We start from the raw sequence: 72,089 nt of genomic DNA on the forward strand, positions 1-72,089 counted from the left end.
TAAGTTTTTGCTTCTGGAGCGATGGCCCATTCTTCTTCTGGAGATGTGGCATGCAACTCATACTAAGAGGCATCTTCATCATGGCGGGAGACTTTCTGAGATAGGCCACAGCACTCCTGTTCCACTGTCTCTTGGCTCTGTTTCTGTGCTTGGGCTTCATAGCTGCCAATCTCTGCATAGGAAGAACTCTTCAGTTTAAATCAGACACAAAGTGGTTTCCTCCACCATAAGTGCCTGCAAGGATAAGAAGGTGTGGATGTGAGGTCAAGGCTCTTTTTAGGAATAACTTTGGAGCAGGTGAAAAAGGCAGGGCTGAATAGATTTGGATACCTAAATGGAATATGTTCTTAAGAAATTAATAGGAAGATTATCAAACTCTTGTCTACAGCTCAGTATATGTGTATCAGAGACATATTCCTGCTTCAAAATGCAATTGACCTCTACTGAGAAACCTACTTCCTGACTTGCTATATCAATGAGAGAGGAAGCTATGCCTATACCTAAAGTGAGAAAGAAATATCTGAACAGATGGCAAAGAATTCAAAGAACAGCCACTCCTCTCCTTAACCACTCAAGCTACTGGTTAGTTGGCTGATCTATAACCACCTGCCCAAGGTCATGGCACTCCAGTCCACTGGCTCTCTATTGTGTCTCCTGATGCAGATCCAGGTTGATTACATAAAGATATTCTGTATCTTCATTAGAGAAGTGAGTACTGTGAGTCAAACTGCCAAAAGAAAGAAACATTAATCTGTGCAACAGCACCTATTAGAAATAATTATCTTTTAAAACACATATGGACAAAGAGGATCTTTGCCATTTAAGTGGACTGAGGAATTGGACATTTTTAGCAAAGATAGAGTGGGGAGAATACCTGACATTAACCGTCCCCCAGCTATCAAATATAGGAGCTGTTAATGACATAAATTTTGGACCCAGAGCAGATTTGAAAGAAACCTTTCTTTGACTACAGAGGTCCTAGTTGCTTCCTAAACATATTTACCAAAAGAAAATATCTTGGCTCTCTAGATTCCAATTTCTGAAAATTCGGTTGAACAGTTGTGGAGCCCAAGAGCTGAACTGACCTCCTCAGCCACCGTGAACATAGTAAGCCCACCTTCACAGAAGACTAGTGCTTCATGTGGAACAGAGTTGCCACCCCCAACCAAAGCTTTGTGACATCATCAAGGCTCTACTTATGTCATAAAACTCCTCCTAGCCAGGTTTCTTCCCTACTAACCCCCAGAAATATCCAGCATACAGGTCCTAAAATGCTGCTCATACAGCCCCATGAAGACCCAAAATAAACACCCCAATCTTCTTCCCAATTACTTGAGTCATATTTTCCAAGTAACTCAACCCCTTTATGTGTTTTTTTTTTTTTCTGTAAAATAATTTTTGGTCTGAGTCAACAACTCACATGAATGTTTTTTTTCCTAGCTCCAATGTCCTCATTGGTTATTTTCTATTGATTTTTCCATTACTTCATAATAATAATTATCAAACTTTCTAATTCTCTTCCTCCTCCCACATTATTCTTGCTCCGCAAATAAACCTCTCCACTCAAACACCAGTCCAAATAGAGGGCAGGGTACTTTGAGCTGTGGGAAGTCCAAGCCCACCCTTCATCCATCCAGATTTAGCAAGGTATGCATCCACAAAAAAATATGATCACAAAAAGCCAGTGTATGATATGCAGACAATTGCAAGTGCCATTATGTTTGGCTTCTCCATCTGCCCCAATTGTCAGCCACATTCAGAGCTTCCAGTTTGATCCCATGTTCTTTCATTCCCAGGTCACTGGATTAGTTGAAATCCCCTTAGTTCAGGCACAGTGTCTCATAGTGTGGACCAAGCCCTTATAGTCCTGACATCCTTGCTCTTTTTCTCCATCCATCTGCTCTTCCACTGGAGCTTGGAAGCTCCATCTAGGTTTCTGATTTTGACCCTGACTTGATCTCCATCATTTGCCAAACAAAAGTTCCATGGTGGTTTTCAAGATAGTCAGTCATCAGTCTGACTATGGGACAAGGCACGCATAGTTCCTAGGGACATGTCACAGTGCGGTCAACTTCTCCTCCCTGCTTAAGTACCTAGAGAGGGTCACCCTATGGCCTTCTGAGAACCACTCGAGAGATATCGATCTTGACATCCCCAGAATGGCCCCATAAATTGAGATATCATCAGTGTATGTGCATTAACTTGTGTGTGTTTGTGTGTGTGTATTTAAATCACAATAACAAATGGATTGTAATATTGAAGTTTCTTCTCATCTTGAGAAGAATATTTGCTACAAAATCACTCTCACAGTAATAGTGAGAGTGTCAATTATCTAAGAAAGGAGAAATAACTGGAGGAATCCCCCAGGAGTTAGGCTCAGTGTCCCAGGAATTATGCCCAAGGAAAGTCAATGAACTCAGTGATGGAAGATAAAACCCAGCCTAAATAAAACCCTAAATCATTTAGGTGGAACATGAGATACTCTTACAACAGTTACAAGAGGTCTAAAATGCCTGGACTGGAACATAAGGGGAACACAATGACGTGGAGCTGAGAGTGCATGGCAAAACTGATTGGATCTGGCAAAAATTATGTAAGCATACCAAGGAAACCACCAGTGGGACAAAACCCTAAGAAATCTGTATGACAACATATCATGTTGAACATAATGAGATTTATAGACAAAGGAAAGATCTCAATTATGTCACTGTCACACAGGTGATGATGAACCAGTTCCATCGTAGAGTGACTCCCTGCTGTGTTTAACATAACCTGTCAATTCTGTCTAGTCAGTTACAAGGAAATTTGCATTAATTGCACAGATTAACTATCAGCATCATTTACTGCACAATCAAAGGCAAGGCAAAGAAATCATAGACATGTTGTTGAATGCTGATGATGTTATTGGGAGTTTTGATGGGTTTTTTTCTTCAAGGGAAATCATCGGTGACTCTCATGCATGAAGAAGATCCTTTCTCTGTGATGTTTCCTGAATAGCCACTGAGATACCAGCCCATTGAGTTGTGGTCTCTCTCTCTTTTAAAAAGCAACTTCTACCTTCAGCTTGATCTCTTGCTTGAGCTTCCCTTCCGGCTACTAGGCTCCTTTTCTGATCCTGCAGAGGGCTTTTGTAAGGGATTGTGATCTCTAAGTTTTTCCCCTTTCAAGAACTAATTATTCTATTAATCACAATTCTAAACTGCTGTGGGAGTTTGTTTGTGACTTATGCCTTCACATGTGATACAAGCGACCTGTGTGTATAGGGTCTTCTCTCTGTTCATGTGGGGAAGGCATGGCAGCAGGAGTAGATGGCTGCTCATTCTCAGTAAGGAAATCAGTAAACAGTGGGCACCAAGTACAAGGATGTCCTGAAATATTAAGTCTTGTCCTTTCAAGGCCCCAAAGCCTCTAGCTAGGTTCAGGGTCACGACAATCTCCAAAACCCACCGAGCATGAAGTATTCAGAACCAGAAACCTGTGTGTGCCATATCACATAAATTCATCGTGACTACACCAATCTGCTTTTTTTTTAATTCTAAATTATTTTGTCCCATCAGAACGATCTATATTACCAATTAACCAAATTTGCTGCATCTTTGGTGTCCTAGAATTGCTTTAAATTGTTGCTGGGACAGTCTTACAAACCTTCCTGTGCTGTTATGAGACCTTAAGGGGACAGCACTTATTTCAGAAATCAAAGGCAGTTGGGTTCAATCCTATGGTTAGCTGTTAGCTAGACCCTGGAAGGATGGATTTGACTAAGAAAAGGAGACAGCATACATGGAGGCAGGTAACCTTCCCTTTGCAAAATGACCCATTTTGAGGCCTTACTTCAGGCTCTTCTCTTCTCCTAATCTTGGTTTCTTTATTAGTTTAGGAGAAGAATTAAAACTCCATTTACAGTATCTGTGAACCCGAATGAGTTAAGTATGTGTGACCAACTTGATGTCTGCCTGTCTGTCAACAGGGCCAGAGTTCAGGGGCATCTGATGCATAGCACAGGAATGTCAGCCATCAATCTCTGCTCCACCTAACTCTACAGCATTAGAGTTGTCATGGTTGCTCATCTGATCTTCCTCATATGATCTCCATCCACAGAGATGTCAGAAAAATCCTCCCCTGAGAGTGCAAGTTCTTTACAAATGAAAGATTATACAACAGAAGACACATGGGAGATTTATATGTGCAAGCTGTTGAAAGGATAAAGTGACAGAAGAAGTTTATTGATTAATTAAAGAAAGAATCTGCTTCAGCTGATAGGTTAGAACATAGGTAGGTGGAGTAAACAAAATAGAATGCCGGGAGGAAGAGGTAGTGAGCTCAGAGAAGCCATGCTCCCATCTCCCCGGCAGATGCCATAGCTCTGCTCTCTGAGGCAGATGTCGATGCAGCCAGCCACCATGTCAGACATGCTGAATTTTTCCTGGTAAGTGCACCTCGTTATACTACACTGATTATTAGAAATGCGTTAAAATGCTGAATCTAATGGGCCAGCAGTGTTTAAAAGAATACAGTTTTTGTGTATTTATTTCAGGCATAACCTTCATGCAGCCATGGTGCTGGGGACACAGCCTTGCTGCTCAAATAACTACAGAATGGCTTGCAGCCTTGTGGACAACTGAATCCACTGAAAGCCTGAGAAAGCTTGGGAAAGAGTAAAGCATGTGTTCTTGGTAGCAGCGATTTCTCGGTCTGCTCTGCTTGCTAGAAGAAAGCAAGGGCTCTCATCTAAAAGAGGCTTGCTGACTCAGCTTCAACTGCAAAACCCTGCAGCCCTTAAGAGGTCCTGCCACAAAACATTTAAATGGTGTTGATAAAAGCCAACTGAATGCTTGTATGTTTTCAGTAGTAGCAGGAAAAAAAACTGTGTTGTTTTAAAATGCCGGCTTTCTGGGCCATCCTGCCTGGGCAAACTCTGACTGTTTGAGGAAGGAGGGCCAGCTACAGAAAGAGGGCTTGAGTGTTGTCTGTTGCAGCCTCTTTGATGGCAAGGACCTTGAAACACTGTAGACTTGTGGCACTGAATGCGGCTCTGTTCGGTACCTCAGCCACAAGGTTGGAATGGCAGAAAGCTAAGGAATGGGCTACATCTGGCCAGCAAAGCCACGGCTTTAGTCCTACTGAGATTGCTTGGTAAATGAAAGACTCATGTGGTCAGAAAAACAGAGAGAGAAATAGAGTAAAGAGAGATTCAAAGACAAAGAAAATTTTTAAATGATTTACAGTGTGTTAAAAATATGTGCAGGCTAAAATTTGAAGTTCTTAAAGTTAAAAAAAGGAAGAGAGTTGTTGGGTGTGGTAGGACACACCTGTAAACCCAACACATGGGAGGCAGAGGGAGATTGACCTCTGTACCTTCAAGGTGAGGTAGCACACGCCTTTAATCCCAGTGCCTTGAAGGCAGAGACAAACAGATCTTTGTGAGTTCAATGTGTAGTAGCATACACCTTTAATCCCAATGCCTGAAAGCAGAGAGAGGCAGATCTCTGAGACTTCAAGGACAGACAGGTATACAGAGTTATTCCAGGTCAAAGATACAGAGAACCTGTCTCAAAAGGCAAAAAATAAAAAGGAAAAGTAAACAAAATAGAGGTTAAATTGAAGCGCACAAAGATGGAAAATTCACAGCGAATTTTGATATTGTATGCTATTATGCTCTTTTTGAATCATTTGAATTTTGAGGCAGTAGCAATAGCTGCTAAAAGATGTTTCTTTATAAAAGCTGCAGAAATAATCCAACATAGATATTTTGAAAATGCCTTGACTTTGAAATTTGGATCTAAGGACATGATGCTTTGGAAAGGAGTTTCTATTTTGTTTTCACGGAGGGTGATAGTCTGTGGATGCCTCTATCCTAATATGGTAGGATGGACCACGCCCTACTTAAAGGTTGCTGTGAACACCTTTAAAAAATTGCTTCACTCAACTGCCAACTGAAATAAATCAATAATGATGCCACCATTCAGCAGGAAGCATTTTGGAGAGAAAAAACTGCACCCACGTTCCCAAATATGGCTTATAAACGTTCTTTTACATTTAAAGTGGGATGTGATATAGATATGAATATTTGCATTAGTATAGATTTTGCTTTACTGATAGAGATTTTAGGTCAATTTTGTTATATGTATATGCATTTTTGATCTTAAGTAAGGTATTGTGATTGTGTAGTTCATTTAAAAATATAATGTATATAGGTTATTAATGGATAATCATTAATAATAGTCAAGTTTGTAGTCATGTTAGTTAGATTTTCTAGCTACATAGATATATATATTTCAGTTAGATAGGCATTATTCATATCTCTCTAGACTACAAAATATGCTATTTAATGTTTTAGCACCTTAGGGTTTTTCATGACAGTGAGACACTCTACTCTTGGCAGCACATATCTACTTCAGGAAGAAGATGGGCATCAAAGAGGATCCTTATGGAGTTTGATAGCCATTTGGGGAAGAAACTGCTCTTGCCTGGATTGTTGCATAAACTGTACACAGAAAACACTCAGAGAGAGGACTACTGAACTTGCCTAAAGGTGAGATGATCTTTTCGTGTTCCTGATTCAGGAAAGGGTCAGCAAAACATTCTTCAAGACAAGCCGATAGTGACTGCCTTTGAAATTTCCTGCTTCTTGGAAATGTCTGCTGGAAACTATGGGCCTGTAGGCTGAGGATGGAAACACCAACGGTACAGAGGAACTTTGGGTGACTGTCCAGGCAGCGAGATGTCTCTGTCATTTCTAGAGTTTGAAAATGGCTTACTTTTTGTTTGTTTAGGGAATACTGTATTATTCTGGAGTCTCTGATGGAGTTGAAGAATAGAAAGATAGTTATAGTTTTCCATTGTTATGATAAAAGATAAAATAGATATAAATATGGTAACTGTAATTCTTGCTTGATAACTGTTTTGTTATATGTAATTTTGCTATGTTAAAGTTAAAGATTCCGTTCTTGTTTAAACAGAAATAGGAGTAATGATGGAGTATAGGTCATTGGTTAATTAAATAAAGAAACTGTTTGGCCTGAAAGGTTAGAACATAGGTGGGTGGAATAAACATAAGAGAATGCTGGGAGGAATAGGAATTGAGCTTAGAGATGCCATGCACCTCTCCCATGGGCAGAAATGGTAGCTCTGCACTCTGAGGCAGATGGCGATAAAGCCAGCCACCAGGTCAGACATGCTAAATCTTTCCTTCTAAGCGCAACTCGTGCTGCAACATACATTATTAGACATGGGTTAAGAGGCTGAAAATAATGGGGCAGGCAGTGTTGAAATGAATAGTTTTGTGTTGTTATTTCAGAGCATAACCTTACAAGGCGGCACCATGGGGATGCAGCCCTGCTGCTCAAATTTCTACAATCAAGGGGGAAATGGAAGAAGGGAAGAAAGAAGAGAGAGAGACAAGGAAGAATGGATGAATTCAATCTTTCCTTGGAAAAAATGAGTGAACCAATGAATGAGGAGACCTAGTAGGAAAAAATGTGCTGCATTCCCTCAGAGAGTCAGGTCAAATTAAGGATTGACAAGGTTTTCCACTAAGGAGGATGCTTATTCCATTTTACCTTCTTTGTGCTCCAGGCCCACCCACAAGATTGATGATGAGGACAGGGAGAAGAAGAGGAGAGGGTGTACCAGAATTCCATGGTACAATTTCTCACCCAAATTGTAGCCAAATCACCTGACCTGGGACAGCTGATCTACATGCTGGACCCTAACTCACAGTTTGACAACTCTAACATTTTAACCAAGTTTGTGAAGATGAAGGAACCAAAAATAGCCCAGTTACAGGATGGCAGGTTCCTTACAGGATGGGAGTCAGACATCAGTACCATACTGGTATTTGGCGGTTTGATGGGTGTGTGGGGTCTTTGCCAGACTCCACCTAGCATTATGGATTCCCTACTTTACTGATATTATGGAGTTCTGTTCCGGCACAAAATAAAGGCAATGCAGATATCAGAGAATATTTACCAGTTTATTGTTAAACTTACTGAACCAAAGTTCCAGCGTAGCACAGGTAGCGAGGAACAAAAGGGACGAGCCGCCTCTCCGCGCACCTTTTATTGGCATGGATTCGCCTGAGGCAAACCCCGCCCTCTAAAGGGAGCTGATTTAACCCCTTTATCTCCCCCTTTTGTCTAAATAAGACACAACTAAACCAAATATAACTATAACAATAATAACAAATGATAAATATAACAAACAATATTGAGAGCAAAAGTTTTGCTAAAGAGTAACTACAATTAAATAATCTTCAACTCCATCAAAGATCTGAGAAGGGAGTAAATATTACTTAACAAAAAAGAGATATCCAAAATGTGCAACAAATGACAGAGACAACTGACTGCCTGGGCAATCACCCAAAATCTCGTTTGCAATGTTGAGTCAACCAACTTTGGCTAAGGCCTAACATAACTGACATACCATTCTCAAATGCAAGGAACTTTCTTAGGATTATCCTACCCTGTCTTGGCAAGATAAGACAATCCTGTTTATATCTTAGTCAGTAGTTGAGGTATGGGTTTTTCTTAACCCAAAGGCCAGTTCTGCCAGGAAGACAAGCTCCCAGTGGAGTGTCTTTGGTGCTCAACGTTCTCTCGGGAGTAGAGTGGTGTTGCCAGGAGTAAATTGTGTCTCGATGGCACAGAATTCTAGGTTAGATTAAAGGCCATTTTCTACAGCTCTTCAAAGAAGCTGAAGATTATACTATCTATACTGAAAATAATCTCTATGTATCTAAAAAACCTGATTAACCTAAAAATAATATGACAAACATGTAATTCTCAATACCTATCTAATTTGAAAACTAAGGGAATAAACAATTGTGCAATGTATGAAGACAATGATCTTCACTTGTAAACAATGTCATTACTTATCAAATGTAAACAATGTTATTACATAAATAGTACCAGAGGTAGAAATGTACATTGTGATATGATAGATGTATCCATACAATATAAGCATACTCTTATACCAAAATAGAGGTAGGAACACTCACATTCAATATTCAATATATCAATATACAAAAAACAGTACCAACATAATTTTCTAAAAACAGTAAGTCACAAATACCAATCATCCCATCAACCCAGTTAATCCCCCTCTTTTTTTTTTTTTTTTTATATCCCTAATTCCATACAATATCTCCCCGTCCCCTCACCCCTAAACCAACCACTAAAAGATGTCCCTAACCCTGTGGGCAAACTCTGTTGGGAGAGGGGACGTCATCCTCTTAGATTGCTTCTAGCTGACATGGGGGCGACGTTCTTCTTAGGGGCCCCTGTGAAAGCAAACGATGGTAAAATTTCCAAATTAACCTTTGACTTAAGAAGACTATAACTAGTCTCTGTGTGTTTGGAGAAGGTCCGGCCAGAGCATCGTCAAAAATGTGCATCATATGAAATTGTCTCTTGCAATTGGTACCAAAAAACAGATCCAAAATTAGTGCTTAAAAAAAAAATTCATGACGTCATAAAAACCAGATTGAGTTGATGTTGTGGGGCCCCATCTTCATCCTGGAAACTTTAAAAATTACTGTAGGAAAATATGTTGCTTGTTATGGGAAATTTAAACATTAACAACAAGGACTTATACTGACATATAAAGAAAGACACAGATGTGAGGGAAGGCAAAGAAAGTTTATCAAGTATAAAATTATTCTTATTCTGTCCCATTTCATGGCTCCTGACCTGAGACAGAAACTTTGAAATATCTCTTATCAACAGGCTTGGAATTGAAGAAGGACTGAGCCATAGTCCAACTCCAAAACCAGCTCTACACATTTATAAAGAAGTGTTCAATAAAACATATAAATATAAATAAATATATATAAAACCAATACTTACGATACGTATAGAATTTTATTGTTGATGTTTAATGGGTCGTATCTATTTTCCATCCATCAGTAATTAAATATTCAGGGTCCCTCAAATTCTTTGGAGATGAATATTTTCCTGTGGAGATAAGAAAAGAACCCTGCCCCCATCCTATTAGTAATCCTTACCATCTGTATGTCGGTCATCCTTGTGAATGAATTGTTATTTATCTTTTCCAAGTGACTTCTCTTCCTCAAACCGAACCTTTATTAATTTTGACGGTATCCATAATTTTTCCTCACCTGTGGAGATAAGAGCAAAACCCCTTCCCCAACGCAGCACATCTCCTGGCTTCCATTGTGAGGTCAGTACATCCTTGAAATAAACTGGTTGATTTAGTTCAGCAGACTTTTCCATTATCCAATGTCTTTCTGCAGCCGTCGTTCCCTTCTCGTTAGCGTTGAGAAAATTCAAGGTTAACAAAGCATTATGTAACCTATTTCTAGGGGTGTTTTCCACCCCTTTCTGTTTGTTCAACATATCCTTTATAGTTCGATTTGATCTTTCTATGACTGCTTGACCTGTAGGATTGTATGGTATACCTGTAACATGCTTGATATTGTAATGATCAAAAAACCGTTTCATCTTCCTAGAGACATAAGCAGGACCATTATCTGTCTTTATTTGTGTAGGTATACCCATGATAGCCATGACTTCTAATAAATGAGTGATTACTGAATCAGCTTTTTCTGAACTTAAAGCAGTTGCCCATTGAAAGCCTGAATAAGTGTCGATGGTGTGATGAACATATTTTAATTTGCCAAATTCTGCAAAGTGGAACACATCCATCTGCCAGATTTCATTTCTATGAGTGCCCTTTGGATTAACTCCTGCTGGCAGTGGCGTTTGGTTATAGAAAGAGCAGGTAGGGCATTTCTTCACAATCTCCTTAGCTTGTTGCCATGTAATAGAGAACTCTTTCTTCAAACCTTTGCTATTAACATGATGTTTTTTATGAAATTCAGAGGCTTGAAGCACACTACCAATCAATAATTGATCAATTTCTGCATTACCTTGTGCTAGAGGACCTGGCAGACCCGTATGGGATCGGATGTGTGTTATGTACATAGGGCAAAGCCTGTTCCTGATCAAATCTTGAACCTGGATAAACAATGAGGTTAGTTCTGTATCATCAGGTATAAATTTAGCAGTTTCAATATGTAAAATAACTCTTTCTGCATATTGTGAATCAGTAACTATATTAATAGGTTCTTTAAAATCTCTTAGTACCATAAGAATGGCATATAATTCTGCCTTCTGGACAGAATCATAAGGACTTTGTTCCACCTTACCCAAGTCTTCTGATTTGTAACCTGCCTTCCCTGATTTATTGGCATCAGTATAGAATGTACGGGCTCCAGTTATTGGAGCATCACGGACTATTCGAGGAAGGATCCAAGAAGTTCTCTTTATGAAGTTGAGCCGCTTGCTTTTTGGATAGTTGTTATTAATGTCTCCCAAAAAATTAGCACAAGCTCTTTGCCATGGTTCATTATCTTCCCATAATTTCTTTAGTTCATCAGCAGTGAAAGGCATTATAATTTCTGCTGGGTCTATGTCTGCTAGTTGACGAAGTCTCAGCTTGCCTTTTATAATTAACTCAGAGACCTTTTCCACATAAGTTTTCAGTTTCTTACTTGGTTTATGTGGTAAAAAGATCCATTCCAAGATAATATCATCTCTCTGCATTAAAATTCCTGTAGGAGAAATTTTCGATGGTAATATGACGAGAATACAATCGAGCTCTGGATTTACTCTGTCCACATGTGCCTGTTGTAATTTCTCCTCAATCATTGTCAGTTCCTTTTCTGCTTCAGCTGTTAATTCTCTGGGACTGTTTAAATCTTTATCACCATCCAAGGTCTTGTTCAAATGAATTATTAGATCAGGTGTTATCCCAATAGTTGGTCGTAAACTGGAAATGTCTCCTAACAGTCTTTGAAAGTCATTAAGAGTCCGTAAGCGATCTCTCCGAATTTGTGCCTTCTGTGTCTTAATTTTTTGCAAACCTATTCTATAACCTAAATAATTAACAGAATCTCACTTCTGAATCTTTTCAGGAGCAATTTGCAATCCCCATTTAGGTAACAGTATCTGTATTTCTTCAAACAGCCTGTTCAAGGTATCTATGTTTGAATCAGATAACAATATGTCGTCCATGTAATGGTATACAATAGATTTGGGAAATTTCTTGCGTATTATTTGTAATGGTTGGTTCACAAAATATTGGCACAGGGAGGGGCTATTTAACATACCCTGGGGGAGGACGGTCCAGTGGTACCTCCTCGAAGGTTGAGAATTGTTATAAGTAGGCACTGTGAAGGCAAATTTTTCTCTATCTTCTTTTTGCAAAGGTATAGTGAAAAAACAATCCTTCAAATCAATAACTATGAGAGGCCATCCTTTTGGTAATAAAGAGGGCAACGGAATTCCAGATTGCAGAGGGCCCATAGGTTGAATAACCTTGTTGATGGCCCTGAGATCTGTCACCATTCTCCATTTACCTGATTTTTTCTTAACCATAAATACAGGAGAATTCAAAGGGCTGGTAGATTCTTCTATATGTCCAGCATCTAGTTGCTCTTGTACCAGCTGTTCTAAAGCCTGTAGCTTTTCCTCAGCTAAAGGCCATTGCTTTGTCCATATTGGTTTCTCAGTCAACCATTTTAGAGGCAAGGCTGTTGGTATTTCTGAAGGGACATCAATTGCTTGTTTCTGCATAGCCCTAATGGCCGGTTTTGTCCTTTTGTAATAACTTTTAATATTCCTTTTAGAAATATGGGCTCTAGAAGTAGCAGGAATGTTAATTTGAGTATTCCATTGTTGTAATAGGTCACGACCCCATAAATTCATTGCAATATTGGCTACATAAGGCCTTAATTTTCCTATTTGTCCCTCAGGCCCTATACATTCAACCCATCTCGTGCTCTGCCTTACTCGAGATAGGGTTCCAATTCCCAGGAGCTGAACATTTACATTCTGAAGAGGCCAATATGGATGCCAAGATTCTGGGGTAATGATACTTACATCAGCACCTGTGTCCAGTAGGCCAGTAATAAAAATGCCATTTACACACACTCTCAGCTTAGGTCTTTGATCATTTATAGAAGTTTGCCAAAACACACGTAACTCATCTTTCTGATTACTATTGCTTGTAACAGTAGGCATGTGGCTTTCTAATTGTCCTGACGAGGCATGTTTTCTGCAGAAACTGGGAATGTCTGAACCATGTTTGCCATGGGGGCCTGAGAGGCCCCCCCTCTCACGTTTCCCGTCTGTATCAGGTTGCCTTGTCTATCTCTTGTAGACCTGCATTCATTCGTCCAATGTCTGCCCTTCCCACATCTTCTACATAAACCTGAAGGCTGATTCCTTCTATTCCTGTTATTTCTAGAAGACGCATTATTATTATTTCTGAAAACCCGTTGTTTACAATTCCTTTTCATATGACCCATTTTGCCACAATTAAAACATTTGGTATTCTGGTGTCTCCTTTTACCATTGGAAATTGCTTCTTCTACCCATGCTTCAGTGCCATAGTCAAATGTGTCAACATCTAGTGTATGCAAGACCCATTCTTCCAAGGACGCTGATCTGAACATTAAAGGCCTCAAGATCGTTTTGCATTTCACATTAGCATTTTCGTAAGCCAAAGACTCAATTATTATACGTCTTGCTTCTGGGTCAGGTATCCCCATTTTACAGCCTTAGTTAATCTTTGTAAAAAGTCACTGAAGGGTTCTCTCTGACCCTGTTTAACTGTGACAAATGATTCCATTCTCTGTCCTGGGTCTTGTACTCTGTCCCAAGCCCTTAAGGCTGCTGTAGTACACATAGAAAGTATGTTTTCATCCAAATTAGCTTGTTCCTGAGGGTCTGAAAAGAGCCCTTCACCTAGAATTTTATCTAGGGAAACGTCAATTCCCTTTGCCTTTTCCTGCTGTTCTAAAAGTCTAGCCTCTTGCCTGAATAAGCATTTCCATTTTAAGTGCGGTCCACTCTCAAGGACCGCGGAGCTCAGCTGGAGCCAGTCCAAGGGGGTTGCTTTGCTTGTTGTGGCCCAAGATTTTAGCATCTCTTTAACAAAAGGGGAGTGCATCCCAAAAGACATGATGGCCTGTTTAATTTCTTTGAGATCATTCATACGGACAGGCTCCCATGTCCTTGATGACCCTAGGGTTATCCACTCTCAAGGACCGCGGAGCTCAGCTGGAGCCAGTCCAAGGGGGTTGCTTTGCTTGTTGTGGCCCAAGATTTTAGCATCTCTTTAACAAAAGGGGAGTGCATCCCAAAAGACATGATGGCCTGTTTAATTTCTTTGAGATCATTCATACGGACAGGCTCCTAGGGTCCTTGATGACCCTAGGGTTTCTGGAACCAACCACCTTTTCTGTTGTTATTACAGGAAAGGCATGTAGAGCTGTAGGTAGAGCTTTGTGAAAATTGTCCCGGAGGGATTTATCCACAGATGTAGTTAAAATTTGCCTTTCTACCCTTTGCTCTTCTTCTTCAGAATTTAGAAATTCCTCAATCTTTTCAATTCTATTCACCATTGCTTTTTGTAATGTCTGAATCTCCTGCCCAGAATTATGTTCTAAAGCCTTCATTGAGGATTCTAGAGTATGAAATTTGTCCAGTAGAGATAACTTGTCATCTTTGGACATAATTTTTATGGCATAAACCGTGCCTTCTTGTATTGACAATCTTTCCGCCAATCTGTCATACGCTTTAGACAAAATTTGATTGTCACATTCAGCAGTTTTGATTCTCTCAGTTAACGTTTCAGTTCCTACAGAAAGGGACTGCTGAAACTTACGATCTAATTCAGCTGTTCCTTCTTCCATAGTAATGAATTTCTCCTTAACATCAGAAAGGGACTGCTGAAACTTACGATCCAGTTCAGCTGTTCCTTCTTCCATAGTAATGAATTTCTCCTTAACATCAACCTGTACTTTTTTTAGATTTTGCTCAGTTAACCGAGTCATGTTAAACAAAGATTTGTTTTCTTCCTGGAGAACTTCAAACTGATTCTTGAGAAGATTGTTGTCATTCTCAATAGTTTTTAAACGTTCAACCTCTGTCTTAAGAGATTTGATCATTTTCCTATTATCAAACCAAATAGTGCTAAGGAAAATTAAGAATCCCAGGAATATTCATATATGTGGTGTGGTAGACACCTCTTGTAAGATCTCCCAAATGGTGCATTCAAAAGAACTATTGAAATAGGCTGAGGTCACGTTCTCAGACATTATTTAGAAAAGAAAAAGTTCTCTTACCTGTAATAACTGGTTCCTGCCAGTGGTGGCGAAAGAGCCCAGTTGAATCCACGTGTCCTAAATCTGAAATAAAAGGACTCAAAAACAAAATTGAAACAGACACCAAGCTGATAAGTATTTTTTGCCGGGGCTCTCAGGCCGCTGTCACGTGACCTGAGCGCTGGCGGCGGTGGGGGTGGGAGGGGGAGCAGACACAGGCAGTGCGCGCGCCGGCGGGCGGTTGCGCACGGGAAATCTGGCCGGGGCGGCTCGGAACAGAGTCTTAGGCGCTGTTAAAAAGGCTCTGTTGAATCAAACTAACTGCTTGATACTCTAACAAGCAGCAGGGAAAATCGAGTCGCTTAGAAACTCAGCCGTTTCAGCGTGCACCCAGAGAGACCGCTGCAGCAGCTCGGGGTGCAAGAGACTCCAATTCGGGGCCGGTTCTCGGCAAAGCCCCACGGGGGAGGCGCCAGATGTTCCGGCACAAAATAAAGGCAATGCAGATATCAGAGAATATTTACCAGTTTATTGTTAAACTTACTGAACCAAAGTTCCAGCGTAGCACAGGTAGCGAGGAACAAAAGGGACGAGCCGCCTCTCCGCGCACCTTTTATTGGCATGGATTCGCCTGAGGCAAACCCCGCCCTCTAAAGGGAGCTGATTTAACCCCTTTAGAGTTCGGAGCATTCATCATATGTGTGCATGTCACACACTAGTGGGCATCATATGTACATGTTTATCCTGTGTGTGGGTGAGTGTGTTCATGAGTTTTATAGCCCAAGTACTACAGAACATGATCAATGAAAGGGAACACTGTTTTCCAGATATGGCAGGGCAATTATTTAAATGAACTGACAAGGGTTGGATGGCATGGATAAGACCTATGAGAGTTCAAGGCATAACGAATCCAGGCATGACAAAGTAGGTGGCAGACAGAATTCTGGCAAAAATAAGTAGGTAGCTTGATGTCCAACTTACTGGAGAAGAGCAACTGAGCGGAGACACTTTTCACTAAGCAACATGCTCTAGTGGAGATCAAACATCCTTTGACTTACAGCTAGTACGAATTAAACCATTCATCAAATGAAACCTAATTTTCTCTGATTTTGAGTATACATTTGTGTCCCTTCCTGATTAATCTATTCTTTATCCTCTTAAGTCCCAATACCTCACGCTGATATCGGTCACATCTTTCCATTTGACATGGTTTTCCCTCAAGCTTCATACCGCCCTGAGATCATACAACTTTTTGTCCCCTCTCCACTGCTTCCTTGACAGCCATCTTGTCCTTTATCACACCACGCATCCCCAGTCCTTTACTCTCCAAGGGGAAAAGACCATAAATCCTGCTTTGTTTTGAGGCATGTATTTCTGTGATGCCCCATCCACCAAACACAATCCATCATTGACCAAATAACACAACATGTTAACATATTTTTATTCTTGAGAAAGAATAATCCATTGGAAAAGATACCAGGATTCATAGAAGACCTGAGGTATCTCTGAAAAAACACATTCCCAAAGAGAGAATTAAGTCTGCCCCTCAAAATTTGAGAATTTCACTTTAACAGATCTTCACCAAATCATAGACATAGATATGTAAGTCATTATCAAACTTGATGAAATACACAGAAGGTTTGTTGGGAACTTGGCAAATAATTTTACCTATCTCTTGGGTTCCATCTTTTTTTGTTGTACTGCACTCTTTTGCCCTCCAAGGAATCCCTGCCTAATTCCAAAGTCACCTCTACTGGAGGACATTCAGGCGTGATGTGGTGGTTGCCTTCAATGGAATCATCATGATGGTGGTAAAGGTACAGGACCGGATCATTCTCGTTGACAATGTAGAAACAGGTCGTTATGCTCTGCACCTCATCTGGGACCACGCCACTCCACTCTTCCTTAGAGCCTGGCATGATGTGGAGGTTGCCTTCCAGGTAGTCATCCAGGAGGTGGTAAATGTACAAGACCGGATCTTTCTTGTAGGTAATATAAAACCAGGTCTTCATGATTGGCACCTCTTCTAGGACCATCCCGTTCCAGTCATTCTTAGAGCCATTTGTGCCCATGAATGTATGTTTCACTGCTCTGCCAACTATGGTGTTTGAGAGATGAGTGTCTGTCACCTGAGGAAATGGCACATTATTAGGCAGGATCTTCAGGTTTAAAATCCTTTCATCACTATGAAGCTCCAAGCCATAGACACAATCAATCCCATCATATTTCAACAAATAGAGAGAGGGATATGTTGGCAGTTGATCTAGAATGATGGCTTTCCAATGGGTGACTGGTTCATTGGCTTCCTTCCAGCCATGAGAAATTCTGCGGCCAACAATATTCTCCAGGGCCTCAAAAGGCTTACTAAGTTTTTGCTTCTGGAGCGATGGCCCATTCTTCTTCTGGAGATGTGGCATGCAACTCATACTAAGAGGCATCTTCATCATGGCGGGAGACTTTCTGAGATAGGCCACAGCACTCCTGTTCCACTGTCTCTTGGCTCTGTTTCTGTGCTTGGGCTTCATAGCTGCCAATCTCTGCATAGGAAGAACTCTTCAGTTTAAATCAGACACAAAGTGGTTTCCTCCACCATAAGTGCCTGCAAGGATAAGAAGGTGAGGATGTAAGGTCAAGGCTCTTTTTAGGAATAACTTTGGAGCAGGTGAAAAAGGCAGGGCTGAATACATTTGCATACCTAAATGGAATATGTTCTTAAGAAATTAATAGGAAAATTATCAAACTCTTGTCTACAGCTCAGTATATGTGTATCAGAGACATATTCCTGCTGCAAAATGCAATTGAACTCTACTGAGAAACCTACTTCCTGACTTACTATATCAATGAGAGACGAAGCTATGCCTATACCTAAAGTGAGAAAGAAATATCTGAACAGATGGCAAAGAATTCAAAGAACAGCCACTCCTCTCCTTACCACTCAAGCTACTGGTTAGTTGGCTGATCTATAACCACCTGCCCAAGGTCATGGCACTCCAGTCCACTGGCTCTCTCTATTGTGTCTCCTGATCCAGATCCAGGTTGATTACATAAAGATATTCTGTATCTTCATTAGAGAAGTGAGTACTGTGAGTCAAACTGCCAAAAGAAAGAAACATTAATCTGTGCAACAGCACCTATTAGAAATAATTATCTTTTAAAACACATATGGACAAAGAGGATCTTTGCCATTTAAATGGACTGAGGAATTGGACATTTTTAGCAAAGGTAGAGTGGGGAGAATACCTGACATTAACCGTCCCCAGCTATCAAATATAGGAGCTGTTAACGACATAAATTTTGGACCCAGAGCAGTTTTGATAGAAACCTTTCTTTGACTACAGAGGTCCTAGTTGCTTCCTAAACATATTTACCAAAAGAAAATATCTTGGCTCTCTAGATTCCAACTTCTGGAAATTCGGTTGAACAGTTGTGGAGCCCAAGAGCTGAACTGACCTCAGCCACCGTGAAGATAGTAAGCCCACCTTCACAGAAGACTAGTGCTTCATGTGGAACAGAGTTGCCACCCCCAACCAAAGCTTTGTGACATCATCAAGGCTCTACTTATGTCATAAAAATCCTCCTAGCCAGGTTTCTTCCCTACTAACCCCCAGAAATATCCAGCATACAGGTCCTAAAATGCTGCTCATACAGCCCCATGAAGACCCAAAATAAAAACCCCAATCTTCTTCCCAATTACTTGAGTCATATTTTCCAAGTAACTCAACCCCTTTATGTGTTTTTTTTTTTTTCTGTAAAATAATTTTTGGTCTGAGTCAACAACTCACATGAATGTTTTTTTTTCCTAGCTCCAATGTCCTCATTGGTTATTTTCTATTGATTTTTCCATTACTTCATAATAATAATTATCAAACTTTCCACTTCTCTTCCTCCTCCCACATTATTCTTGCTCCGCAAATAAACCTCTCCACTCAAACACCAGTCCAAATAGAGGGCAGGGTACTTTGAGCTGTGGGAAGTCCAAGCCCACCCTTCATCCATCCAGATTTAGCAAGGTATGCATCCACAAAAAAATATGATCACAAAAAGCCAGTGTATGATATGCAGACAATTGCAAGTGCCATTATGTTTGGCTTCTCCGTCTGCCCCATTAGTCAGCCACATTCAGAGCTTCCAGTTTGATCCCATGTTCTTTCATTCCCAGGTCACTGGATTAGTTGAAATCCCCTTAGTTCAGGCACAGTGTCTCATAGTGTGGACCAAGCCCTTATATTCCTGACATCCTTGCTCTTTTTCTCCATCCATCTGCTCTTCAACTGGAGCTTGGAAGCTCCATCTAGGTTTCTGATTTTGACCCTGACTTGATCTCCATCATTTGCCAAACAAAAGTTCCATGGTGGTTTTCAAGATAGTCAGTCATCAGTCTGACTATGGGACAAGGCACACATAGTTCCTATAGACAAGTCACAGTGCGGTCAACTTCTCCTCCCTGCTTAAGTACCTAGAGATGGTCACCCTATGGCCTTCTAAGAACCATTCAAGAGATATCGATCTTGACATCCCCAGAATGGCCCCATAAATTGAGATATCATCAGTGTATGTGCATTAACTTGTGTGTGTTTGTGTGTGTGTATTTAAATCACAATAACAAATGGATTGTAATATTGAAGATTCTTTTTTTTTCTTTTTTTTAATTTTTTTTTAATTTTTTTATTGATAAAGGGAGGATAAAGAAAAGAAAAAAAAAACAAATTTCCACCTCCTCCCACCAGCCTCCCATTTCCTTCCCCCTCCTCCCACTCTTCTCCCCCTCCTCCCACTCTTCTTTCCCTCCTCCCACCCCTCTCCCCTTCCTCCCACCCTTTCCCCCTCCCTTTCCAGTCCATAGAGCTGTCAGGGTTCCCTGCCCTGTGGTACCTCCTAGGTCCTCCCCCCTCCATCCATATCTAGGAAGGTGAACATCCAGACTGGCTAGGCTCCCACCAAGCCAGCACATTGCGTAGGATCAAAACCGCATGCCATTGTCTTGGCGTCTCATCAGCCCTCATTGTTCGCCATGTTCCGAGAGTCCAGTTTTATCCCATGCTTTTTCTGGTAACAGTCCAGCTGGCCTTGGTGAGCTCCCAGTAGATCATCTCCAGTGTCTCAGTGGGTGGGTGCACTCCTCGTGGTCCCGACATCTTTGCTCATGTTCTCACTCCTTCTGCTCCTCATTGGGACCTTGGGAGCTCAGTCCAGTGCTCCAGTGTGGGTCTCTGTCTCTATCTCCATCCATCGCCAGATGCAATTTCTAGGATGATATGCAATATATTCGTCAGTATTGCTCTAGGGTAGGGTCATTTCAGGTTCCCTATCCTCAGCTGCCCAGGGAACTAACTGGGGACCTCAGCTTGGGCACCTGGGAGCCCCTCTAGGGTCAAGTCTCCTGCCCACCCTAAAGTGGGTCCCTTAACTAAGAATTGTGGTTCCGTGCTCCCCTATCCAACCTTCCTTTATCCCGATCCTCCTGTTTCCCCAAGTCCACCCTCCTTCCCTTCTACCTTTTCTCTCCCCATCTCCCCTAACCCCCATCACACCCCACCCCCAAGATCCCACTTTTCCCCCCCGGCAATTTTGTCTACTTCCCTTATCCAAGAAGATAACTATATGTTTTTCCTTGGGTTCACCTTCTTACTTAGCTTCTTTAGATTCGCCTATTGTAGACTCCGTGAACCCTATTTATGGCTAGAAACCAATTATGAGTGAGTACATCCCATGTTCGTCTTTTTGGGCCTGGGATACCTCACTCAGGATAGTGTTTTCTATTTCCATCCATTTGCATGCAAAATTCGAGAAGTCATTGTTTTTTACCGCAGCGTAGTACTCTAGTGTGTATATATTCCATACTTTCTTCATCCATTCTTCCATTGAAGGGCATCTAGGTTGTTTCCAGGTTCTGGCTATTACAAATAATACTGCTATGAACATAGTTGAACAAATGCTTTTGACATGTGATAGAGCATCTCTTGGGTAAATTCCCAAGAGTGGTATTGCTGGGTCCAGGGGTAGGTTGATCCCGAATTTCCGGAGAAACCGAAACACTGACTTCCACAGTGGTTGCACAAGATTGCATTTCCACCAGCAATGGATGAGGGTACCCCTTCCTCCACAGCCTCTCCAGCAAAGGCTATCCTTGGTGTTTTTGACTTTAGCCAATCTTACAGGTGTAAGATGATATCTCAAAGTTGTTTTGATTTGCATTTCCCTGATCGCTAAGGAGGTTGAGCATGACCTTAAGTGTCTTTTGGTCATTTGAACTTCTTCTGTTGAGAATTCTCTGTTCAGTTCAGCGCCCCATTTTTTAATTGGGTTAATTAGCATTTTAAAGTCTAGTTTCTTGAGTTCTCTATATATTTTGGAGATCAGACCTTTGTCTGTTGCGGGGTTGGTGAAGATCTTCTCCCAGTCAGTAGGTTGCCTTTGTGTCTTAGTGACAGTGTCCTTTGCTTTACAGAAGCTTCTCAGTTTTAGTAGGTCCCATTTATTCAATGTTGCCCTTAATGTCTGTGCTTCTGGGGTTATACCTAAGAAGCGATCGCCTGTGCCCATCTGTTGTAGGGTATTGCCCACTTTCTCTTCTATCAGATTCAGTGTTTTCGGGCTGATATTGAGGTCTTTAATCCATTTGGACTTGAGTTTTGTGCACGGTGATAGATAGGGGTCTATTTTCATTCTTCTACAGGTTGACATCCAGTTGTGCCAGCACCATTTGTTGAAGATGCTTTCTTTCTTCCAATGTAAACTTTTAGCTCCTTTATCGAAAATGAGGTGTTCATAGGTTTGTGGGATAAAGTCCGGGTCTTCTATACGATTCCATTGGTCGACTTCTCTGTTTTTATGCCAGTACCACCCTGTTTTCATTACTGTAGCTCGGTAATAGAGTTTGAAGTCAGGGATGGTAATGCCTCCAGAAGATCCTTTATTGTATAGGATTGTTTTGGCTATCCTGGGTTTTTTGTTTTTCCATATAAAGTTGATTATTGTCCTCTCCAGATCTGTGAAGAATTTTGATGGGATCTTGATGGGGATTGCATTGAATCTATAAATTGCCTTTGGTAGAATTGCCATTTTTACTATGTTGATCCTCCCAATCCAAGAGCAAGGGATGTCCATCCATTTTTTGGTATCCTCTTCAATTTCTTTCTTCAATGCCTTAAAGTTCTTGTCAAATAGATCTTTCACTTCCTTGGTTAGATTTACCCCAAGATATTTTATGCTGTTTGTGGCTATCGTGAATGGTGAAGCTTCTCTGATTTCCCTCTCTGCTTCCATATCCTTTGAGTATAGGAGGGCGACTGATTTTTTGGAGTTGATCTTGTATCCTGCCACATTACTAAAGCTGTTTATCAGCTGTAAAAGTTCTTTGGTGGAATTTTGGGGGTCGCTTATGTACACTATCATATCATCTGCGAATAACGAAAGTTTAACTTCTTCATTTCCAATTCGAATCCCCTTGATCCCATTATGCTGTCTTATTGCTATTGCTAGAACTTCCAGCACTATATTGAAGAGGTATGGCGAAAGTGGGCAGCCTTGTCGTGTTCCTGAGTTAAGCGGGATGGCTTTGAGTTTCTCTCCATTTAATTTGATGTTAGCTGTCGGCTTGCTGTATATAGCTTTTATTATATTTAGGTATGACCCTTGTATCCCTAATCTCTCCAAGACTTTTAACATAAATGGATGTTGAATTTTGTCAAATGCTTTTTCAGCATCTAATGAAATGATCATATGTTTTTTTTCTTTCAGTTTATTTATATGATGGATTACATTGATAGATTTTCGTATGTTGAACCAGCCCTGCATCTCAGGAATGAAGCCTACTTGATCATAATGGATAATTTTTCGGATGTGTTCTTGGATTCGGTTTGCCAGTATTTTGTTGAGGATTTTTGCGTCGATATCCATGAGTGAGATCGGCCTGTAATTCTCTTTCCTGGTTGAGTCTTTGTGTGGTTTTGGTATCAGAGTAACTGTAGCTTCATAAAAGGAATTTGGTAATGACCCTTCTGTTTCTATATTGTGGAATACATTGAGGAGTATAGGTATTAGGTCTTCTTGGAAGTTCTGGTAGAATTCCGCATTGAAACCATCTGGCCCTGGGCTTTTTTTGGTAGGGAGGTTTTTGATAACAGCTTCTAGTTCTTCGCGACTGACAGGTCTGTTTAGCTTGTTCACCTGGTCCTGATTTAATTTTGGTAAATCGTATTTATCTAAGAAAGTGTCCATTTCTTTTACATTTTCCAGTTTAGTGGCATACAAGCTTTTGTAGTAAGATCTAATGACTCTCTGAATTTCCTCTGTGTTTGTGGTTATGTCCCCCTTTTCATTTCTGATCTTATTAATTTGCAAATTTTCTCTCTGCCGTTTGATTAGTTTGGATAGGGGTTTGTCAATCTTGTTGATTTTTTCCAGGAACCAGCTTCTTGATTCATTGATTCTTTGGATTGTTTTTTGTGTTTCTATTTTGTTGATTTCAGCCCTCAGTTTGATTATTTCCAGTCTTCTACTCCTCCTAGGTGAGTCTGCTTCTTTTTTTTCTAGAGCTTTCAGGTGGGCTGTTAAGTCTCCAATATGTGCTTTCTCTGTTTTCTTTAAGTGGGCACTTAGTGCTATGAACTTTCCTCTCAGGACTGCTTTCATAGTGTCCCATAAGTTCGAGTATGTTGTTTCTTTATTTTCATTGAATTCAAGGAAGACTTTAATTTCTTTCTTTATTTCCTCCTTAATCCAGGTATGGTTCAGTAGTTGACTGTTCAGTTTCCATGAGTTTGTAGGCTTCTGGGGGTAGCATTGTTGTTGAATTCTAACTTTAATCCATGGTGGTCTGATAAGACACAGGTGGTTAGTAATATTTTTTTGTAGCTGTGTAAGTTAGCTTTGTTACCAAGTATGTGGTCAATTTTCGAGAAGGTTCCATGAGCTGCAGAGAAAAAGGTATATTCTTTCCTATTTGGGTGGAATATTCTATAGATGTCTGTTAAGTCCATTTGCTTCAATACCTCCATTAATTCTCTAATTTCTCTGTTAGGTTTCTGTCTGATTGACCTGTCCATTGGTGAAAGAGGAGTGTTGAAGTCTCCTACTATTAGTGTGTGCGGTTTGATGGTTGCCTTGAATTTTAGCAATGTTTCTTTTACATACGTGGGTGCTTTGATATTAGGGGCATAGATATTCAGGATTGAGATTTCTTCCTGATGAATTTTTCCTGTTATGAGTATAAAATGTCCCTCTCCATCTCTTTTGATTGATTTAAGTTTGACGTCAACTTTGTTAGAAATTAGTATGGCCACACCTGCTTGTTTCTTAGGTCCATTTGCTTGATAAGCCTTTTCCCAGCCCTTTACTCTGAGTAGGTGCCTGTCTTTGTGGTTGAGGTGTGTTTCTTGTAGACAGCAGAATGTTGGATCCTGTTTTCGTATCCCAGTCTCTTAGCCTGTGCCTTTTTATAGGTGAGTTGAGTCCATTGACATTAAGTGATATTAATGACCAGTGGTTGTTAACTCCGGTCACTTTTTAAGTAGTAGGGTTTGTGTGTTTCCCTTCTTTGAGTTGCGCTGGTGAAGGGTCTCTAGATGTCTGAGTTATTGAGGTCTTTGTTGGACTCCTTGGTTAGTGATTTTCCTTCTATTATTTTCTGTAAGGCTGGATTTGTGGCTACGTATTGCTTAAATTTGTTTTTATCCTGGAAAATTTTCTTTTCTCCATTTATGGTGAACGAAAGCTTGGCTGGATATAGTAGTCTGGGCTTGCATCCATGGTCTCTTAGTTTTTGCAGTACATCTATCCAGGACCTTCTGGCTTTCATGGTTTCCATAGAGAAGTCAGGTGTAAGTCTGATAGGTTTACCTTTATAAGTAAGTTGGCCTTTTTCCTTTGCGGCTCTTAATATTCTTTCTTTATTCTGTATATTTTGTGTTTTGATTATTATATGGCGAGGGGATGTTTTTTTTGATCCAGCCTATTTGGGGTTCTGTATGCCTCTTGAACCTTCATAGGTACATCCTTCTTCAGGTTGGGAAAGTTTTCTTCAATAATTTTGTTAAGTATATTTTCTGGACCGTTGAGCTGCACTTCTTCTCCTTCTTCTACTCCAATTATTCTTAGGTTTGGTCTTTTTATTGTGTCCCATATTTCCTGAATGTTTTGTGATGAGAGTTTGTTGGACTTGCTGTTTTCTTTGATCAGTGCGTTTATTTTCTCTATGTTATCCTCAGACTCTGAGATTCTTTCTTCTATCTCTTGTATTCTGCTGGTTATGCTTGTTTCTGTAGTCTCTATTCGTTTACCTAGATTTTCCATGTCCAGCCGGCCCTCTGTTTGTGTTTTCTTCTTTGCCTCCATTTCATTTTTCAAATCATGAACTGTTTCCATTATCTGCTTGATTGTTTTTCCTTGCTTTCCTAGGGTGTCATACACTGATTTACTCAATTCCTCGAACATTCTGTTATACTTCTCATCCATTTCTATAAGGGCATTTTTTATATGCTGTTTAAGGGTGTCAATCACTGTCATGAAGTCAGTTTTTTCTCCTTCTTCATGATTAAGGTGTTCATGTCCTCCTGTTGTGAGGTCGCTGGCTTCTGGTGGTTTCGTGTTGTTCTTCAGATTGTTGGGTGAATTCTTGCATTGGCGTCTCCCCATCTCTTCCTTCCAATATTCTCCTATGGATCTTCTTTTACAGGATCAGGTCTTCTTGCCAACTGATGTACCTTCCAAGTGATGTCACTCCCCCGTGATGTTTCTCCTGGAGTCCAGTTCCGATCTCCTTGCTGCTTGGTTAGCTTCCAAACAAAGGCCCACCCTGCTTGCTGCAGGCAGGTTATGGAGACAAAGGAGCTACCACCTTCCCCTTTGCACTCACCTTCGGGTTCAGTCCCAGCGCCCAGGCAGGCTGAACAGGGAGGCACTCTGCTCCAAGAAGGGAGGGATGGAGGGAGACAGGGGGTAGGGGGATCTGGATGTAAGCTGGATGGGATAGGAAGAGAGAGGAGGTACCGGGCAGTGTAGCCCTGTAGGTTGATCAGGAAGTGTAGGCGGGCTGTTCCCGGGTGCCGCAGCACTCACTCACCACAATGATGTCTCACTAGGTGCCCTGATGAAACTCCATGCTGCTTGGTTCGCTCGCAGACAAAGGGCCCACCCTGCTTGCTGCAGGCGGGCTTTGGGGACAAAGAAGCCCCCGAGCTCCCCTTTACCCTACGCTTGGGGTTAGGACCCAGCGCCCAAGCAGGCAGAGCAGGGAGGCTCTCTGCCACCAGGGAAGGGAGGGGGGAGAGAAACAGAGGGTGGGGGGATCTGGATGTAAGCTGGATGGGATAGGAAGAGAGAGGAGGTACCGGGCAGTGTAGCCCTGTATGTTGATCAGGAAGTGTAGGCGGGCTGTTCCCGGGTGCTGAAGCACTCACTCACAACAATGATGTCTCACTAGGTGCCCTGACCGAAACTCCATGCTGCTTGGTTCGCTCGCAGACAAAGGGCCCACCCTGCTTGCTGCAGGCGGGATATGGGGACAAAGAAGCCCCCGAGCTCCCCTTTACCCTACGCTTGGGGTTAGGACCCCGCGCCCAAGCAGGCAGAGTAGGGAGGCTCTCTGCCACCAGGGAAGGGAGGGGGGAGAGCTGAAGATTCTTCTCATCTTGAGAAGAGTATTTGCTACAGGAACACTCTCACAGTAATAGTGAGAGTGTAAACTATCTAAGAAAGGAGAAATAACTGGAGGAATCCCCCAGGAGTTAGGCTCAGTGTCCCAGGAATTACGCCCAAGGAAAGTCAATGAACTCAGTGATGGAAGATAAAACCCAGCCTAAATAAAACCCTAAATCATTTAGGTGGAACATGAGATACTCTTACAACAGTTACAAGAGGTCTAAAATGCCTGGACTGGAACATAAGGGGAACACAATGACGTGGAGCTGAGAGTGCATGGCAAAACTGATTGGATCTGGCAAAAATTATGTAAGCATACCAAGGAAACCACCAGTGGGACAAAACCCTAAGAAATCTGTATGACAACATATCATGTTGAACATAATGAGATTTATAGACAAAGGAATGATCTCAATTATGTCACTGTCACACAGGTGATGATGAACCAGTTCCATCGTAGAGTGACTCCCTGCTGTGTTTAAGATAACCTGTCAATTCTGTCTAGTCAGTTACAAGGAAATTTGCATTAATTGCACAGATTAACTATCAGCATCATTTACTGCACAATCAAAGGCAAGGCAAAGAAATCATAGACATGTTGTTGAATGCTGATGATGTTATTGGGAGTTTTGATGGGTTTTTTTCTTAAAGGGAAATCATCGGTGACTCTCATGCATGAAGCAGATCCTTTCTCTGTGATGTTTCCTGAATAGCCACTGAGATACCAGCCCATTGAGTTGTGGTCTCTCTCTCTTTTAAAAAGCAACTTCTACCTTCAGCCTGATCTCTTGCTTGAGATTCCCTTCCGGCTACTAGGCTCCTTTTCTGATCCTGCAGAGGGCTTTTGTAAGGGATTGTGATCTCTAAGTTTTTCCCCTTTCAAGAACTAATCATTCTTTAATCACAATTCTAAACTGCTGTGGGAGTTTGTTTGTGACTTATGCCTTCACATGTGATACATGTGACCTGTGTGTATAGGGTCTTCTCTCTGTTCATGTGGGGAAGGCATGGCAGCAGGAGTAGATGGCTGCTCATTCTCTGTAAGGAAATCAGTAAACTGTGGGGACCAAGTACAAGGATGTCCTGAAATATTAAGTCTTGTCCTTTCAAGGCCCCAAAGCCTCCAGCTAGGTTCAGGGTCACGAAAATCTCCAAAACCCACTGAGCATGAAGTATTCAGAACCAGAAGCCTGTGTGTGCCATATCACATAAATTCATCGTGAGTACACCAATCTGTTTTTTTTTTTAATGCTACATTATTTTTTCCCATCAGAATGATCTATATTACCAATTAACCAAATTTGCTGCATCTTTGGTGTCCTAGAATTGCTTTATATTGTTGCTGGGACAGCCTTACAAACCTTCCTGTGCTGTTATGAGACCTTAAGGGGACAGCACTTATTTCAGAAATCAAAGGCAGTTGGGTTCAATCCTATGGCTAGCTGTTAGCTAGACACTGGAAGGATGGATTTGACTAAGAAAGGGAGACAGCATACATGGAGGCAGGTAACCTTCCCTTTGCAAAATGACCCATTTTGAGGCCTTACTTCAGGCTCTTCTCTTCTCCTAATCTTGGTTTTTTTTATTAGTTTAGGAGAAGAATTAAAACTCCATTTACACTATCTGTGAACCTGAATGAGTTAAGTATGTGTGACCAACTTGATGTCTGCCTGTCTGTCAACAGGGCCAGAGTTCACGGGCATCTGATGCATAGCACAGGAATGTCAGCCATCAATCTCTGGTCCACCTAACTCTACAGCATTAGAGTTGTCATGGTTGCTCATCTGATCTTCCTCATATGATCTCCATCCACAGAGATGTCAGAAAAATCCTCCCCTGAGAGTGCAAGTTCTTTACAAATGAAAGATTATACAACAGAAGACACATGGGAGATTTATATGGGCAAGCTGTTGAAAGGATAAAGTGACAGAAGAAGTTTATTGATTAATTAAAGAAAGAATCCGCTTCAGCTGATAGGTTAGAACATAGGTAGGTGGAGTAAACAAAATAGAATGCCGGGAGGAAGAGGTAGTGAGCTCAGAGAAGCCATGCTCCACTCTCCCCGGCAGATGCCATAGCTCTGCTCTCTGAGGCAGATGTTGATGCAGCCAGCCACCATGTCAGACATGCTGAATTTTTCCTGGTAAGTGCACCTCGTTAAACTACACTGATTATTAGAAATGGGTTAAAATGCTGAATCTAATGGGCCAGCAGTGTTTAAAAGAATACAGTTTTTGTGTATTCATTTCAGGCATAACCTTCATGCGGCCCTGGTGCTGGGGACACAGCCTCGCTGTTCAAATAACTACAGAATGGCTTGCAGCCTTGTGGACGACTGAATCCACTGAAAGCCTGAGAAAGCTTGGGAAATAGTAAAGCATGTTTTCTTGGTAGCAGCGATTTCTCGGTCTGCTCTGCTTGCTAGAAGAAAGCAAGGGCTCTCATCTAAAAGAGGCTGGCTGACTCAGCTTCAGCTGCAAAACCCTGCAGCCCTTAAGAGGTCCTGCCACAAAACATTTAAATGGTGTTGATAAAAGCCAACTGAATGCTTGTATGTTTTCAGCAGTAGCAGGAAAAAAAACTGTGTTGTTTTAGAATGCCGGCTTTCTGGGCCATCCTGCCTGGGCAAACTCTGACTGTTTGAGGAAGGAGGGCCAGCTACAGAAAGAGGGCTTGAGGGTTGTCTGTTGCAGCCTCTTTGATGGCAAGGACCTTGAAACACTGTAGACTTGTGGCACTAAATGCGGCTCTGTTCGGTACCTCAGCCACAAGTTTGGAATGGCAGAAAGCTAAGGAATGGGCTACATCTGGCCAGCAAAGCCACGGCTTTAGTCCTACTGAGATTGCTTGGTAAATGAAAGACTCATGTGGTCAGAAAAACAGAGAGAGAAATAGAGTAAAGAGAGATTCAAAGACAAAGAAAATTTTTAAATGATTTACAGTGTGTTAAAAATATGTGCAGGCTAAAATTTGAAGTTCTTAAAGTAAAAAAAAGGAAGAGAGTTGTTGGGTGTGGTAGTACACACCTGTCAACCCAACACATGGGAGGCAGAGGGAGATTGACCTCTGTACCTTCAAGGTGAGGTAGCACACGCCTTTAATCCCAGTGCCTTGAAGGCAGAGACAAACAGATCTTTGTGATTTCAATGTGTAGTAGCATACACCTTTAATCCCAATGCCTGAAAGGCAGAGAGAGGCAGATCTCTGAGACTTCAAGAACAGACAGGTACACAGAGTTATTCCAGGTCAAAGATACAAAGAACCTGTCTCAAAAGGCAAAAAATAAAAAGGAAAAATAAACAAAATAGAGGTTAAATTGAAGCGCACAAAGATGGAAAATTCACAGCGAATTTTGATATTGTATGCTATTATGCTCTTTTTGAATCATTTGAATTTTGAGGCAGTAGCAATAGCTGCTAAAAGATGTTTCTTTATAAAAGCTGCTGAAATAATCCAACATAGATATTTTGAAAATGCCTTGACTTTGAAATTTGGATCTAAGGACATGATGCTTTGGAAAGGAGTTTCTATTTTGTTTTCACAGAGGGTGATAGTCTGTGGATGCCTCTATCCTAATATGGTAGGATGGACCACGCCCTACTTAAAGGTTGCTGTGAACACCTTTAAAAAATTGCTTCGCTCAACTGCCAACTGAGATAAATCAATAATGATGCCACCATTCAGCAGGAAGCATTTTGGAGAGAAAAAACTGCACCCACGTTCCCAAATATGGCTTATAAACGTTCTTTTACATTTAAAGTGGGATGTGATATAGATATGAATATTTGCATTAGTATAGATTTTGCTTTACTGATAGAGATTTTAGGTCAATTTTGTTATATGTATATGCATTTTTGATCTTAATTAAGGTATTGTGATTGTGTAGTTCATTTAAAAATATAATGTATATAGGTTATTAATGGATAATCATTAATAATAGTCAAGTTTGTAGTCATGTTAGTTAGATTTTCTAGCTACATAGATATATATATTTCAGTCAGATAGGCATTATTCATATCTCTCTAGACTACAAAATAGGCTATTTAATGTTTTAGCACCTTAGGGTTTTTCATGACAGTGAGACACTCTACTCTTGGCAGCACATAACTACTTCAGGAAGAAGATGGGCATCAAAGAGGATCCTTATGGAGTTTGATTGCCATTTGGGGAAGAAACTGCTCTTGCCTGGATTGTTGCATAAACTGTACACAGAAAACACTCAGAGAGAGGACTACTGAACTTGCCTAAAGGTGAGATGATCTTTTCGTGTTCCTGATTCAGGAAAGGGTCAGCAAAACATTCTTCCAGACAAGCAGATAGTGACTGCCTTTGAAATTTCCTGCTTCATGGAAATGTCTGCTGGAAACTATGGGCCGGTAGGCTGAGGATGGAAACACCAACGGTACAGAGGAACTTTGGGTGACTGTCCAGGCAGCGAGATGTCTCTGTCATTTCTAGAGTTTGAAAATGGCTTACTTTTTGTTTGCTTAGGTAATACTGTATTATTCTGGAGTCTATGATAGAGTTGAAGAAGAGAGAGATAGTTATAGTTTTCCATTGTTATGATAAAAGATAAAATAGATATAAATATTGTAACTGTAATTCTTGCTTGATAACTGTTTTGTTATATGTAATTTTGCTATGTTAAAGTTAAAGATTCCGTTCTTGTTTAAACAGAAATAGGAGTAATGATGGAGTATAGGTCATTGGTTAATTAAATAAAGAAACTGTTTGGCCTGCAAGGTTAGAACATAGGTGGGTGGAATAAACATAAGAGAATGCTGGGAGGAATAGGAATTGAGCTTAGAGATGCCATGCACCTCTCCCATGGGCAGAAATGGTAGCTCTGCACTCTGAGGCAGATGGCGATACAGCCAGCCACCAGGTCAGACATGCTAAATCTTTCCTTCTAAGCGCACCTCCTGCTGCAAGATACATTATTAGACATGGGTTAAGAGGCTGAAAAGAATGGGGCAGGCAGTGTTGAAATGAATAGTTTTGAGTTGTTATTTCGGAGCATAACCTTACAAGGCGGCACCATGGGGATGCAGCCCTGCTGCTCAAATTTCTACAATCAAGGGGGAAATGGAAGAAGGGAAGAAAGAAGAGAGAGAGACAAGGAAGAATGGATGAATTCAATCATTCCTTGGAAAAATGAGTGAACCAATGAATGAGGAGACCTAGTAGGAAAAAATGTGCTGCATTCCCTCAGAGAGTCAGGTCAAATTAAGGATTGACAAGGTTTTCCACTAAGGAGGAGGCTTATTCCATTTTACCTTCTTTGTGCTCCAGGCCCACCCACAAGAGTGATGATGAGGACAGGGAGAAGAAGAGGAGAGGGTGTACCAGAATTCCCTGGTACAATTTCTCACCCAAATTGTAGCCAAATCACCTGACCTGGGACAGCTGATCTACATGCTGGACCCTAACTCCCAGTTGGACAACTCTAACATTTTAACCAAGTTTGTGAAGATGAAGGAACCAAAAATAGCCCAGTTACAGGATGGCAGGTTCCTTACAGGATGGGAGTCAGACATCAGTACCATACTGGTATTTGGCAGTTTGATGGGTGTGAGGGGTCTTTGCCAGACTCCACATAGCATCATGGATTCCCTACTTTACTGATATAATGGAGTTCGGTGCATTCATCATATGTGTGCATGTCACACACTAGTGGGCATCATATGTACATGTTTATCCTGTGTGTGGGTGAGTGTGTTCATGAGTTTTATAGCCCAAGTACTACAGAACATGATCAATGAAAGGGAACACTGTTTTCCAGATATGGCAGGGCAATTATTTAAATGAACTGACAAGGGATGGATGGCATGGATAAGACCTATGAGAGTTCAAGGCATACCGAATCCAGGCATGACAAAGTAGGTGGCAGACAGAATTCTGGCAAAACTAAGTAGGTAGCTTGATGTCCAACTTACTGGAGAAGAGCAACTGAGCGGAGACACTTTTCACTAAGCAACATGCTCCAGTGGAGATCAAACATCCTTTGACTTACAGCCAGTACGAATTAAACCATTCATCAAATGAAACCTAATTTTCTCTGATTTTGAGTATACATTTGTGTCCCTTCCTGATTAATCTACTCTTTATCCTCTTAAGTCCCAATACCTCACGCTGATATCGGTCACATCTTTCCATTTGACATGGTTTTCCCTCAAGCTTCATACCACCCCGAGATCATACAACTTTTTGTCCCCTCTCCACTGCTTCCTTGACAGCCATCTTGTCCTTTACCACACCACGCATCCCCAGTCTTTTACTCTCCAAGGGGAAAAGACCATAAATCCTGCTTTGTTTTGAGGCATGTATTTCTGTGATGCCCCATCCACCAAACACAATCCATCATTGACCAAATAACATAACATGTTAACAAATTTTTATTATTTGAGAAAGAATAATCCATTGCAAAAGATACCAGGATTCATAGAAGACCTGAGGTATCTCTGAAAAAACACATTCCCAAAGAGAGAATTAAGTCTGCCCCTCAAAATTTGAGAATTTCACTTTAACAGATCTTCACCAAATCATAGACATAGATATGGAAGTCATTATCAAACTTGATGAAATACACAGAAGGTTTGTTGGGAACTTGGCAAATAATTTTACCTATCTCTTGGGTTCCATCTTTTTTGTTGTACTGCACTCTTTTGCCCTCCAAGGAATCCCTGCCTAATTCCAAAGTCACCTCTACTGGAGGACATTCAGGCGAGATGTGGAGGTTGCCTTCAATGGAATCATCATGATGGTGGTAAAGGTACAGGACCGGATCATTCTCGTTGACAATGTAGGAACAGGTCGTTATGGTCTGCACCTCATCTGGGACCACGCCACTCCACTCTTCCTTAGAGCCTGGCATGATGTGGAGGTTGCCTTCCAGGTAGTCATCCAGGAGGTGGTAAATGTACAAGACTGGATCTTTCTTGTAGGTAATATAAAACCAGGTCTTCATGATTGGCACCTCTTCTAGGACCATCCCGTTCCAGTCATTCTTAGAGCCATTTGTGCCCATGAATGTATGTTTCACTGCTCTGCCAACTATGGTGTTTGAGAGATGAGTGTCTGTCACCTGAGGAAATGGCACATTATTAGGCAGGATCTTCAGGTTTAAAATCCTTTCATCACTATGAAGCTCCAAGCCATAGACACAATCAATCCCATCATATTTCAACAAATAGAGAGAGGGATATGTTGGCAGTTGATCTAGAATGATGGCTTTCCAATGGGTGACTGGTTCATTGGCTTCCTTCCAGCCATGAGAAATTCTGCGGCCAACAATATTCTCCAGGGCCTCAAAAGGCTTACTAAGTTTTTGCTTCTGGAGCGATGGCCCATTCTTCTTCTGGAGATGTGGCATGCAACTCATACTAAGAGGCATCTTCATCATGGTGGGAGACTTTCTGAGATAGGCCACAGCACTCCTGTTCCACTGTCTCTTGGCTCTGTTTCTGTGCTTGGGCTTCATAGCTGCCAATCTCTGCATAGGAAGAACTCTTCAGTTTAAATCAGACACAAAGTGGTTTCCTCCACCATAAGTGCCTGCAAGGATAAGAAGGTGAGGATGTGAGGTCAAGGCTCTTTTTAGGAATAACTTTGGAGCAGGTGAAAAAGGCAGGGCTGAATAGATTTGGATACCTAAATGGAATATGTTCTTAAGAAATGAATAGGAAAATTATCAAACTCTTGTCTATAGCTCAGTATATGTGTATCAGAGACATATTCCTGCTGCAAAATGCAATTGACCTCTACTGAGAAACCTACTTCCTGACTAACTACATCAATGAGAGACGAAGCTATGCCTATACCTAAAGTGAGAAAGAAATATCTGAACAGATGGCAAAGAATTCAAAGAACAGCCACTCCTCTCCTTACCACTCAAGCTACTGGTTAGTTGGCTGATCTATAACCACCTGCACAAGGTCATGGCACTCCAGTCCACTGGCTCTCTCTATTGTGTCTCCTGATCCAGATCCAGGTTGATTACATAAAGATATTCTGTATCTTCATTAGAGAAGTGAGTACTGTGAGTCAAACTGCCAAAAGAAAGAAACATTAATCTGTGCAACAGCACCTATTAGAAATAATTATCTTTTAAAACACATATGGACAAAGAGGATCTTTGCCACTTAAGTGGACTGAGGAATTGGACATTTTTAGCAAAGATAGAGTGGGGAGAATACCTGACATTAACCGTCCCCCAGCTATCAAATATAGGAGCTGTTAACGACATAAATTTTGGACCCAGAGCAGATTTGAAAGAAACCTTTCTTTGACTACAGAGGTCCTAGTTGCTTCCTAAACATATTTACCAAATGAAAATATCTTGGCTCTCTAGATTCCAACTTCTGGAAATTCGGTTGAACAGTTGTGGAGCCCAAGAGCTGAACTCACCTCCTCAGCCACCGTGAAGATAGTAAGCCCACCTTCACAGAAGACTAGTGCTTCATGTGGAACAGAGCTGCCACCCCAACCAAAGCTTTGTGACATCATCAAGGCTCTACTTATGTCATAAAACTCCTCCTAGCCAGGTTTCTTCCCTACTAACCCCCAGAAATATGCAGCATACAGGTCCTAAAATCCTGCTCATACAGCCCCATGAAGACCCAAAATAAAAACCCCAATCTTCTTCCCAGTTACTTGAGTCATATTTTTTAAGCAACTCAACACTTTTATGTGTTTTTTTTTCTGTAAAATAATTTTTGGTCGAGTCAACAACTCACATGAATGTTTTTTTTTCCTAGCTCCAATGTCCTCATTGGTTATTTTCTAGTGATTTTTCCATTACTTCATAATAATAATTATCAAACTTTCCACTTCTCTTCCTCCTCCCACAGTCTTCTTGCTCCGCAAATAAACCTCTCCACTCAAACACCAGTCCAAATAGAGGGCAGGGTACTTTGAGCTGTGGGAAGTCCAAGCCCACCCTTCATCCATCCAGATTTAGCAAGGTATGCATCCACAAACAATATGATCACAAAAAGCCAGTGTATGATATGCAGACAATTGCAAGTGCCATTATCTTTGGCTTCTCCGTCTGCCCCAATTGTCAGCCACATTCAGAGCTTCCAGTTTGATCCCATGTTCTTTCATTCCCAGGTCACTGCTTTAGTTGAAATCCCCTTAGTTCAGGCACAGTGTCTCATAGTGTGGACCAAGCCCTTATATTCCTGACATCCTTGCTCTTTTTCTCCATCCATCTGCTCTTCCACTGGAGCTTGGAAGCTCCATCTAGGTTTCTGATTTTGACCCTGACTTGATCTCCATCATTTGCCAAACAAAAGTTCCATGGTGGTTTTCAAGATAGTCAGTCATCAGTCTGACTATGGGACAAGGCACACATAGTTCCTAGGGACATGTCACAGTGCGGTCAACTTCTCCTCCCTGCTTAAGTACCTAGAGAGGGTCACCCTATGGCCTTCTGAGAACTACTCGAGAGATATCGATCTTGACATCCCCAGAATGGCCCCATAAATTGAGATATCATCAGTGTATGTGCATTAACTTGTGTGTGTTTGTGTGTGTGTATTTAAATCACAATAACAAATGGATTGTAATATTGAAGTTTCTTCTCATCTTGAGAAGAATATTTGCTACAGAAACACTCTCACAGTAATAGTGAGAGTGTAAACTATCTAAGAAAGGAGAAATAACTGGAGGAATCCCCCAGGAGTTAGGCTCAGTGTCCCAGGAATTACGCCCAAGGAAAGTCAATGAACTCAGTGATGGAAGATAAAACCCAGCCTAAATAAAACCCTAAATCATTTAGGTGGAACATGAGATACTCTTACAACAGTTACAAGAGGTCTAAAATGCCTGGACTGGAACATAAGGGGAACACAATGACGTGGAGCTGAGAGTGCATGGCAAAACTGATTGGATCTGGCAAAAATTATGTAAGCATACCAAGGAAACCACCAGTGGGACAAAACCCTAAAAAATCTGTATGACAACATATCATGTTGAACATAATGAGATTTATAGACAAAGGAATGATCTCAATTATGTCACTGTCACACAGGTGATGATGAACCAGTTCCATCGTAGAGTGACTCCCTGCTGTGTTTAAGATAACCTGTCAATTCTGTCTAGTCAGTTACAAGGAAATTTGCATTAATTGCACAGATTAACTATCAGCATCATTTACTGCACAATCAAAGGCAAGGCAAAAAAATCATAGACATGTTGTTGAATGCTGATGATGTTATTGGGAGTTTTGATGGGTTTTCTTCTTAAAGGGAAATCATCGGTGACTCTCACGCATGAAGCAGATCCTTTCTCTGTGATGTTTCCTGAATAGCCACTGAGATACCAGCCCATTGAGTTGTGGTCTCTCTCTCTTTTAAAAAGCAACTTCTACCTTCAGCTTGATCTCTTGCTTGAGCTTCCCTTCCGGCTACTAGGCTCCTTTTCTGATCCTGCAGAGGGCTTTTGTAAGGGATTGTGATCTCTAAGTTTTTCCCCTTTCAAGAACTAATCATTCTATTAATCACAATTCTAAACTGCTGTGGGAGTTTGTTTGTGACTTATGCCTTCACATGTGATACAAGCGACCTGTGTGTTTAGGGTCTTCTCTCTGTTCATGTGGGGAAGGCATGGCAGCAGGAGTAGATGGCTGCTCATTCTCTGTGAGGAAATCAGTAAACAGTGGGCACCAAGTACAAGGATGTCCTGAAATATTAAGTCTTGTCCTTTCAAGGCCCCAAAGCATCCAGCTAGGTTCAGGGTCACAACAATCTCCAAATCCCACCGAGCATGAAGTATTCAAAACCAGAATCCTGTGTGTGCCATATCACATATTCATCGTGAGTACAGCAATCTGTTTTTTTTAATGCTACATTATTTTTTCCCATCGGAACGATCTATATTACCAATTAACCAAATTTGCTGCATCTTTGGTGTCCTAGAATTGCTTTAAATTGTTGCTGGGACAGTCTTACAAACCTTCCTGTGCTGTTATGAGACCTTAAGGGGACAGCACTTATTTCAGAAATCAAAGCAGTTGGGTTCAATCCTATGGCTAGCTGTTAGCTAGACACTGGGAGGATGGATTTGACTAAGAAAGGGAGACAGCATACATGGAGGCAGGTAACCTTTCCTTTGCAAAATGACCCATTTTGAGGCCTTACTTCAAGCTCTTCTCTTCTCCTAATCTTGATTTTTTTATTAGTTTAGGAGAAGAATTAAAACTACATTTACAGTATCTGTGAACCCGAATGAGTTAAGTATGTGTGACCAACGTGATATCTGCCTGTCTGTCAACAGGGCCAGAGTTCAGGGGCATCTGATGCATAGCACAGGAATGTCAGCCATCAATCTCTGGTCCACCTAACTCTACATCATTAGAGTTGTCATGGTTGCTCATCTGATCTTCCTCATATGACCTCCATCCACAGAGATGTCAGAAAAATCCTCCCCTGAGAGTGCAAGTTCTTTACAAATGAAAGATTATACAACAGAAGACACATGGGAGATTTATAGGGGCAAGCTGTTGAAAGGATAAAGTGACAGAAGAAGTTTATTGATTAATTAAAGAAAGAATCTGCTTCAGCTGATAGGTTAGAACATAGGTAGGTGGAGTAAACAAAATAGAATGCCGGGAGGAAGAGGTAGTGAGCTCAGAGAAGCCATGCTCCCCTCTCCACGGCAGATGCCATAGCTCTGCTCTCTGAGGCAGATGTCGATGCAGCCAGCCCCCATGTCAGACATGCTGAATTTTTCCTGGTATGTGCACCTCGTTATACTACACTGATTATTAGAAATGGGTTAGAATGCTGAATCTAATGGGCCAGCAGTGTTTAAAAGAATACAGTTTTTGTGTATTTATTTCAGGCATAACCTTCATGCGGCCGTGGTGCTGGGGACACAGCCTCACTGCTCAAATAACTACAGAATGTCTTGCAGCCTTGTGGACAACTGAATCCCCTGAAAGCCTGAGAAAGCTTGGGAAAGAGTAAAGCATGTTTTCTTGGTAGCAGGGATTTCTCGGTCTGCTCTGCTTGCTAGAAGAAAGCAAGGGCTCTCATCTAAAAGAGGCTTGCTGACTCAGCTTCAGCTGCAAAACCCTGCAGCCCTTAAGAGGTCCTGCCACAAAACATTTAAATGGTGTTGATAAAAGCCAACTGAATGCTTGTATGTTTTCAGCAGTAGCAGGAAAAAAAAACTGTGTTGTTTTAAAATGCCGGCTTTCTGGGCCATCCTGCCTGGGCAAACTCTGACTGTTTGAGGAAGGAGGGCCAGCTACAGAAATAGGGCTTGAGGGTTGTCTGTTGCAGGCTCTTTGACGGCAAGGACCTTGCAACACTGTAGACTTGTGGCACTGAATGCGGCTCTGTTCGGTACCTCAGCCACAAGGTTGGAATGGCAGAAAGCTAAGGAATGGGCTACATCTGGCCAGCAAAGCCACGGCTTTAGTCCTACTGAGATTGCTTGGTAAATGAAAGACTCATGTGGTCAGAAAAACAGAGAGAGAAATAGAGTAAAGAGAGATTCAAAGACAAAGAAAAATTTTAAATGATTTACAGTGTGTTAAAAATATGTGCAGGCTAAAATTTGAAGTTCTTAAAGTTAAAAAAAGGAAGAGAGTTGTTGGTGGTGGCTAGTAGACACCTGTAAACCCAACACATGGGAGGCAGAGGGAGATTGACCTCTGTACCTTCAAGGTGAGGTAGCACACGCCTTTAATCCCAGTGCCTTGAAGGCAGAGACAAACAGATCTTTGTGAGTTCAATGTGTAGTAGCATACACCTTTAATCCCAATGCCTGAAAGGCAGAGAGAGGCAGATCTCTGAGACTTCAAGGACAGACAGGTATACAGAGTTATTCCAGGTCAAAGATACAGAGAACCTGTCTCAAAAGGCAAAAAATTAAAAGGAAAAGTAAACAAAATAGAGGTTAAATTGAAGCGCACAAAGATGGAAAATTCACAGCGAATTTTGATATTGTATGCTATTATGCTCTTTTTGAATCATTTGAATTTTGAGGCAGTAGCAATAGCTGCTAAAAGATGTTTCTTTATAAAAGCTGCTGAAATAATCCAACATAGATATTTTGAAAATGCCTTGACTTTGAAATTTGGATCTAAGGACATGATGCTTTGGAAAGGAGTTTCAATTTTGTTTTCACAGAGGGTGATAGTCTGTGGATGCCTCTATCCTAATATGGTAGGATGGACCACGCCCTACTTAAAGGTTGCTGTGAACAACTTTAAAAAATTGCTTCGCTCAACTGCCAACTGAGACAAATCAATAATGATGCCACCATTCAGCAGGAAGCAATTTGGAGAGAAAAAACTGCTCCCACGTTCCCAAATATGGCTTATAAACGTTCTTTTACATTTAAAGTGGGATGTGATATAGATATGAATATTTGCATTAATATAGATTTTGCTTTACTGATAGAGATTTTAGATCAATTTTGTTATATGTATATGCATTTTTGATCTTCATTAAGGTATTGTGATTGTGTAGTTCATTTAAAAATATAATGTATATAGGTTATTAATGGATAATCATTAATAATAGTCAAGTTTGTAGTCATGTTAGTTAGATTTTCTAGCTACATAGATATATATATTTCAGTCAGATAGGCATTATTCATATCTCTCTAGACTACAAAATAGGCTATTTAATGTTTTAGTACCTTAGGGTTTTTCATGACAGTGAGACACTCTACCCTTGGCAGCACATATCTACTTCAGGAAGAAGATGGGCATCAAAGAGGATCCTCATGGAGTTTGATAGCCATTTGGGGAAGAAACTGCTCTTGCCTGGATTGTTGCATAAACTGTACACAGAAAACACTCAGAGAGAGGACTACTGAACTTGCCTAAAGGCGAGATGATCTTTTTGTGTTCATGATTCAGGAAAGCGTCAGCAAAACATTCTTCAAGACAAGCAGATAGTGACTGCCTTTGAAATTTCCTGCTTCTTGGATATGTCTGCTGGAAACTATGGGCCTGTAGGCTGAGGATGGAAACACCAACGGTACAGAGGAACTTTGGGTGACTGTCCAGGCAGCGAGATGTCTCTGTCATTTCTAGAGTTTGAAAATGGCTTACTTTTTGTTTGCTTAGGTAATACTGTATTATTCTGGAGTCTCTGATGGAGTTGAAGAATAGATAGATAGTTATAGTTTTCCATTGTTATGATAAAAGATAAAATAGATATAAATATGGTAACTGTAATTCTTGCTTGATAACTGTTTTGTTATATGTAATTTTGCTATGTTAAAGTTAAAGATTCCGTTCTTGTTTAAACAGAAATAGGAGTAATGATGGAGTATAGGTCATTGGTTAATTAAATAAAGAAACTGTTTAGCCTGAAAGGTTAGAACATAGGTGGGTGTAATAAACATAAGAGAATGCTGGGAGGAATAGGAATTGAGCTTAGAGATGCCATGCACCTCTCCCATGGGCAGAAATGGTAGCTCTGCACTCTGAGGCAGATGGCGATACAGCCAGCCACCAGGTCAGACATGCTAAATCTTTCCTTCTAAGCGCAACTCGTGCTGCAACATACATTATTAGACATGGGTTAAGAGGCTGAAAAGAATGGGGCAGGCAGTGTTGAAATGAATAGTTTTGTGTTGTTATTTCAGAGCATAACCTTACAAGGCGGCCCCATGGGGATGCAGCCCTGCTGCTCAAATTTCTACAATCAAGGGGGAAATGGAAGAAGGGAAGAAAGAAGAGAGAGAGACAAGGAAGAATGGATAAATTCAATCATTCATTGGAAAAATGAGTGAACCAATGAAAGAGGAGACCTAGTAGGAAAAAATGTGCTGCATTCCCTCAGAGAGTCAGGTCAAATTAAGGATTGACAAGGTTTTCCACTAAGGAGGAGGCTTATTCCATTTTACCTTCTTTGTGCTCCAGGCCCACCCACAAGAGTGATGATGAGGACAGGGAGAAGAAGAGGAGAGGGTGTACCAGAATTCCCTGGTACAATTTCTCACCAAATTGTAGCCAAATCACCTGACCTGGGACAGCTGATCTACATGCTGGACCCTAACTCCCAGTTTGACAACTCTAACATTTTAACCAAGTTTGTGAAGATGAAGGAACCAAAAATAGCCCAGTTACAGGACGGCAGGTTCCTTACAGGATGGGAGTCAGACATCAGTACCATACTGGTATTTGGCGGTTTGATGGGTGTGTGGGGTCTTTGCCAGACTCCACCTAGCATCATGGATTCCCTACTTTACTGATATTATGGAGTTCGGTGCATTCATCATATGTGTGCATGTCACACACTAGTGGGCATCATATGTACATGTTTATCCTGTGTGTGGGTGAGTGTGTTCATGAGTTTTATAGCCCAAGTACTACAGAACATGATCAATGAAAGGGAACACTGTTTTCCAGATATGGCAGGGCAATTTTTAAATGAACTGACAAGGGTTGGATGGCATGGATAAGACCTATGAGAGTTCAAGGCATACCGAATCCAGGCATGACAAAGTAGGTGGCAGACAGAATTCTGGCAAAACTAAGTAGGTAGCTTGATGTCCAACTTACTGGAGAAGAGCAACTGAGCGGAGACACTTTTCACTAAGCAACATGCTCTAGTGGAGATCAAACATCCTTTGACTTACAGCCAGTACGAATTAACCCTTTCATCAAATGAAACCTAATTTTCTCTGATTTTGAGTATACATTTGTGTCCCTTCCTGATTAATCTACTCTTTATCCTCTTAAGTCCCAATACCTCACGCTGATATCGGTCACATCTTTCCATTTGACATGGTTTTCCCTCAAGCTTCATACCGCCCTGAGATCATACAACTTTTTGTCCCCTCTCCACTGCTTCCTTGACAGCCATCTTGTCCTTTACCACACCACGCATCCCCAGTCCTTTACTCTCCAAGGGGAAAAGACCATAAATCCTGCTTTGTTTTGAGGCATGTATTTCTGTGATGCCCCATCCACCAAACACAATCCATCATTGACCAAATAACACAACATGTTAACAAATTTTTATTCTTTGAGAAAGAATAATCCATTGGAAAAGATACCAGGGTTCATAGAAGACCTGAGTTATCTCTGAAAAAACACATTCCCAATGAGAGAATTAAGTCTGCCCCTCAAAATTTGAGAATTTCACTTTAACAGATCTTCACCAAATCATAGACATAGATATGGAAGTCATTATCAAACTTGATGAAATACACAGAAGGTTTGTTGGGAACTTGGCAAATAATTTTACCTATCTCTTGGGTTCCATCTTTTTTGTTGTACTGCACTCTTTTGCCCTCCAAGGAATCCCTGCCTAATTCCAAAGTCACCTCTACTGGAGGACATTCAGGCGTGATGTGGAGATTGCCTTCAAAGGAATCATCATTATGGTGGTAAAGGTACAGGCCCGGATCATTCTCATTGACAATGTAGAAACAGGTCGTTATGGTATGCACCTCATCTGGGACCACGCCACTCCACTCTTCCCTAGAGCCTGGCATGATGTGGAGGTTGCCTTCCAGGTAGTCATCCAGGAGATGGTAAATATACAAGACCGGATCTTTCTTGTAGGTAATATAAAACCAGGTCTTCATGATTGGCACCTCTTCTAGGACCATCCTGTTCCAGTCATTCTTAGAGCCATTTGTGCCCATGAACACATTTTTCACTGCTCTGCCAACTATGGTGTTTGAGAGATGAGTGTCTGTCACCTGAGGAAATGGCACATTATTAGGCAGGATCTTCAGGTTTAAAATCCTTTCATCACTATGAAGCTCCAAGCCATAGACACAATCAATCCCATCATATTTCAACAAATAGAGAGAGGGATATGTTGGCAGTTGATCTAGAATGATGGCTTTCCAATGGGTGACTGGTTCATTGGCTTCCTTCCAGCCATGAGAAATTCTGCGGCCAACAATATTCTCCAGGGCCTCAAAAGGCTTACTAAGTTTTTGCTTCTGGAGCGATGGCCCATTCTTCTTCTGGAGATGTGGCATGCAACTCATACTAAGAGGCATCTTCATCATGGCGGGAGACTTTCTGAGATAGGCCACAGCACTCCTGTTCCACTATCTCTTGGCTCTGTTTCTGTACTTGGGCTTCATAGCTGCCAATCTCTGCATAGGAAGAACTCTTAAGTTTAAATCAGACACAAAGTGGTTTCCTCCACCATAAGTGCCTGCAAGGATAAGAAAGTGAGGATGTGAGGTCAAGGCTCTTTTTATGAATAACTTTGGAGCAGGTGAAAAAGGCAGGGCTGAATAGATTTGGATACCTAAATGGAATAGGTTCTTAAGAAATTAATAGGAAAATTATCAAACTCTTGTCTACAGCTCAGTATATGTGTATCAGAGACATATTCCTGCTGCAAAATGCAATGACCTCTACTGAGAAACCTACTTCCTGACTTACTATATCAATGAGAGAGGAAGCTATGCCTATACCTAAAGTGAGAAAGAAATATCTGAACAGATGGCTAAGAATTCATAGAACAGCCATTCCTCTCCTTACCACTCAAGCTACTGGTTAGTTGGCTGATCTATAACCACCTGCCCAAGGTCATGGCACTCCAGTCCACTGGCTCTCTCTATTGTGTCTCCTGATCCAGATCCAGGTTGATTACATAAAGATATTCTGTATCTTCATTAGAGAAGTGAGTACTGTGAGTCAAACTGCCAAAAGAAAGAAACATTAATCTGTGCAACAGCACCTCTTAGAAATAATTATCTTTTAAAACACATATGGACAAAGAGGATCTTTGCCATTTAAGTGGACTGAGAAATTGGACATTTTTAGCAAAGATAGAGTGGGGAGAATACCTGACATTAACCGTCCCCCAGCTATCAAATATAGAAGCTGTTAATGACATAAATTTTGGACCCAGAGCAGATTTGAAAGAAACCTTTCTTTGACTACAGAGGTCCTAGTTGCTTCCTAAACATATTTACCAAAAGAAAATATCTTGGCTCTCTAGATTCCAACTTCTGGAAATTCGGTTGAACAGTTGTGGAGCTCAAGAGCTGAACTGACTTCCTCAGCCACCGTGAACATAGTAAGCCCACCTTCACAGAAGACTAGTGCTTCATGTGGAACAGAGTTGCCACCTCCAACCAAAGCTTTGTGACATCATCAAGGCTCTACTTATGTCATAAAACTCCTCCTAGCCAGGTTTCTTCCCTACTAACCCCCAGAAATATCCAGCATACAGGTCCTAAAATGCTGCTCATACAGCCCCATGAAGACCCAAAATAAAAACCCCAATCTTTTCCCCCATTACTTGAGTCATATTTTCCAAGCAACTCAACCCCTTTATGTGTTTTTTTTTTCTGTAAAATAATTTTTGGTCTGAGTCAACAACTCACATGAATGTTTTTTTTTTCCTAGCTCCAATGTCCTCATTGGTTATTTTCTATTGATTTTTCCATTACTTCATAATAATAATTATCAAACTTTCCACTTCTCTTCCTCCTCCCACATTCTTCTTGCTCCTCAAATAAACCTCTCCACTCAAACACCAGTCCAAATAGAGGGCAGGGTACTTTGAGCTGTGGGAAGTTCAAGCCCACCCTTCATCCATCCAGATTTAGCAAGGTATGCATCCACAAAAAATATGATCACAAAAAGCCAGTGTATGATATGCAGACAATTGCAAGTTCCATTATCTTTGGCTTCTCCGTCTGCCCCAATTGTCAGCCACATTCAGAGCTTCCAGTTTGATCCCATGTTCTTTCATTCCCAGGTCACTGGATTAGTTGAAATACCCTTAGTTCAGGCACAGTGTCTCATAGTGTGGACCAAGCCCTTATATTCCTGACATCCTTGCTCTTTTTCTCCATCCATCTGCTCTTCCACTGGAGCTTGGAAGCTCCATCTAGGTTTCTGATTTTGACCCTGACTTGATCTCCATCATTTGCCAAACAAAAGTACCATGGTGGTTTTCAAGATAGTCAGTCATCAGTCTGACTATGGGACAAGGCACACATAGTTCCTAGGGACATGTCACAGTGCGGTCAACTTCTCCTCCCTGCTTAAGTACCTAGAGAGGGTCACCCTATGGCCTTCTGAGAACCACTCGAGAGATATCGATCTTGACATCCCCAGAATGGCCCCATAAATTGAGATATCATCAGTGTATGTGCATTAACTTGTGTGTGTTTGTGTGTGTGTATTTAAATCACAATAACAAATGGATTGTAACATTGAAGTTTCTTCTCATCCTGAGAAGTATATTTGCTACAGAAACACTGTCACAGTAACAGTGAGAGTGAAAATTATCTAAGAAAGGAGAAATAACTGGAGGAATCCCCCAGGAGTTAGGCTCAGTGTCCCAGGAATTACGCCCAAGGAAAGTCAATGAACTCAGTGATGGAAGATAAAACCCAGCCTAAATAAAACCCTAAATCATTTAGGTGGAACATGAGATACTCTTACAACAGTTACAAGAGGTCTAAAATGCCTGGACTGGAACATAAGGGGAACACAATGACGTGGAGCTGAGAGTGCATGGCAAAACTGATTGGATCTGGCAAAAATTATGTAAGCATACCAAGGAAACCACCAGTGGGACAAAACCCTAAGAAATCTGTATGACAACATATCATGTTGAACATAATGAGATTTATAGACAAAGGAAAGATCTTAATTATGTCACTGTCACACAGGTGATGATGAACCAGTTCCATCGTAGAGTGACTCCCTGCTGTGTTTAAGATAACCTGTCAATTCTGTCTAGGCAGTAACAAGGAAATTTGCATTAATTGCACAGATTAACTATCAGCATCATTTACTGCACAATCAAAGGCAAGGCAAAGAAATCATAGACATGTTGTTGAATGCTGATGATGTTATTGGGAGTTTTGATGGTTTTTTTTCTTAAAGGGAAATCATCGGTGACTCTCATGCATGAAGCAGATCCTTTCTCTGTGATGTTTCCTGAATAGCCACTGAGATACCAGCCCATTGAGTTGTGGTCTCTCTCTCTTTTAAAAAGCAACTTCTACCTTCAGCTTGATCTCTTGCTTGAGCTTCCCTTCCGGCTACGAGGCTCCTTTTCTGATCCTGCAGAGGGCTTTTGTCAGGGATTGTGATCTCTAAGTTTTTCCCCTTTCAAGAACTAATCATTCTATTAATCACAATTCTAAACTGCCGTGGTGGTTTGTTTGTGACTTATGCCTTCATATGTGATACAAGCGACCTGTGTGTATAGGGTCTTCTCTCTGTTCATGTGGGGAAGGCATGGCAGCAGGAGTAGATGGCTGCTCATTCTCTGTAAGGAAATCAGTAAACAGTGGGGACCAAGTACAAGGATGTCCTGAAATATTAAGTCTTGTCCTTTCAAGGCCCCAAATCCTCCAGCTAGGTTCAGGGTCACGACAATCTCCAAAACCCACCGAGCATGAAGTATTCAGAACCAGAAGCCTGTGTGTGCCATATCACATAAATTCATCGTGAGTACACCAATCTGGTTTTTTTTATTCTAAATTATTTTGTCCCATCAGAACGATCTATATTACCAATTAACCAAACTTGCTGCATCTTTGGTATCCTAGAATTGCTTTAAATTGTTGCTGGGACAGTCTTACAAACCTTCCTGTGCTGTTATGAGACCTTAAGGGGACAGCACTTATTTCAGAAATCAATAGCAGTTGGGTTCAATCCTATGGTTAGCTGTTAGCTAGACACTGGAAGGATGGATTTGACTAAGAAAGGGAGACAGCATACATGGAGGCAGGTAACCTTTCCTTTGCAAAATGACCCATTTTGAGGCCTTACTTCAGGCTCTTCTCTTCTCCTAATCTTGGTTTTTTTATTAGTTTAGGAGAAGAATTAAAACTCCATTTACAGTATCTGTGAACCCGAATGAGTTAAGTATGTGTGACCAACGTGATGTCTGCCTGTCTGTCAACAGGGCCAGAGTTCAGGGGCATCTGATGCATAGCACAGGAATGTCAGCCATCAATCTCTGGTCCACCTAACTCTACAGCATTAGAGTTGTCATGGTTGCTCATCTGATCTTCCTCATATGATCTCCATCCACAGAGATGTCAGAAAAATCCTCCCCTGAGAGTGCAAGTTCTTTACAAATGAAAGATTATACAACCGAAGACACATGGGAGATTTATATGGGCAAGCTGTTGAAAGGATAAAGTGACAGAAGAAGTTTATTGATTAATTAAAGAAAGAATCTGCTTCAGCTGATAGGTTAGAACATAGGTAGTTGGACTAAACAAAATAGAATGCCGGGAGAAAGAGGTAGTGAGCTCAGAGAAGCCATGCTCCCCTCTCCCCAGCAGATGCCATAGCTCTGCTCTCTGAGGCAGATGTCGATGCAGCCAGCCACCATGTCAGACATGCTGAATTTTTCCTGGTAAGTGCACCTCGTTATACTACACTGATTATTAGAAATGGGTTAAAATGCTGAATCTAATGGGCCAGCAGTGTTTAAAAGAATACAGTTTTTGTGTATTTATTTCAGGCATAACCTTCATGCGGCCGTGGTGCTGGGGACACAGCCTCGCTGCTCAAATAACTACATAATGGCTTGCAGCCTTGTGGACAACTGAATCCACTGAAAGCCTGAGAAAGCTTGGGAAAGAGTAAAGCATGTTTTCTTGGTAGCAGCGATTTCTCGGTCTGCTCTGCTTGCTAGAAGAAAGCAAGGGCTCTCATCTAAAAGAGGCTTGCTGACTCAGCTTCAGCTGCAAAACCCTGCAGCCCTTAAGAGGTCCTGCCACAAAACATTTAAATGGTGTTGATAAAAGCCAACTGAATGCTTGTATGTTTTCAGCAGTAGCAGGAAAAAAAAAACTGTGTTGTTTTAAAATGCCGGCTTTCTGGGCCATCCTGCCTGGGCATACTCTGACTGTTTGAGGAAGGAGGGCCAGCTACAGAAAGAGGGCTTGAGTATTGTCTGTTGCAGCCTCTTTGATGGCAAGAACCTTGAAACACTCTAGACTTGTGGCACTGAATGCGGCTCTGTTCGGTACCTCAGCCACAAGGTTGGAATGGCAGAAAGCTAAGGAATGGGCTACATCTGGCCAGCAAAGCCACGGCCTTAGTCCTACTGAGATTGCTTGGTAAATGAAAGACTCATGTGGTCAGAAAAACAGAGAGAGAAATAGAGTAAAGAGAGATTCAAAGACAAAGAAAATTTTTAAATGATTTACAGTGTGTTAAAAATATGTGCAGGCTAAAATTTGAAGTTCTTAAAGTTAAAAAAAGGAAGAGAGTTGTTGGGTGTGGTAGTACACACCTGTAAACCCAACACATGGGAGGCAGAGGGAGAATGACCTCTGTACCTTCAAGGTGAGGTAGCACACGCCTTTAATCCCAGTGCCTTGAAGGCAGAGACAAACAGATCTTTGTGAGTTCAATGTGTAGTAGCATACACCTTTAGTCCCAATGCCTGAAAGGCAGAGAGAGGCAGATCTCTGAGACTTCAAGGACAGACAGGTATACAGAGTTATTCCAGGTCAAAGATACAGAGAACCTGTCTCAAAAGGCAAAAAATTAAAAGGAAAAGTAAACAAAATAGAGGTTAAATTGAAGCGCACAAAGATGGAAAATTCACAGCGAATTTTGATATTGTATGCTATTATGCTCTTTTTGAATCATTTGAATTTTGAGGCAGTAGCAATAGCTGCTAAAAGATGTTTCTTTAAAAAAGCTGCTGAAATAATCCAACATAGATATTTTGAAAATGCCTTGACTTTGAAATTTGGATCTAAGGACATGATGCTTTGGAAAGGAGTTTCTATTTTGTTTTCACAGAGGGTGATAGGCTGTGGATGCCTCTGTCCTAATATGGTAGGATGGACCACGCCCTACTTAAAGGTTGCTGTGAACACCTTTAAAAAATTGCTTCGCTCAACTGCCAACTGAGATAAATCAATAATGATGCCACCATTCAGCAGGAAGCATTTTGGAGAGAAAAAAACTGCACCCACGTTCCCAAATATGGCTTATAAACGTTCTTTTACATTTAAAATGGGATGTGATATAGATATGAATATTTGCATTAGTATAGATTTTGCTTTACTGATAGAGATTTTAGGTCAATTTTGTTATATGTATATGCATTTTTGATCTTAAGTAAGGTATTGTGATTGTGTAGTTCATTTAAAAATATAATGTATATAGGTTATGAATGGATAATCATTAATAATAGTCAAGTTTGTAGTCATGTTAGTTAGATTTCCTAGCTACATAGATATATATATTTCAGTTAGATAGGCATTATTCATATCTCTCTAGACTACAAGATAGGCTATTTAATGTTTTAGTACCTTAGGGTTTTTCATGACAGTGAGACACTCTACTCTTGGCAGCACATATCTACTTCAGGAAGAAGATGGGCATCAAAGAGGATCCTTATGGAGTTTGATAGCCATTTGGGGAAGAAACTGCTCTTGCCTGGATTGTTGCATAAACTGTACACAGAAAACACTCAGAGAGAGGACTACTGAACTTGCCTAAAGGTGAGATGATCTTTTCGTGTTCCTGATTCAGGAAAGGGTCAGCAAAACATTCTTCAAGACAAGCAGATAGTGACTGCCTTTGAAATTTCCTGCTTCATGGAAATGTCTGCTGGAAACTATGGGCCTGTAGGCTGAGGATGGAAACACCAACGGTACAAAGGAACTTTGGGTGACTGTCCAGGCAGCGAGATGTCTCTGTCATTTCTAGAGTTTGAAAATGGCTTACTTTTTGTTTGCTTAGGGAATACTGTATTATTCTGGAGTCTCTGATGGAGTTGAAGAAGAGATAGATAGTTATAGTTTTCCATTGTTATGATAAAAGATAAAATAGATATAAATATTGTAACTGTAATTCTTGCTTGATAACTGTTTTGTTATATGTAATTTTGCTATGTTAAAGTTAAAGATTCCGTTCTTGTTTAAACAGAAATAGGAGTAATGATGGAGTATAGGTCATTGGTTAATTAAATAAAGAAACTGTTTGGCCTGAAAGGTTAGAACATAGGTGGGTCGAATAAACATAAGAGAATGCTGGGAGGAATAGGAATTGAGCTTAGAGATGCCATGCACCTCTCCCATGGGCAGAAATGGTAGCTCTGCACTCTGAGGCAGATGGCGATACAGCCAGCCACCAGGTCAGACATGCTAAATCTTTCCTTCTAAGCGCACCTCGTGCTACAACATACATTTTTAGACATGAGTTAAGAGGCTGAAAATAATGGGGCAGGCAGTGTTGAAATGAATAGTTTTGTGTTGTTATTTCGGAGCATAACCTTACAAGGCAGCCCCATGGGGATGCAGCCCTGCTGCTCAAATTTCTACAATCAAGGGGGAAATGGAAGAAGGGAAGAAAGAAGAGAGAGAGACAAGGAAGAATGGATGAATTCAATCATTCATTGGAAAAATGAGTGAACCAATGAATGAGGAGACCTAGTAGGAAAAAATGTGCTGCATTCCCTCAGAGAGTCAGGTCAAATTAAGGATTGACAAGGTTTTCCACTAAGGAGGAGGCTTATTCCATTTTACCTTCTTTGTGCTCCAGGCCCACCCACAAGAGTGATGATGAGGACAGGGAGAAGAAGAGGAGAGGGTGTACCAGAATTCCCTGGTACAACTTCTCACCCAAATTGTAGCCAAATCACCTGACCTGGGACAGCTGATCTACATGCTGGATCCTAACTCCCAGTTTGACAACTCTAACATTTTAACCAAGTTTGTGAAGATGAAGGAACCAAAAATAGCCCAGTTACAGGATGGCAGGTTCCTTACAGGATGGGAGTCAGACATCAGTACCATACTGGTATTTGGCGGTTTGATGGGTGTGTGGGGTCTTTGCCAGACTCCACCTAGCATCATGGGTTCCCTACTCTACTGATATTATGGAGTTCGGTGCATTCATCATATGTGTGCATGTCACACACTAGTGGGCATCATATGTACATGTTTATCCTGTGTGTGGGTGAGTGTGTTCATGTGTTTTATAGCCCAAGTACTACAGAACATGATCAATGAAAGGGAACACTGTTTTCCAGATATGGCAGGGCAATTATTTAAATGAACTGACAAGGGTTGGATGGCATGGATAAGACCTATGAGAGTTCAAGGCATACCGAATCCAGGCATGACAAAGTAGGTGGCAGACAGAATTCTGGCAAAACTAAGTAGGTAGCTTGATGTCCAACTTACTGGAGAAGAGCAACTGAGCGGAGACACTTTTCACTAAGCAACATGCTCTAGTGGAGATCAAACATCCTTTGACTTACAGCCAGTACGAATTAAACCATTCATCAAATGAAACCTAATTTTCTCTGATTTTGAGTATACATTTGTGTCCCTTCCTGATTAATCTACTCTTTATCCTCTTAAGTCCCAATAAATCACGCTGATATCGGTCACATCTTTCCATTTGACATGGTTTTCCCTCAAGCTTCATACCGCCCCGAGATCATACAACTTTTTGTCCCCTCTCCACTGCTTCCTTGACAGCCATCTTGTCCTTTACCACACCACGCATCCCCAGTCCTTTACTCTCCAAGGGGAAAAGACCATAAATCCTGCTTTGTTTTGAGGCATGTATTTCTGTGATGCCCCATCCACCAAACACAATCCATCATTGACCAAATAACACAACATGTTAACAAATTTTTATTCTTTGAGAAAGAATAATCCATTGGAAAAGATACCAGGATTCATAGAAGACCTGAGGTATCTCTGAAAAAAACACATTCCCAAAGAGAGAATTAAGTCTGCCCCTCAAAATTTGAGAATTTCACTTTAACAGATCTTCACCAAATCATAGACATAGATATGGAAGTCATTATCAAACTTGATGAAATACACAGAAGGTTTGTTGGGAACTTGGCAAATAATTTTACCTATCTCTTGGGTTCCATCTTTTTTGTTGTACTGCACTCTTTTGCCCTCCAAGGAATCCCTCCCTAATTCCAAAGTCACCTCTACTGGAGGTCATTCAGGCGTGATGTGGAGGTTGCCTTCAATGGAATCATCATGATGGTGGTAAAGGTACAGGACCGGATCATTCTCGTTGACAATGTAGAAACAGGTCGTTATGGTCTGCACCTCATCTGGGACCACGCCACTCCACTCTTCCTTAGAGCCTGGCATGATGTGGAGGTTGCTTTCCAGGTAGTCATCCAGGAGGTGGTAAATGTACAAGACGGGATCTTTCTTGTAGGTAATATAAAACCAGGTCTTCATGATTGGCACCTCTTCTAGGACCATCCTGTTCCAGTCATTCTTAGAGCCATTTGTGCCCATGAACATATTTTTCACTGCTCTGCCAACTATGGTGTTTGAGAGATGAGTGTCTGTCACCTGAGGAAATGGCACATTATTAGGCAGGATCTTCAGGTTTAAAATCCTTTCATCACTATGAAGCTCCAAGCCATAGACACAATCAATCCCATCATATTTCAACAAATAGAGAGAGGGATATGTTGGCAGTTGATCTAGAATGATGGCTTTCCAATGGGTGACTGGTTCATTGGCTTCCTTCCAGCCATGAGAAATTCTGCGGCCAACAATATTCTCCAGGGCCTCAAAAGGCTTACTAAGTTTTTGCTTCTGGAGCGATGGCCCATTCTTCTTCTGGAGATGTGGCATGCAACTCATACTAAGAGGCATCTTCATCATGGCGGGAGACTTTCTGAGATAGGCCACAGCACTCCTGTTCCACTATCTCTTGGCTCTGTTTCTGTACTTGGGCTTCATAGCTGCCAATCTCTGCATAGGAAGAACTCTTCAGTTTAAATCAGACACAAAGTGGTTTCCTCCACCATAAGTGCCTGCAAGGATAAGAAAGTGAGGATGTGAGGTCAAGGCTCTTTTTAGGAATAACTTTGGAGCAGGTGAAAAAGGCAGGGCTGAATAGATTTGGATACCTAAATGGAATATGTTCTTAAGAAATGAATAGGAAAATTATCAAACTCTTGTCTACAGCTCAGTATATGTGTATCAGAGACATATTCCTGCTGCAAAATGCAATGACCTCTACTGAGAAACCTACTTCCTGACTTACTATATCAATGAGAGAGGAAGCTATGCCTATACCTAAAGTGAGAAAGAAATATCTGAACAGATGGCTAAGAATTCATAGAACAGCCATTCCTCTCCTTACCACTCAAGCTACTGGTTAGTTGGCTGATCTATAACCACCTGCCCAAGGTCATGGCACTCCAGTCCACTGGCTCTCTCTATTGTGTCTCCTGATCCAGATCCAGGTTGATTACATAAAGATATTCTGTATCTTCATTAGAGAAGTGAGTACTGTGAGTCAAACTGCCAAAAGAAAGAAACATTAATCTGTGCAACAGCACCTCTTAGAAATAATTATCTTTTAAAACACATATGGACAAAGAGGATCTTTGCCATTTAAGTGGACTGAGAAATTGGACATTTTTAGCAAAGATAGAGTGGGGAGAATACCTGACATTAACCGTCCCCCAGCTATCAAATATAGAAGCTGTTAATGACATAAATTTTGGACCCAGAGCAGATTTGAAAGAAACCTTTCTTTGACTACAGAGGTCCTAGTTGCTTCCTAAACATATTTACCAAAAGAAAATATCTTGGCTCTCTAGATTCCAACTTCTGGAAATTCGGTTGAACAGTTGTGGAGCTCAAGAGCTGAACTGACTTCCTCAGCCACCGTGAACATAGTAAGCCCACCTTCACAGAAGACTAGTGCTTCATGTGGAACAGAGTTGCCACCTCCAACCAAAGCTTTGTGACATCATCAAGGCTCTACTTATGTCATAAAACTCCTCCTAGCCAGGTTTCATCCCTACTAACCCCCAGAAATATCCAGCATACAGGTCCTAAAATGCTGCTCATACAGCCCCATGAAGACCCAAAATAAAAACCCCAATCTTTTCCCCCATTACTTGAGTCATATTTTCCAAGCAACTCAACCCCTTTATGTGTTTTTTTTTTCTGTAAAATAATTTTTGGTCTGAGTCAACAACTCACATGAATGTTTTTTTTTTCCTAGCTCCAATGTCCTCATTGGTTATTTTCTATTGATTTTTCCATTACTTCATAATAATAATTATCAAACTTTCCACTTCTCTTCCTCCTCCCACATTCTTCTTGCTCCTCAAATAAACCTCTCCACTCAAACACCAGTCCAAATAGAGGGCAGGGTACTTTGAGCTGTGGGAAGTTCAAGCCCACCCTTCATCCATCCTGATTTAGCAAGGTATATGCATCCACAAAAAATATGATCACAAAAAGCCAGTGTATGATATGCAGACAATTGCAAGTTCCATTATCTTTGGCTTCTCCGTCTGCCCCAATTGTCAGCCACATTCAGAGCTTCCAGTTTGATCCCATGTTCTTTCATTCCCAGGTCACTGGATTAGTTGAAATACCCTTAGTTCAGGCACAGTGTCTCATAGTGTGGACCAAGCCCTTATATTCCTGACATCCTTGCTCTTTTTCTCCATCCATCTGCTCTTCCACTGGAGCTTGGAAGCTCCATCTAGGTTTCTGATTTTGACCCTGACTTGATCTCCATCATTTGCCAAACAAAAGTACCATGGTGGTTTTCAAGATAGTCAGTCATCAGTCTGACTATGGGACAAGGCACACATAGTTCCTAGGGACATGTCACAGTGCGGTCAACTTCTCCTCCCTGCTTAAGTACCTAGAGAGGGTCACCCTATGGCCTTCTGAGAACCACTCGAGAGATATAGATCTTGACATCCCCAGAATGGCCCCATAAATTGAGATATCATCAGTGTATGTGCATTAACTTGTGTGTGTTTGTGTGTGTGTATTTAAATCACAATAACAAATGGATTGTAACATTGAAGTTTCTTCTCATCCTGAGAAGTATATTTGCTACAGAAACACTCTCACAGTAACAGTGAGAGTGAAAATTATCTAAGAAAGGAGAAATAACTGGAGGAATCCCCCAGGAGTTAGGCTCAGTGTCCCAGGAATTACGCCCAAGGAAAGTCAATGAACTCAGTGATGGAAGATAAAACCCAGCCTAAATAAAACCCTAAATCATTTAGGTGGAACATGAGATACTCTTACAACAGTTACAAGAGGTCTAAAATGCCTGGACTGGAACATAAGGGGAACACAATGACGTGGAGCTGAGAGTGCATGGCAAAACTGATTGGATCTGGCAAAAATTATGTAAGCATACCAAGGAAACCACCAGTGGGACAAAACCCTAAGAAATCTGTATGACAACATATCATGTTGAACATAATGAGATTTATAGACAAAGGAAAGATCTTAATTATGTCACTGTCACACAGGTGATGATGAACCAGTTCCATCGTAGAGTGACTCCCTGCTGTGTTTAAGATAACCTGTCAATTCTGTCTAGGCAGTAACAAGGAAATTTGCATTAATTGCACAGATTAACTATCAGCATCATTTACTGCACAATCAAAGGCAAGGCAAAGAAATCATAGACATGTTGTTGAATGCTGATGATGTTATTGGGAGTTTTGATGGTTTTTTTTCTTAAAGGGAAATCATCGGTGACTCTCATGCATGAAGCAGATCCTTTCTCTGTGATGTTTCCTGAATAGCCACTGAGATACCAGCCCATTGAGTTGTGGTCTCTCTCTCTTTTAAAAAGCAACTTCTACCTTCAGCTTGATCTCTTGCTTGAGCTTCCCTTCCGGCTACGAGGCTCCTTTTCTGATCCTGCAGAGGGCTTTTGTCAGGGATTGTGATCTCTAAGTTTTTCCCCTTTCAAGAACTAATCATTCTATTAATCACAATTCTAAACTGCCGTGGTGGTTTGTTTGTGACTTATGCCTTCATATGTGATACAAGCGACCTGTGTGTATAGGGTCTTCTCTCTGTTCATGTGGGGAAGGCATGGCAGCAGGAGTAGATGGCTGCTCATTCTCTGTAAGGAAATCAGTAAACAGTGGGGACCAAGTACAAGGATGTCCTGAAATATTAAGTCTTGTCCTTTCAAGGCCCCAAATCCTCCAGCTAGGTTCAGGGTCACGACAATCTCCAAAACCCACCGAGCATGAAGTATTCAGAACCAGAAGCCTGTGTGTGCCATATCACATAAATTCATCGTGAGTACACCAATCTGGTTTTTTTTATTCTAAATTATTTTGTCCCATCAGAACGATCTATATTACCAATTAACCAAATTTGCTGCATCTTTGGTATCCTAGAATTGCTTTAAATTGTTGCTGGGACAGTCTTACAAACCTTCCTGTGCTGTTATGAGACCTTAAGGGGACAGCACTTATTTCAGAAATCAATAGCAGTTGGGTTCAATCCTATGGTTAGCTGTTAGCTAGACACTGGAAGGATGGATTTGACTAAGAAAGGGAGACAGCATACATGGAGGCAGGTAACCTTTCCTTTGCAAAATGACCCATTTTGAGGCCTTACTTCAGGCTCTTCTCTTCTCCTAATCTTGGTTTTTTTATTAGTTTAGGAGAAGAATTAAAACTCCATTTACAGTATCTGTGAACCCGAATGAGTTAAGTATGTGTGACCAACGTGATGTCTGCCTGTCTGTCAACAGGGCCAGAGTTCAGGGGCATCTGATGCATAGCACAGGAATGTCAGCCATCAATCTCTGGTCCACCTAACTCTACAGCATTAGAGTTGTCATGGTTGCTCATCTGATCTTCCTCATATGATCTCCATCCACAGAGATGTCAGAAAAATCCTCCCCTGAGAGTGCAAGTTCTTTACAAATGAAAGATTATACAACCGAAGACACATGGGAGATTTATATGGGCAAGCTGTTGAAAGGATAAAGTGACAGAAGTAGTTTATTGATTAATTAAAGAAAGAATCTGCTTCAGCTGATAGGTTAGAACATAGGTAGTTGGACTAAACAAAATAGAATGCCGGGAGAAAGAGGTAGTGAGCTCAGAGAAGCCATGCTCCCCTCTCCCCGGCAGATGCCATAGCTCTGCTCTCTGAGGCAGATGTCTATGCAGCCAGCCACCATGTCAGACATGCTGAATTTTTCCTGGTAAGTGCACCTCGTTATACTACACTGATTATTAGAAATGGGTTAAAATGCTGAATCTAATGGGCCAGCAGTGTTTAAAAGAATACAGTTTTTGTGTATTTATTTCAGGCATAACCTTCATGCGGCCGTGGTGCTGGGGACACAGCCTCGCTGCTCAAATAACTACATAATGGCTTGCAGCCTTGTGGACAACTGAATCCACTGAAAGCCTGAGAAAGCTTGGGAAAGAGTAAAGCATGTTTTCTTGGTAGCAGCGATTTCTCGGTCTGCTCTGCTTGCTAGAAGAAAGCAAGGGCTCTCATCTAAAAGAGGCTTGCTGACTCAGCTTCAGCTGCAAAACCCTGCAGCCCTTAAGAGGTCCTGCCACAAAACATTTAAATGGTGTTGATAAAAGCCAACTGAATGCTTGTATGTTTTCAGCAGTAGCAGGAAAAAAAAAAACTGTGTTGTTTTAAAATGCCGGCTTTCTGGGCCATCCTGCCTGGGCATACTCTGACTGTTTGAGGAAGGAGGGCCAGCTACAGAAAGAGGGCTTGAGTATTGTCTGTTGCAGCCTCTTTGATGGCAAGAACCTTGAAACACTCTAGACTTGTGGCACTGAATGCGGCTCTGTTCGGTACCTCAGCCACAAGGTTGGAATGGCAGAAAGCTAAGGAATGGGCTACATCTGGCCAGCAAAGCCACGGCCTTAGTCCTACTGAGATTGCTTGGTAAATGAAAGACTCATGTGGTCAGAAAAACAGAGAGAGAAATAGAGTAAAGAGAGATTCAAAGACAAAGAAAATTTTTAAATGATTTACAGTGTGTTAAAAATATGTGCAGGCTAAAATTTGAAGTTCTTAAAGTTAAAAAAAGGAAGAGAGTTGTTGGGTGTGGTAGTACACACCTGTAAACCCAACACATGGGAGGCAGAGGGAGAATGACCTCTGTACCTTCAAGGTGAGGTAGCACACGCCTTTAATCCCAGTGCCTTGAAGGCAGAGACAAACAGATCTTTGTGAGTTCAATGTGTAGTAGCATACACCTTTAGTCCCAATGCCTGAAAGGCAGAGAGAGGCAGATCTCTGAGACTTCAAGGACAGACAGGTATACAGAGTTATTCCAGGTCAAAGATACAGAGAACCTGTCTCAAAAGGCAAAAAATTAAAAGGAAAAGTAAACAAAATAGAGGTTAAATTGAAGCGCACAAAGATGGAAAATTCACAGCGAATTTTGATATTGTATGCTATTATGCTCTTTTTGAATCATTTGAATTTTGAGGCAGTAGCAATAGCTGCTAAAAGATGTTTCTTTAAAAAAGCTGCTGAAATAATCCAACATAGATATTTTGAAAATGCCTTGACTTTGAAATTTGGATCTAAGGACATGATGCTTTGGAAAGGAGTTTCTATTTTGTTTTCACAGAGGGTGATAGTCTGTGGATGCCTCTATCCTAATATGGTAGGATGGACCACGCCCTACTTAAAGGTTGCTGTGAACACCTTTAAAAAATTGCTTCGCTCAACTGCCAACTGAGATAAATCAATAATGATGCCACCATTCAGCAGGAAGCATTTTGGAGAGAAAAAAACTGCACCCACGTTCCCAAATATGGCTTATAAACGTTCTTTTACATTTAACGTGGGATGTGATATAGATATGAATATTTGCATTAGTATAGATTTTGCTTTACTGATAGAGATTTTAGGTCAATTTTGTTATATGTATATGCATTTTTGATCTTAAGTAAGGTATTGTGATTGTGTAGTTCATTTAAAAATATAATGTATATAGGTTATGAATGGATAATCATTAATAATAGTCAAGTTTGTAGTCATGTTAGTTAGATTTCCTAGCTACATAGATATATATATTTCAGTTAGATAGGCATTATTCATATCTCTCTAGACTACAAGATAGGCTATTTAATGTTTTAGTACCTTAGGGTTTTTCATGACAGTGAGACACTCTACTCTTGGCAGCACATATCTTCTTCAGGAAGAAGATGGGCATCAAAGAGGATCCTTATGGAGTTTGATAGCCATTTGGGGAAGAAACTGCTCTTGCCTGGATTGTTGCATAAACTGTACACAGAAAACACTCAGAGAGAGGACTACTGAACTTGCCTAAAGGTGAGATGATCTTTTCGTGTTCCTGATTCAGGAAAGGGTCAGCAAAACATTCTTCAAGACAAGCAGATAGTGACTGCCTTTGAAATTTCCTGCTTCATGGAAATGTCTGCTGGAAACTATGGGCCTGTAGGCTGAGGATGGAAACACCAACGGTACAAAGGAACTTTGGGTGACTGTCCAGGCAGCGAGATGTCTCTGTCATTTCTAGAGTTTGAAAATGGCTTACTTTTTGTTTGCTTAGGGAATACTGTATTATTCTGGAGTCTCTGATGGAGTTGAAGAAGAGATAGATAGTTATAGTTTTCCATTGTTATGATAAAAGATAAAATAGATATAAATATTGTAACTGTAATTCTTGCTTGATAACTGTTTTGTTATATGTAATTTTGCTATGTTAAAGTTAAAGATTCCATTCTTGTTTAAACAGAAATAGGAGTAATGATGGAGTATAGGTCATTGGTTAATTAAATAAAGAAACTGTTTGGCCTGAAAGGTTAGAACATAGGTGGGTGGAATAAACATAAGAGAATGCTGGGAGGAATAGGAATTGAGCTTAGAGATGCCATGCACCTCTCCCATGGGCAGAAATGGTAGCTCTGCACTCTGAGGCAGATGGCGATACAGCCAGCCACCAGGTCAGACATGCTAAATCTTTCCTTCTAAGCGCACCTCGTGCTACAACATACATTTTTAGACATGAGTTAAGAGGCTGAAAATAATGGGGCAGGCAGTGTTGAAATGAATAGTTTTGTGTTGTTATTTCGGAGCATAACCTTACAAGGCGGCCCCATGGGGATGCAGCCCTGCTGCTCAAATTTCTACAATCAAGGGGGAAATGGAAGAAGGGAAGAAAGAAGAGAGAGAGACAAGGAAGAATGGATGAATTCAATCATTCATTGGAAAAATGAGTGAACCAATGAATGAGGAGACCTAGTAGGAAAAAATGTGCTGCATTCCCTCAGAGAGTCAGGTCAAATTAAGGATTGACAAGGTTTTCCACTAAGGAGGAGGCTTATTCCATTTTACCTTCTTTGTGCTCCAGGCCCACCCACAAGAGTGATGATGAGGACAGGGAGAAGAAGAGGAGAGGGTGTACCAGAATTCCCTGGTACAACTTCTCACCCAAATTGTAGCCAAATCACCTGACCTGGGACAGCTGATCTACATGCTGGATCCTAACTCCCAGTTTGACAACTCTAACATTTTAACCAAGTTTGTGAAGATGAAGGAACCAAAAATAGCCCAGTTACAGGATGGCAGGTTCCTTACAGGATGGGAGTCAGACATCAGTACCATACTGGTATTTGGCGGTTTGATGGGTGTGTGGGGTCTTTGCCAGACTCCACCTAGCATCATGGGTTCCCTACTTTACTGATATTATGGAGTTCGGTGCATTCATCATATGTGTGCATGTCACACACTAGTGGGCATCATATGTACATGTTTATCCTGTGTGTGGGTGAGTGTGTTCATGTGTTTTATAGCCCAAGTACTACAGAACATGATCAATGAAAGGGAACACTGTTTTCCAGATATGGCAGGGCAATTATTTAAATGAACTGACAAGGGTTGGATGGCATGGATAAGACCTATGAGAGTTCAAGGCATACCGAATCCAGGCATGACAAAGTAGGTGGCAGACAGAATTCTGGCAAAACTAAGTAGGTAGCTTGATGTCCAACTTACTGGAGAAGAGCAACTGAGCGGAGACACTTTTCACTAAGCAACATGCTCTAGTGGAGATCAAACATCCTTTGACTTACAGCCAGTACGAATTAAACCATTCATCAAATGAAACCTAATTTTCTCTGATTTTGAGTATACATTTGTGTCCCTTCCTGATTAATCTACTCTTTATCCTCTTAAGTCCCAATAAATCACGCTGATATCGGTCACATCTTTCCATTTGACATGGTTTTCCCTCAAGCTTCATACCGCCCCGAGATCATACAACTTTTTGTCCCCTCTCCACTGCTTCCTTGACAGCCATCTTGTCCTTTACCACACCACGCATCCCCAGTCCTTTACTCTCCAAGGGGAAAAGACCATAAATCCTGCTTTGTTTTGAGGCATGTATTTCTGTGATGCCCCATCCACCAAACACAATCCATCATTGACCAAATAACACAACATGTTAACAAATTTTTATTCTTTGAGAAAGAATAATCCATTGGAAAAGATACCAGGATTCATAGAAGACCTGAGGTATCTCTGAAAAAAACACATTCCCAAAGAGAGAATTAAGTCTGCCCCTCAAAATTTGAGAATTTCACTTTAACAGATCTTCACCAAATCATAGACATAGATATGGAAGTCATTATCAAACTTGATGAAATACACAGAAGGTTTGTTGGGAACTTGGCAAATAATTTTACCTATCTCTTGGGTTCCATCTTTTTTGTTGTACTGCACTCTTTTGCCCTCCAAGGAATCCCTCCCTAATTCCAAAGTCACCTCTACTGGAGGTCATTCAGGCGTGATGTGGAGGTTGCCTTCAATGGAATCATCATGATGGTGGTAAAGGTACAGGACCGGATCATTCTCGTTGACAATGTAGAAACAGGTCGTTATGGTCTGCACCTCATCTGGGACCACGCCACTCCACTCTTCCTTAGAGCCTGGCATGATGTGGAGGTTGCCTTCCAGGTAGTCATCCAGGAGGTGGTAAATGTACAAGACGGGATCTTTCTTGTAGGTAATATAAAACCAGGTCTTCATGATTGGCACCTCTTCTAGGACCATCCTGTTCCAGTCATTCTTAGAGCCATTTGTGCCCATGAACGTATTTTTCACTGCTCTGCCAACTATGGTGTTTGAGAGATGAGTGTCTGTCACCTGAGGAAATGGCACATTATTAGGCAGGATCTTCAGGTTTAAAATCCTTTCATCACTATGAAGCTCCAAGCCATAGACACAATCAATCCCATCATATTTCAACAAATAGAGAGAGGGATATGTTGGCAGTTGATCTAGAATGATGGCTTTCCAATGGGTGACTGGTTCATTGGCTTCCTTCCAGCCATGAGAAATTCTGCGGCCAACAATATTCTCCAGGGCCTCAAAAGGCTTACTAAGTTTTTGCTTCTGGAGCGATGGCCCATTCTTCTTCTGGAGATGTGGCATGCAACTCATACTAAGAGGCATCTTCATCATGGCGGGAGACTTTCTGAGATAGGCCACAGCACTCCTGTTCCACTATCTCTTGGCTCTGTTTCTGTACTTGGGCTTCATAGCTGCCAATCTCTGCATAGGAAGAACTCTTCAGTTTAAATCAGACACAAAGTGGTTTCCTCCACCATAAGTGTCTGCAAGGATAAGAAAGTGAGGATGTGAGGTCAAGGCTCTTTTTAGGAATAACTTTGGAGCAGGTGAAAAAGGCAGGGCTGAATAGATTTGGATACCTAAATGGAATAGGTTCTTAAGAAATTAATAGGAAAATTATCAAACTCTTGTCTACAGCTCAGTATATGTGTATCAGAGACATATTCCTGCTGCAAAATGCAATGACCTCTACTGAGAAACCTACTTCCTGACTTACTATATCAATGAGAGAGGAAGCTATGCCTATACCTAAAGTGAGAAAGAAATATCTGAACAGATGGCAAAGAATTCAAAGAACAGCCACTCCTCTCCTTACCACTCAAGCTACTGGTTAGTTGGCTGATCTATAACCACCTGCCCAAGGTCATGGCACTCCAGTCCACTGGCTCTCTCTATTGTGTCTCCTGATCCAGATCCAGGTTGATTACATAAAGATATTCTGTATCTTCATTAGAGAAGTGAGTACTGTGAGTCAAACTGCCAAAAGAAAGAAACATTAATCTGTGCAACAGCACCTCTTAGAAATAATTATCTTTTAAAACACATATGGACAAAGAGGATCTTTGCCATTTAAGTGGACTGAGAAATTGGACATTTTTAGCAAAGATAGAGTGGGGAGAATACCTGACATTAACCGTCCCCCAGCTATCAAATATAGAAGCTGTTAATGACATAAATTTTGGACCCAGAGCAGATTTGAAAGAAACCTTTCTTTGACTACAGAGGTCCTAGTTGCTTCCTAAACATATTTACCAAAAGAAAATATCTTGGCTCTCTAGATTCCAACTTCTGGAAATTCGGTTGAACAGTTGTGGAGCTCAAGAGCTGAACTGACTTCCTCAGCCACCGTGAACATAGTAAGCCCACCTTCACAGAAGACTAGTGCTTCATGTGGAACAGAGTTGCCACCTCCAACCAAAGCTTTGTGACATCATCAAGGCTCTACTTATGTCATAAAACTCCTCCTAGCCAGGTTTCTTCCCTACTAACCCCCAGAAATATCCAGCATACAGGTCCTAAAATGCTGCTCATACAGCCCCATGAAGACCCAAAATAAAAACCCCAATCTTCTTCCCCATTACTTGAGTCATATTTTCCAAGCAACTCAACCCCTTTATGTGTTTTTTTTTTTTTTTTCTGTAAAATAATTTTTGGTCTGAGTCAACAACTCACATGAATGTTTTTTTTTCCTAGCTCCAATGTCCTCATTGGTTATTTTCTATTGATTTTTCCATTACTTCATAATAATAATTATCAAACTTTCCACTTCTCTTCCTCCTCCCGCATTCTTCTTGCTCCTCAAATAAACCTCTCCACTCAAACACCAGTCCAAATAGAGGGCAGGGTACTTTGAGCTGTGGGAAGTTCAAGCCCACCCTTCATCCATCCTGATTTAGCAAGGTATATGCATCCACAAAAAATATGATCACAAAAAGCCAGTGTATGATATGCAGACAATTGCAAGTGCCATTATCTTTGGCTTCTCCGTCTGCCCCAATTGTCAGCCACATTCAGAGCTTCCAGTTTGATCCCATGTTCTTTCATTCCCAGGTCACTGGATTAGTTGAAATACCCTTAGTTCAGGCACAGTGTCTCATAGTGTGGACCAAGCCCTTATATTCCTGACATCCTTGCTCTTTTTCTCCATCCATCTGCTCTTCCACTGGAGCTTGGAAGCTCCATCTAGGTTTCTGATTTTGACCCTGACTTGATCTCCATCATTTGCCAAACAAAAGTACCATGGTGGTTTTCAAGATAGTCAGTCATCAGTCTGACTATGGGACAAGGCACACATAGTTCCTAGGGACATGTCACAGTGCGGTCAACTTCTCCTCCCTGCTTAAGTACCTAGAGAGGGTCACCCTATGGCCTTCTGAGAACCACTCGAGAGATATAGATCTTGACATCCCCAGAATGGCCCCATAAATTGAGATATCATCAGTGTATGTGCATTAACTTGTGTGTGTTTGTGTGTGTGTATTTAAATCACAATAACAAATGGATTGTAACATTGAAGTTTCTTCTCATCCTGAGAAGTATATTTGCTACAGAAACACTCTCACAGTAACAGTGAGAGTGAAAATTATCTAAGAAAGGAGAAATAACTGGAGGAATCCCCCAGGAGTTAGGCTCAGTGTCCCAGGAATTACGCCCAAGGAAAGTCAATGAACTCAGTGATGGAAGATAAAACCCAGCCTAAATAAAACCCTAAATCATTTAGGTGGAACATGAGATACTCTTACAACAGTTACAAGAGGTCTAAAATGCCTGGACTGGAACATAAGGGGAACACAATGACGTGGAGCTGAGAGTGCATGGCAAAACTGATTGGATCTGGCAAAAATTATGTAAGCATACCAAGGAAACCACCAGTGGGACAAAACCCTAAGAAATCTGTATGACAACATATCATGTTGAACATAATGAGATTTATAGACAAAGGAAAGATCTTAATTATGTCACTGTCACACAGGTGATGATGAACCAGTTCCATCGTAGAGTGACTCCCTGCTGTGTTTAAGATAACCTGTCAATTCTGTCTAGGCAGTAACAAGGAAATTTGCATTAATTGCACAGATTAACTATCAGCATCATTTACTGCACAATCAAAGGCAAGGCAAAGAAATCATAGACATGTTGTTGAATGCTGATGATGTTATTGGGAGTTTTGATGGTTTTTTTTCTTAAAGGGAAATCATCGGTGACTCTCATGCATGAAGCAGATCCTTTCTCTGTGATGTTTCCTGAATAGCCACTGAGATACCAGCCCATTGAGTTGTGGTCTCTCTCTCTTTTAAAAAGCAACTTCTACCTTCAGCTTGATCTCTTGCTTGAGCTTCCCTTCCGGCTACGAGGCTCCTTTTCTGATCCTGCAGAGGGCTTTTGTAAGGGATTGTGATCTCTAAGTTTTTCCCCTTTCAAGAACTAATCATTCTATTAATCACAATTCTAAACTGCCGTGGTGGTTTGTTTGTGACTTATGCCTTCATATGTGATACAAGCGACCTGTGTGTATAGGGTCTTCTCTCTGTTCATGTGGGGAAGGCATGGCAGCAGGAGTAGATGGCTGCTCATTCTCTGTAAGGAAATCAGTAAACAGTGGGGACCAAGTACAAGGATGTCCTGAAATATTAAGTCTTGTCCTTTCAAGGCCCCAAAGCCTCCAGCTAGGTTCAGGGTCACGACAATCTCCAAAACCCACCGAGCATGAAGTATTCAGAACCAGAAGCCTGTGTGTGCCATATCACATAAATTCATCGTGAGTACACCAATCTGGTTTTTTTTATTCTAAATTATTTTGTCCCATCAGAACGATCTATATTACCAATTAACCAAATTTGCTGCATCTTTGGTATCCTAGAATTGCTTTAAATTGTTGCTGGGACAGTCTTACAAACCTTCCTGTGCTGTTATGAGACCTTAAGGGGACAGCACTTATTTCAGAAATCAATAGCAGTTGGGTTCAATCCTATGGTTAGCTGTTAGCTAGACACTGGAAGGATGGATTTGACTAAGAAAGGGAGACAGCATACATGGAGGCAGGTAACCTTTCCTTTGCAAAATGACCCATTTTGAGGCCTTACTTCAGGCTCTTCTCTTCTCCTAATCTTGGTTTTTTTATTAGTTTAGGAGAAGAATTAAAACTCCATTTACAGTATCTGTGAACCCGAATGAGTTAAGTATGTGTGACCAACGTGATGTCTGCCTGTCTGTCAACAGGGCCAGAGTTCAGGGGCATCTGATGCATAGCACAGGAATGTCAGCCATCAATCTCTGGTCCACCTAACTCTACAGCATTAGAGTTGTCATGGTTGCTCATCTGATCTTCCTCATATGATCTCCATCCACAGAGATGTCAGAAAAATCCTCCCCTGAGAGTGCAAGTTCTTTACAAATGAAAGATTATACAACCGAAGACACATGGGAGATTTATATGGGCAAGCTGTTGAAAGGATAAAGTGACAGAAGAAGTTTATTGATTAATTAAAGAAAGAATCTGCTTCAGCTGATAGGTTAGAACATAGGTAGTTGGACTAAACAAAATAGAATGCCGGGAGAAAGAGGTAGTGAGCTCAGAGAAGCCATGCTCCCCTCTCCCTGGCAGATGCCATAGCTCTGCTCTCTGAGGCAGATGTCGATGCAGCCAGCCACCATGTCAGACATGCTGAATTTTTCCTGGTAAGTGCACCTCGTTATACTACACTGATTATTAGAAATGGGTTAAAATGCTGAATCTAATGGGCCAGCAGTGTTTAAAAGAATACAGTTTTTGTGTATTTATTTCAGGCATAACCTTCATGCGGCCGTGGTGCTGGGGACACAGCCTCGCTGCTCAAATAACTACATAATGGCTTGCAGCCTTGTGGACAACTGAATCCACTGAAAGCCTGAGAAAGCTTGGGAAAGAGTAAAGCATGTTTTCTTGGTAGCAGCGATTTCTCGGTCTGCTCTGCTTGCTAGAAGAAAGCAAGGGCTCTCATCTAAAAGAGGCTTGCTGACTCAGCTTCAGCTGCAAAACCCTGCAGCCCTTAAGAGGTCCTGCCACAAAACATTTAAATGGTGTTGATAAAAGCCAACTGAATGCTTGTATGTTTTCAGCAGTAGCAGGAAAAAAAAAACTGTGTTGTTTTAAAATGCCGGCTTTCTGGGCCATCCTGCCTGGGCATACTCTGACTGTTTGAGGAAGGAGGGCCAGCTACAGAAAGAGGGCTTGAGTATTGTCTGTTGCAGCCTCTTTGATGGCAAGAACCTTGAAACACTCTAGACTTGTGGCACTGAATGCGGCTCTGTTCGGTACCTCAGCCACAAGGTTGGAATGGCAGAAAGCTAAGGAATGGGCTACATCTGGCCAGCAAAGCCACGGCCTTAGTCCTACTGAGATTGCTTGGTAAATGAAAGACTCATGTGGTCAGAAAAACAGAGAGAGAAATAGAGTAAAGAGAGATTCAAAGACAAAGAAAATTTTTAAATGATTTACAGTGTGTTAAAAATATGTGCAGGCTAAAATTTGAAGTTCTTAAAGTTAAAAAAAGGAAGAGAGTTGTTGGGTGTGGTAGTACACACCTGTAAACCCAACACATGGGAGGCAGAGGGAGAATGACCTCTGTACCTTCAAGGTGAGGTAGCACACGCCTTTAATCCCAGTGCCTTGAAGGCAGAGACAAACAGATCTTTGTGAGTTCAATGTGTAGTAGCATACACCTTTAGTCCCAATGCCTGAAAGGCAGAGAGAGGCAGATCTCTGAGACTTCAAGGACAGACAGGTATACAGAGTTATTCCAGGTCAAAGATACAGAGAACCTGTCTCAAAAGGCAAAAAATTAAAAGGAAAAGTAAACAAAATAGAGGTTAAATTGAAGAGCACAAAGATGGAAAATTCACAGCGAATTTTGATATTGTATGCTATTATGCTCTTTTTGAATCATTTGAATTTTGAGGCAGTAGCAATAGCTGCTAAAAGATGTTTCTTTAAAAAAGCTGCTGAAATAATCCAACATAGATATTTTGAAAATGCCTTGACTTTGAAATTTGGATCTAAGGACATGATGCTTTGGAAAGGAGTTTCTATTTTGTTTTCACAGAGGGTGATAGTCTGTGGATGCCTCTATCCTAATATGGTAGGATGGACCACGCCCTACTTAAAGGTTGCTGTGAACACCTTTAAAAAATTGCTTCGCTCAACTGCCAACTGAGATAAATCAATAATGATGCCACCATTCAGCAGGAAGCATTTTGGAGAGAAAAAAACTGCACCCACGTTCCCAAATATGGCTTATAAACGTTCTTTTACATTTAACGTGGGACGTGATATAGATATGAATATTTGCATTAGTATAGATTTTGCTTTACTGATAGAGATTTTAGGTCAATTTTGTTATATGTATATGCATTTTTGATCTTAAGTAAGGTATTGTGATTGTGTAGTTCATTTAAAAATATAATGTATATAGGTTATGAATGGATAATCATTAATAATAGTCAAGTTTGTAGTCATGTTAGTTAGATTTCCTAGCTACATAGATATATATATTTCAGTTAGATAGGCATTATTCATATCTCTCTTGACTACAAGATAGGCTATTTAATGTTTTAGTACCTTAGGGTTTTTCATGACAGTGAGACACTCTACTCTTGGCAGCACATATCTACTTCAGGAAGAAGATGGGCATCAAAGAGGATCCTTATGGAGTTTGATAGCCATTTGGGGAAGAAACTGCTCTTGCCTGGATTGTTGCATAAACTGTACACAGAAAACACTCAGAGAGAGGACTACTGAACTTGCCTAAAGGTGAGATGATCTTTTCGTGTTCCTGATTCAGGAAAGGGTCAGCAAAACATTCTTCAAGACAAGCAGATAGTGACTGCCTTTGAAATTTCCTGCTTCATGGAAATGTCTGCTGGAAACTATGGGCCTGTAGGCTGAGGATGGAAACACCAACGGTACAAAGGATCTTTGGGTGACTGTCCAGGCAGCGAGATGTCTCTGTCATTTCTAGAGTTTGAAAATGGCTTACTTTTTGTTTGCTTAGGGAATACTGTATTATTCTGGAGTCTCTGATGGAGTTGAAGAAGAGATAGATAGTTATAGTTTTCCATTGTTATGATAAAAGATAAAATAGATATAAATATTGTAACTGTAATTCTTGCTTGATAACTGTTTTGTTATATGTAATTTTGCTATGTTAAAGTTAAAGATTCCGTTCTTGTTTAAACAGAAATAGGAGTAATGATGGAGTATAGGTCATTGGTTAATTAAATAAAGAAACTGTTTGGCCTGAAAGGTTAGAACATAGGTGGGTGGAATAAACATAAGAGAATGCTGGGAGGAATAGGAATTGAGCTTAGAGATGCCATGCACCTCTCCCATGGGCAGAAATGGTAGCTCTGCACTCTGAGGCAGATGGCGATACAGCCAGCCACCAGGTCAGACATGCTAAATCTTTCCTTCTAAGCGCACCTCGTGCTACAACATACATTTTTAGACATGAGTTAAGAGGCTGAAAATAATGGGGCAGGCAGTGTTGAAATGAATAGTTTTGTGTTGTTATTTCGGAGCATAACCTTACAAGGCGGCCCCATGGGGATGCAGCCCTGCTGCTCAAATTTCTACAATCAAGGGGGAAATGGAAGAAGGGAAGAAAGAAGAGAGAGAGACAAGGAAGAATGGATGAATTCAATCATTCCTTGGAAAAATGAGTGAACCAATGAATGAGGAGACCTAGTAGGAAAAAATGTGCTGCATTCCCTCAGAGAGTCAGGTCAAATTAAGGATTGACAAGGTTTTCCACTAAGGAGGAGGCTTATTCCATTTTACCTTCTTTGTGCTCCAGGCCCACCCACAAGAGTGATGATGAGGACAGGGAGAAGAAGAGGAGAGGGTGTACCAGAATTCCCTGGTACAACTTCTCACCCAAATTGTAGCCAAATCACCTGACCTGGGACAGCTGATCTACATGCTGGATCCTAACTCCCAGTTTGACAACTCTAACATTTTAACCAAGTTTGTGAAGATGAAGGAACCAAAAATAGCCCAGTTACAGGATGGCAGGTTCCTTACAGGATGGGAGTCAGACATCAGTACCATACTGGTATTTGGCGGTTTGATGGGTGTGTGGGGTCTTTGCCAGACTCCACCTAGCATCATGGGTTCCCTACTTTACTGATATTATGGAGTTCGGTGCATTCATCATATGTGTGCATGTCACACACTAGTGGGCATCATATGTACATGTTTATCCTGTGTGTGGGTGAGTGTGTTCATGTGTTTTATAGCCCAAGTACTACAGAACATGATCAATGAAAGGGAACACTGTTTTCCAGATATGGCAGGGCAATTATTTAAATGAACTGACAAGGGTTGGATGGCATGGATAAGACCTATGAGAGTTCAAGGCATACCGAATCCAGGCATGACAAAGTAGGTGGCAGACAGAATTCTGGCAAAACTAAGTAGGTAGCTTGATGTCCAACTTACTGGAGAAGAGCAACTGAGCGGAGACACTTTTCACTAAGCAACATGCTCTAGTGGAGATCAAACATCCTTTGACTTACAGCCAGTACGAATTAAACCATTCATCAAATGAAACCTAATTTTCTCTGATTTTGAGTATACATTTGTGTCCCTTCCTGATTAATCTACTCTTTATCCTCTTAAGTCCCAATAAATCACGCTGATATCGGTCACATCTTTCCATTTGACATGGTTTTCCCTCAAGCTTCATACCGCCCCGAGATCATACAACTTTTTGTCCCCTCTCCACTGCTTCCTTGACAGCCATCTTGTCCTTTACCACACCACGCATCCCCAGTCCTTTACTCTCCAAGGGGAAAAGACCATAAATCCTGCTTTGTTTTGAGGCATGTATTTCTGTGATGCCCCATCCACCAAACACAATCCATCATTGACCAAATAACACAACATGTTAACAAATTTTTATTCTTTGAGAAAGAATAATCCATTGGAAAAGATACCAGGATTCATAGAAGACCTGAGGTATCTCTGAAAAAAACACATTCCCAAAGAGAGAATTAAGTCTGCCCCTCAAAATTTGAGAATTTCACTTTAACAGATCTTCACCAAATCATAGACATAGATATGGAAGTCATTATCAAACTTGATGAAATACACAGAAGGTTTGTTGGGAACTTGGCAAATAATTTTACCTATCTCTTGGGTTCCATCTTTTTTGTTGTACTGCACTCTTTTGCCCTCCAAGGAATCCCTCCCTAATTCCAAAGTCACCTCTACTGGAGGTCATTCAGGCGTGATGTGGAGGTTGCCTTCAATGGAATCATCATGATGGTGGTAAAGGTACAGGACCGGATCATTCTCGTTGACAATGTAGAAACAGGTCGTTATGGTCTGCACCTCATCTGGGACCACGCCACTCCACTCTTCCTTAGAGCCTGGCATGATGTGGAGGTTGCCTTCCAGGTAGTCATCCAGGAG

This window comes from Microtus pennsylvanicus, chromosome Y (genome assembly GCF_037038515.1).
Source record: "Microtus pennsylvanicus isolate mMicPen1 chromosome Y, mMicPen1.hap1, whole genome shotgun sequence".
NCBI lineage: Eukaryota > Metazoa > Chordata > Mammalia > Rodentia > Cricetidae > Microtus > Microtus pennsylvanicus.